Source organism: Pecten maximus, chromosome 4, assembly GCF_902652985.1.
Source record: "Pecten maximus chromosome 4, xPecMax1.1, whole genome shotgun sequence".
Classification (NCBI taxonomy): domain Eukaryota; kingdom Metazoa; phylum Mollusca; class Bivalvia; order Pectinida; family Pectinidae; genus Pecten; species Pecten maximus.
This window is the reverse complement of record NC_047018.1, coordinates 1,436,500-1,508,588: the sequence shown is the minus strand read 5'-3', so window position 1 is coordinate 1,508,588 and position 72,089 is coordinate 1,436,500. Positions and strand designations below refer to the sequence as shown.

The following is a 72,089-nucleotide window of genomic DNA, read 5'->3' as shown; positions in this document are numbered from 1 at the left end:
GGAGTCTATAGTGATAACTACCTGAATGGGGTCTATAGGGATAGCTTCCTGATTGGAGTCTATAGGGATAGCTACCTGGATGAGGTCTATATGGATAGCTACCTGTCTATAGGGATATCTTCCTGGATGAGGTCTATAGGGATAGCTACCTGTCTATAGGGTAGTTTTGTTGATTAGAATTATCGGTGGGGATTAGACAGTTATACAATTGGATCATGCAGTTTCTTTTTGGAATGAGACAAAGCTGAGTAATACAGGAGGAATTTATTTTGGTTCATATTCCGATGTCATTGATTGAATAGGATGTATTGTTAAGTGTGTGTTTGGTTATCATAGTTCCACTTGACCGGGTCAAATAGGTATGCGCTTACTCTGGCTTTGAACCACCTTGTACCACGGAGCCGATTTTGAGCCGATTGTACATCTACGTTGAGTGACACAAAGCCGATTTCGAGCCGATGCATGGGCGCCAAAACTGAACATATTCAATTCTTATTTTTACTATAAATGGTATATTGGAAGATATCTCGCCTACATATGAGATAGGATTTGACGCCATATCCCCATAATTCACGTCACTACTGGCAAAGGATTGCGTCATTGATGCCGGCAAGTTGTTTTGATACCAACATCGCGAAATCGTCAATTTTCTCAACGTGATACTGCTGTGTTCTCGTAGTCTGTGAAATATTGTTATTTTTGACGTGGATTTGATCAAGTACATCAGTTTTATTGATGTTATACGAAGTATAAAGACATGTATTGCAATGAAGCTGTATAAACCCTAGCCCCATTGGTTTAAAAATGTATCTAATTATTTATAATCCGATTGTGATATAATAAACCAATATAGATCCAACACACATCAAAGGAGCTGTTATTTGAGTTTTGTAAAATCAAAGTATAAGCATTGTGCAATGTATAAAAACAGATCTGCGTGGCTTAGAGCCGAAAGTTAAACGTCGGCCGCGGGTGACCGACATGATTCCTTATTGGAGCTAGACTGAATTGTTTTCCGTTTTATAATTCTGTAATACAATGGAATAATAAAAACAAATATCCTGACTTCGATGGGGCTCTCTCTGAGTTTACGTTTTTTTATTGGAAATCAGACCATACGGCAGCCGATACGACGAATTGTTACCCAACGATTGTGTTCCTATCTGTTAAATTATAACAAATGAACTGAGATTGTTCTGGACCATTTTCTTACACTAACAGGAAGGAAAGCAAGCACAAAAACACATTTGGGTACTTTTTGATATTTCTAATCGGTATTAAACTATAAAATTTTGGTAGTGCTTGATATTTCTAATCAGTATTAAACTATAAAATTCCACAAGTTATATTATACATTGGTGATATTACTATGTTTATTTCTACTACATGTACTGGTCTTTTATAATGTCGAACGACGATGGGACCGGGCAATCGAAATTCTCGCCAAACAAAACTCATCGTACAAGTCCACAGACCCAATAGTCTCCGTGGAACCACCCCTCTCATTCCCCCCCCCCCCCCCCCCCCCCCCCCCCCATCCCATATTCTGCATCCACTGTCCAGTCAAATTCAGACTTATAATTAGCATTAAAATTGTGTCTTGTACATCCTGCATTAACCCTGGGATGATATTTTTTATGTTGATGGTTGTGAGGACAGCGAAGGTCAGGGACCTCAACACTGGTCAATTCCCTTAAGGTCTCACATAACTAATTATTTCACTATATTTTATTACCAATGACTCCATCTCCTCAATCGCTCATTTGAGGGTCAAATATTGTGAAATTGATATCAAATTAAAGATTGAAGATTTCCCTACCAGAAAAATGATGTTATTAGATAGCTTTAATAGAATATAAGAGCTCAACAGAACTTGGAAGACAGTAACCCTGATATTAAAAGTGGACAAGGGAACCCCAACCTGGGGAACTCCTGCCATTTTACACCTGAAATCCTACACCTTTCTATTTATACCAGGAGTCTATTTTTTCGATTTTTATAATCTCAAGACCCCACTCCATATTCTCGTATATAGAAAGTACCCATTGCGTGTGTTATTTACTCAGGAAATGTCTACAAACCCAAGAAACATATTTTCTTCAGGGACTTGGTTCAGCTGAAAAACTAGCTGATTGGCTAAATTAGTTGTGTGAGACCTTAAGGAATTCATTTTTGTCTTTTCATTAGCTGTAAATTCATTAGAATTAATCTACAAGTTGCTGTGACGAAAATTCCAAAGTTACAGCAACCTGCATTTGGTGGTTTTTGCGATACAGCAGATTGTCTCCCGTGATGTGCTGTCACATTTGACCTTAAATGTGTCAGGAATTGCAATGACCTGACCTGAGCTGAAGCCCTTGTTTACCTATGAATTATAAACCAATTATCTGCAATCTTTGTACACACGTGATACAAGCATGAACCTGTAATATACTGAAGATTTAAAATTGATATATCAATTTAATATATTTTTACAATGTTTTAAAAATAATTATGCAAAAAAAAAAAAAAAAATCGTTTAAAACCTCATATTTTTTAAACATTTAAACTCAGAAGTGACTGAAAGTCTGCCTTGTACTAGTGAAGATTATGACAATTTGATATAAATAACCAATGGGGGCAAGATTTTATCTGGGAATCAAAGATAGCCATTCAGATCCCTCAGGTGGGATGTCTGAGTAATCTGTCAAAATGGGGGATTGGAAGCATTAAGCTTCTGTAATGACACTTGAGTGACCCGGCAAACATCATTATCCTATAATCTCATTAGCAGAGGTAGTCTACTATATATATGCAAGGTAGGCTGGAATTAATTCTCAAAGTATTCTCAGAAAATGGGTAAAAAACGCAGAAAAAAATCAAAATCTCTTAGATTTCCTATTGGTACTGTCCCACACAACAATCCTGCAGAACAAGTCATTATTAACATGTTATCTAGTGCTGTAAATGAATCCAGAGAAAACTTGAAAAGATAGGTGTTCTCAGCGGCCAGTATTCCGACCAATATGAAAATATTAGGGCCAAGACAAGCCGAGGCGACATCTACAGGTGACCTAAACCACCTCAACACACGAATTCAAGACAGATACACGTATAGATTATACTGGTCTTTTATAATGTCGAACGACCATGGGACCGGGCAATCGAAATTTTCACCAAACAAAACTCATCGTACACAAGTCCATAGACCCAATAGTCTCTGTGGAAACCACCCCTCTCATTCCCCCTATCCCCCCCCCCCCCCCTTCCATATTCTACACTCAGTGTCCAGTCAAATTCAGACTTATAATTAGCATTAAAATTGTGTCTTGTACATCCTTCATTAACCCTGGGATGATATTTTTTATGTTGATGGTTGTAAGGACAGTGAAGGTTAGGGATCTCAACACGTGTCAATTCCCTTAATTAAGGTCTCACATAACTAATTATTTCACTATATGTTATTACCAATGACTCCATCTCCTCAATCGCTCATTTGAGGGTCAAATATTGTGAAATTGATATCAAATTAAAGATTTAAGATTTCCCTACCAGAAAAATGATGTCATTGGATATGTTTAATAGCATATAAGAGCTCACCAGAACTTGGAAGACAGTAACCCTGATATTTACAGTGGACATGGGAACGCCCACCTGGGGAATTCCTGCCTTTTTACACCTGAAATCCTTACACCTTTCTATTTATACCAGGAGTCTATTTTTTGGATTTTCAAAATCTCAAGACCCTACTCCATATGCTCGTATATAGAAAGTACCCATTGCGTGTGTTATTTACTCAGGAAATATCTACAAACCCAAGAAACACATTTTCTTCGGGGACTTGGTTCAGCTGAAAAACTAGCTGATTGGCTAAATTAGTTTTGTGAGACCTTAAGGAATTCATTTTTGTCTTTTCATTAGCTGTAAATTCATTAGAATTAATCTACAAGTTGCTGTGACGAAAATTCCAAAGTTACAGCAACCTGCATTTGGTGGTTTTTGCGATACAGCAGATTGTCTCCCGTGATGTGCTGGCACATCTGACCTTAAATGTGTCAGGAATTGCAATGACCTGACCTGAGCTGAAGCCCTTGTTTACATATAATTATAAACCAATTATCTGAAATCTTTGTACACACGTCATACAAGCATGAACCTGTAATATACTGAAGATTTAAAATTGATATATCAATTTAATATATTTTTACAATGTTTCAAAAAATAATTATGTAAAAAAAAAATCGTTTAAAACCTCATATTTTTTAAACATTTAAACTCAGAAGTGACTGAAAGTCTGCCTTGTACTAGTTAAGCTTATGACAATTTGATATAAATAACCAATGGGGGCAAGATTTTATCTGGGAATCAAAGATAGCCATTCAGATCCCTCAGGGTGGGATGTCTGAGTAATCTGTCAAAATGGGGGATGGTGAGCATTAAGCTTCTGTAATGACACTTGAGTGACCCGGCAAACATCATTATCCTATAATCTCATTAGCAGAGGTAGTCTACTATATATATGCAAGGTAAGCTGAAATTAATTCTCAAAGCATTCTCAGAAAATGGGTAAAAAACGCAGAAAAATTTCCAAATCTCTTAGATTTACTATTGGTACTGTCCCACACAACAATCCTGCAGAACAAGTCATTATTAACAGGTTACCTAGTGCTGTAAATGAATCCAGAGAAAAGCTTGAAAAGATAGGTGTTCTCAGCGGCCAGTATTCCGACCAATATGAAAATATTAGGGCCAAGACAAGCCGAGGCGACATCTACAGGTGAGCTAAACCACCTCAACACACGGGTTCAAGACCGATACACGTATAAATTATACTGGTCTTTTATAATGTCGAACGACCATGGGACCGGGCAATCGAAATTTTCGCCAAACAAAAGTCATCGTACAAGTCCATAGACCCAATAGTCTCCGTTGAACCACCCCTCTCATTCCCCCTATCCCCCTTCCATATTCTACATCCAGTGTCCAGTCAAATTCAGACTTATAATTAGCATCAAAATTGTGTCTTGTACATCCTGCATGAACCCTGGCATGATATTTTTTATGTTGATGGTTGTGAGGACAGCGAAGGTCAGGGACCTCAACACGTGTCAATTCCCTTAAGGTCTCACACAACTAATTATTTCTCTATATGTTATTACCAATGATTCCATCTCCTCAATCGCTCATTTGAGGTTCAACTACTGTGAAATTGATATCAAATTAAAGATTGAAGATTTCCCTACCAGAAAAATGATGTTATTGGATAGGTTTAATAGCATATATAAGAGCTCACCAGAACTTGGAAGACAGTAACCCTGATATTTAGAGTGGACAGGGGAAACCCCATCTGGAGAATTCCTGCCTTTTTACACCTGAAATCCTACATATTTTTATTTATACCAAAAGTCTATTTTTTGGGATTTTTAAAATGTCAAGACCCTACTCCATATGCTCGTATATAGAAAGTATCCATTGCGTGTGTTATTTACTCAGGAAATATCTACAAACCCAAAAACACATTTTCTTCAGGGACTTTGTTCAGCTGAAACACTGGCTGATTGGCTAAATTAGTTGTATGAGACCTCAAGGCATTCATTTTTTTTTTATCTTTTAATTAGCTGTAAATTGATGAGAACTAATCTACAAGTTGCCCTGACAAAAATTCCAAAGTTACGGCAACCTGCATTTGGTGGTTTTTGCGAAAACCCATGTCCCGGGGTGTGCCGAATTGACCCTTAAATTTTGGAACAATTGACTAAGCCTGTAAACCCCATACCTAAATTTTAACCTAACAAATCGTTTTTTTGGGAAATTTAAAATTTTTCCAAATTTTAAAACTTACAATTTTTAAATAATTTAAAATCAGAAAAAATCTTTTTACTAATTAAAATTATGAACTGAAATTTTGCAGTTTTAAATTTTAAAAAAATTGAAAATTGGAATTTAAATTAAACAATATCCATTGTTAAGTATGTTTAAAGTTGGGGATAAAAATTGCTTTATTTATTTTGGCAAATTTGGTATACTTATTAAGATGCTATTAATTAAAATTTTTTAATATTTAAAAATTCAAAAAAGGAAAAAAAGAAAACAAAAAATTCTAACATTTAGTTATGAATAACAAATCAATTCCTTTTATTGTTACATAGTGCTTTAAATCCCAACCCTTTTTAAAAAAAAGGGCCCGGATTTTCCAGAATAAATTTTTGAACCCGGGCCTCAAGTGAATAAAATAACAGCAAAAAATAAATTTTTGTTTAAAATTTTAAAATCATTTTAAGTGAGGTTTTGTCGTCAAAAGGTCCCAAAAAAATTAAATCAAAATTAAACTTGGAAAACTTGGTTACCCAATAAGTCCCCCAAAACCTTGTTTCAATTGCATAATCCAAAATTAAAGGGTTTAATTTCAAATGTTTTTTTTAAATTTCCGGGGGCAGGCCTTTGGCCATTTTTAGTCCAAGAAATTTAAAACACAAGTTTTTTCCTTATCCCCTGTGTTTATCAAATATTTTGATCTTTACAGTGAAAACGAATTAAATGGTTTAAAATTATAAAATTAAAATTTAACAATTTAAATTATTTATTTTAAATTAACGGTTTATTTAACCTAATTTTTAACCTTTAACGAGGAAATTTTTACTTTTATTATTACCAATTCTATAAACAATTACAAATTGTCTGGAAATTCAAAAACAATTTAGGGGTGGGAGGTAAAAAGGAAATTGGTTTTTTAAAGATTTTTACTAAATATATCCCATAAAATACAAGTTTTTACTAAAATATTCAAGGTAGTGGAAATTAATTCAATTTCCGAAATGGGTTAAAAAAGAGAAATTTAACACTCGGAATGTTTTAACATCCCAAAAAAAGTATAAAACAGTTAACGAAAACAAAAAGTAGAATCGGCTAAGCTTTTTTTCCCCCTAAATATTTAGGCAAAAAAACCTACAAACTGTATTTTAAACCAAAACAACCAAAAAAGCATAAAAATATTTGGTAAATTTAAAATGGACGGGCAAAAATTATAAAAATAATTAAAAACCCGAAAATTATGTATGGAAAGGATGAAAACTCACCATACTTAGACCAAAAAATTTAAAAAAAAAAACCTGGGGTTTTTTAAACAAGAACTTTTATTTAATTAATTTTTGAAAAACCAGGACCTTCAATTTTATTATAGACTCAAAAACCCAAGGGTTTATTTTCCCAAAAAATAATTACAACCCAAGAAAAAAATTTTAGGAGTCGTAAAAAACGTTGCTAAAAATTTGGGGACTAAAGGGCTAATTTCATTTTTGGAAAACCCCCAAAAGTTTTTAAAAAAAAAAAATAATTAAATCTTTTTTGAAAATTTAAAAGAGAAAAAAACAAAAAAATATTAAAAATCCCCTTCCTTTACCCAACCGATCCTTTTTTTTTTTAAAAAGGGGTTTTCCCCCAATCAAAAGTTTTTGCCCCTAAAATCTTTAAAAAAAAATGATTTTTTTTTAATTGTTTTTAAAAAAGGGAATTAATTTCCTTTCTAAAATTTAATATTCATTTTTTTACATTAATACTTTTTTTAAAAAATCAAAAAAATTTTTTAAAAAAAATTTTTAATCAAAAAATTTTTAAAAAACTTTCAAAAAATATGATTGGGTAATATTTAAAAAACTCAAAATAAAAAAAAAAAAAAATATTTAAATTTTTGGGGGGAAAAAAGAATTTCTTCCCCCCTTTTAACAATTTAAAAAACCGGATTCATTTTTAAAAAAAATTTTTTAAACTTTTTTAAAATTGAAGGAAACACCCCACCTGGGGAATTCCTGCCTTTTTACATCTGAAATCCTACACCTTTCTATTTATACCAGGAGTCTATGATTGTATTTTGAAAAGCTCAAGACCCTATTCCATATTCTCGTATATAGACAGTACCCATTGCGTGTGTTATTTACTCAAGAAATATCTACAAACCCAAGAAACACATTTTCTTCTAGGACTTGGTTCAGCTGAAACACTAGCTGATTGGCTGAATTAGTTGTGTGAGACCTTAAATGGTGCATAATAGTTCATTTTGGCTCAATTGCTTCATGTAAAGATATTATAAAAAAAGTAATTACATATCAATATGCAGTTCATATGAAATTATATTATACATTGTACGTAAATTACAAAATATAGCTTATAAAGGAATACATACACTTACGCTACCGATACAGCAGGGATTGTACAAGTTCATCATCATATTATGTTTTGATGGGAAGATTTATCACTCAATCGTATAATCAGTCTTATCGCACAAGTAAAGCTCTTCTGAAAATGGAATGATTTATTACCTTGTAATTAGTTTTAATCAATAAGCTACAGTTTAGTATATAATTTGCACTTGTACTGAAAACTTAATATACTTCATCCTTTGTTTTACATTTAATAAGCATATCGTGTTTAAATAATCAAATAATTATTTAAACCTTATAGAATGCCAATATTCTGAAGAAACGTTACAGAATATACATATGATAATGGAACATATATGGTTAAAAACTCAGTAATCTAGTTCAAACACCATAAAAAAAACATGTATCTTCAATATTTTGGTGCTGAGTGAAATTAGTCAAGTTTAAAACCATGCAGTTGTTAGCTATGACCAATAAAAATGTCCGTTGATGTCATGTGACTAAAAGTACTCACATTCCAAACATTCTTACATATTGTACAGGTAACACACAGCATTAAGGTTCGTCGCACCACTATCTTTCATCTTAGGTTCCTTACATCAAGACCTTCCATAACACAAACATCCAAGATATCATTCTTACACAATATAAATATATATACAAACATCCAAGATATCATTATTACACAATATAAATATATAAACAAACATCCAAGATATCATTCTTACTCAATATAAATATATATACAAACATCCAAAATATCATTCTTACACAATATAAATATATATACAAACATCCAAAATATCATTCTTACACAATATAAACATACATCACGCTGTCACATAATAACTATGAAATCTGACGCCACATGTACAAATATTATGTCGTCATAATGACGCACCCTTGGCAAAAGACGCATAAAAATTGGCGTGGCCTGTATCAGATTCATAGCCTGAGCCAAAGACATAGCCTGAGTCAGAGTCATAACCTGAGTCAGTCATAGCCTGAATCAGAGTCATAGCCGGTGTCTGTCATAGCCTGAGCAGGAGTCATAACCTGTGTCAGAGTCATAGCCTGTGTCAGAGTCAAAGCCTGATTCAGAGTCATAGCCTGAGTCAGAGTCATAGCCTGTGTCAGAGTCGTAGCCTGTGTCAGTCATAGCCTGGACCAGAGTCGTAGCCTGTGTCAGTCATAGCCTGTGTCAGTCATAGCCTGTGTCAGTCATAGCCTGTGTCAGAGTTATAGCCTGTGTCAGAGTCATAGCCTGAGTCAGAGTCATAGCCTGTGTCAGAGTCATAACCTGAGTCAGTCATAGCCTGTGTCAGAGTCATAGCCTGTGTCAGAGTCATAGCCTGTGTCAGAGTCATAGCCTGTGTCAGTCATAGCCTGTGTCAGAGTTATAGCCTGTGTCAGAGTCATAGCCTGAGTCAGAGTCATAGCCTGTGTCAGAGTCATAACCTGAGTCAGTCATAGCCTGTGTCAGAGTCATAGCCTGTGTCAGAGTCATAGCCTGTGTCAGAGTCATAGCCTGAACCAGAGTCAAAGCCTGAGTCAGAGTCATAGCCTAAGTCAGAGTTATAGCCTGAGTCAGAGTCATAGCCTGTGTCAGAGTCATAGCCTGAGCCAGAGTCATAGCCTGAGTCAGAGTCATAGTCTGTGTCAGAGTCATAGCCTGAGTCAGAGTCATAGCCTGAGTCAGAGTCAGAGTCATAGCCTGAGTCAGAGTCATAACCTGTGTCAGAGTCAGAGTCATAGCCTGTGTCAGTCATAGCCTGTGTGAGAGTCATAGCCTGAGCCAGAGTCATAGCCTGAGTCAGAGTCATAGCCTGTGTCAGAGTCGTAGCCTGTGTCAGTCATAGCCTGAGCCTGAGTCATAGCCTGTGTCAGAGTCAGAGTCATAGCCTGAGTGAGAGTTATAGCCTGAGTCAGAGTCATAGCCTGAGTGAGAGTTATAGCCTGTGTCAGAGTCATAACCTGAGCCAGAGTCATAGCCTGAGTCAGAGTCATAGCCTGTGTCAGAGTCATAGCCTGTGTCAGAGTCATAGCCCGTGTCAGAGTCAGAGTCATAGCCTGAGTCAGAGTCATAGCCTGTGTCAGAGTCATAGCCTGAGTCAGAGCCTGTGTCAGAGTCATAGCCTGAGTGAGAGTCATAGCCTGTGTCAGAGTCGTAGCCTGTGTCAGAGTCATAGCCTGAACCAGAGTCATAGCCTGTGTCAGAGTCATAGCCTGATTCAGAGTCATAGCCTGAGTCAGAGTTATAGCCTGAGTCAGAGTCATATCCTGTGTCAGAGTCATAGCCTGAGTCAGAGTCATAGCCTGAACCAGAGTCAGAGCCTGTGTCAGAGTCATAGCCTGAGTCAGAGTCATAGCCTGAGTCAGAGTCATAGCCTGAACCAGAGTCATAGCCTGTGTCAGAGTCATAGCCTGAACCAGAGTCATAGCCTGTGTCAGAGTCATAGCCTGAGTCAGAGTCATAGCCTGAGTCAGAGTCGTAGCCTGTGTCAGAGTTATAGCCTGAGTCAGAGTCAGAGCCTGTGTCAGAGTCATAGCCTGTGTCAGAGTCATAGCCTGAGTCAGAGTCATAGCCTGAGTCAGAGTCATAGCCTGAGCCAGAGTCATAGCCTGTGTCAGAGTCATAGCTTGAGCCAGAGTCATAGCTTGAGCCAGAGTCATAGCTTGAGTCAGAGTCACGTCCATTTGTATCCTACCATCCTGGTACCGGAAACATGTCACTGAAAAAACATCAACTGTACAACATTTTTCTACTTAACATCAATTTGAGACGGGAAATTGTGCGCCAAATGAATAAGTCAGTTTACAGGGACTCTTGTAACAGGGACACATGTAACGGAGACACATGTAACAAGGACACAGGTAACGGGGACACGTGTAACAGGGACACATGTAACAGAGACACATGTACGGGGACACATGTAACAGAGACACATGTACCAGGGACACATGTATCGGGGACACGTGTAACAGAGACACATGTAACGGGGACACATGTAACAAGGACACAGGTAACGGGGACACATGTAACAGAGACACATGTAACAGAGACACATGTAACGGGGACACATGTAACAGGGACACATGTAACGGGGACACATGTAACGGGGACACATGTAACGGGGACACATGTAACGGGGACACATGTAACAGAGACACGTGTAACAGGGACACATGTAACAGGGACACATGTAACGGGGACACATGTAACGGGGACACATATAACAGGGACACATGTAACGGGGACACATGTAACGGGGACACATGTAACAGAGACGCATGTACCAGGGACACATGTAACGGGGACATATGTAACGGGGACACATGTACACGTGTAACAGGGACACATGTAACAGGGACACATGTGACAGTGACACATGTAACAGAGACACATGTAACAGAGACACATGTACCAGGGACACATGTATCGGGGACACATGTAACGGGGACACATGTAACGGGGACACATGTAACAGGGACACATGTAACAGGGACACGTGTGACGGGGACACATGTAACGGGGACACATGTAACGGGGACACATGTAACGGGGACACATGTAACAGAGACGCATGTACCAGGGACACATGTATCGGGGACACATGTATCGGGAACACATGTAACGGGGACACATGTAACGGAGACACATGTAACGGGGACACATGTAACAGAGACACAAGTAACGGGGACACATGTAACAGAGACACATGTAACGGGGACACATGTAACAGGGACACATGTAACGGGGACACGTGTAACAGGGACACGTGTAACAGGGACACGTGTAACAGGGACACATGTAACGGGGACACATGTAACAGAGACACGTGTAACAGGGACACATGTAACGGGGACACATGTAACAGGGACACATGTAACAGAGACACATGTAACAGGGACACATGTAACAGAGACACGTGTAACGGGGACACATGTAACAGAGACACGTGTAACAGGGACACATGTAACAGGGACACATGATGATGATGATGATGATGATGATGATAATAATGATGATGATGATGATGATGATGATGTAAAGGTGTTTTGATGTCAGAAAAAGCTAGCAATGATAGAATAAAAATCGGAATTTTTAGAATTGTATAAGATTTCTTCGAATTTCAGGTCATATCCAAACATTTGAAAATCCATGTGGTATGCTTTTTCTACCTGGGAAAGCATTTGTTGTGGTATTCGTTTTAAGGTTTCTAGATATAAAGCATTCTGTTGTCTTTTTAACCCTTCACGTCCCAACCTAAGGACAGATTCTGAATACGCATCTTTCAATATTTTATACACTTCTTTTTCGCTTTTATAGTACATGTTCTTTGGAACAGGTATATCAATGGCGATTAATCCTCTAGCTTTTAGCTTCATCCATATCCTTTTTGCGGTGTTATGTTTTGAAATACAATCAGCAGATTTAGAACGCATGTATGTGTAAGCCTGAGCCGTATCATACATTGCGTCATCTACAGCGATCTCGGAAGTATTACTCAGCACTTTTTTGTAAGGTGTCAAATCGAATTTGTCCAGAATATATTCTGTGTCCTCTTTGAATGTTTCCATCTTGCCTATGGCGTCATAATTGACATGACAAGGTGAACACGACTTCCATAATGACGTCACATGTACGTCGCAGTTGGTGTTCGTATTTTCAGCATGAACCGCATATTGGAGGAATTCCGGAAATGTCACATCATGCCCGCAATCCGTTTTTGAATTATACCTAAATGTCTTAACTATGTATACACCCAAAGAGCTCCAGTAGAATGGATTCGGTGAAAACATTTTATCAACATAGCCTGAATATAACCGTTCTAAAGGGTGACGAGAAAAAAGAAACTTATTGGATTTTTTCAAGATTGAACCAAAACGTTTCCATTCATTAATAGAGGGTATTACATTGGTAACTCCAATTTGGGGTTTGATGCCAAACGGACTGGCAACCCGATGTCTGTCTATTTGAAGGAACAGCCTTCCCCAGAAAGTCGATCCTGTTTTTGTCGCTTTACAATACAGTAAATGTTTGTAGTAATTATAAATCATATGGTGTCTGTTCGGAAGGCTGTAAGTATGATTTTTCTTGCACATCTTCATTAACACTGATTTTCGTTCAGCCATTACAAATTGGGCATTCTGTAAAATAGAGAACAATCAACTTCATAAAAAAACATTCATGTCATTTTTTTTCTGTTCTTATCATTTTAAGCCGATTATATTCGATTGAACGTTACATTTTGTAGATAGAGGCAAGTGATAGACACATTGTTAACGTGCATTCTACCACAATATGTGGGTGTTATTCAACTCCCAAGGCATGAAATAATCATTACAACTGTTGAATAACATTCAGTTTATACCACATGAAGCATAAACTCCGAATTCGTTTTGATTGGTTGACGGGGTGACATTTGACCCGAACTGCAGTTGTTATTAACGTCATCAATAATCGAATGACGTCACATCACCGAGTCTCGGCCGTCATCGGTACACCTTATTTGCATATTCGAAATTAGACTTGGCCACGTTTCCTTTTGACATTATTCTGGTAGAAACAGGTCAGACGACTCGTGATTATTGGAAATGAAAATTATTTCACTAAAGCTCGTGTCTTTTGTCACTTTAAAAAATAACTTACGAATGTGAAATTCCATATCTAAAAACCACTCGTTGTGTAACCTCTATCTAAATGATGGCAAGTAATGAATTATGATGAAGAAATCCACCTATTGCTAGGACAATATCATATCTAATTTAAGAGAGAAGACAATATAATGTCTACTTATGTATATTTCCGTTTTCTTTTAGAGGGTTCTTATATTGAACATGAAACAGTGTTTGAAAGCAAGAAACATTCATCATTTTTTATCTAGTAGAACATATTTATTTGTTTGGAATAACATATATAAACAGCAGTACTGGTAGTGGTATACAGATTGTAGTCACACACATAAACACCAGTACTGGTAGTGGTATACAGATTGTAGTCACATACATAAACACCAGTACTGGTAGTGGTATACAGATTGTAGTTACACATACATAAACACCAGTACTGGTAGTGGTATACATATTATAGTCACAGACATAAACACCAGTACTGGTAGTGGTATACAGACACGTCACAGACATAAACACCAGTACTGGTAGTGGTATACAGATTGTAGTCACAGACATAAACACCAGTACTGGTAGTGGTATACAGATTGTAGTCACACACATAAACACCAGTACTGGTAGTGGTATACAGATTGTAGTCACACACATAAACACCAGTACTGGTAGTGGTATACAGATTGTAGTCACACACATAAACACCAGTACTGGTAGTGGTATACAGATTGTAGTCACACACACATAAACACCAGTACTGGTAGTGGTATACAGATTGTAGTCACAGATATAAACACCAGTACTGGTAGTGGTATACAGATTGTAGTCACAGACATAAACACCAGTACTGGTAGTGGTATACAGATTGTAGTCACACACATAAACACCAGTACTGGTGGTGGTATACAGATTGTAGTCACATACATAAACACCAGTACTGGTAGTGGTATACAGATTGTAGTCACATACATAAACACCAGTACTGGTAGTGGTATACAGATTGTAGTCACAGACATAAACACCAGGACTGGTAGTGGTATACAGATTGTAGTCACAGACATAAACACCAGTACTGGTAGTGGTATACAGACACGTCACACATATAAACACCAGTACTGGTAGTGGTATACAGATTGTAGTCACAGACATAAACACCAGTACTGGTAGTGGTATACAGATACGTCACACATATAAACACCAGTACTGGTAGTAGTATACAGATTGTAGTCACAGACATAAACACCAGTACTGGTAGTGGTATACAGATTGTAGTAACACACATAAACACCAGTACTGGTAGTGGTATACAGATTGTAGTCACACACATAAACACCAGTACTGGTAGTGGTATACAGATTGTAGTCACAGACATAAACACCAGTACTGGTAGTGGTATACAGATTGTAGTCACACACACATAAACACCAGTACTGGTAGTGGTATACAGATTGTAGTCACACACATAAACACCAGTACTGGTAGTGGTATACAGACACGTCACATACATAAACACCAGTACTGGTAGTGGTATACAGATTGTAGTCACACACATAAACACCAGTACTGGTAGTGGTATACAGATTGTAGTCACACACATAAACACCAGTACTGGTAGTGGTATACAGATTGTAGTCACACACATAAACACCAGTACTGGTAGTGGTATACAGATTGTAGTCACAGACATAAACACCAGTACTGGTAGTGGTATACAGATTGTAGTAACACACACATAAACACCAGTACTGGTAGCGGTATACAGATTGTAGTCACACACATAAACACCAGTACTGGTAGTGGTATACAGATTGTAGTCACATACATAAACACCAGTACTGGTAGTGGTATACAGATTGTAGTCACACACATAAACACCAGTACTGGTAGTGGTATACAGATTGTAGTCACACACATAAACACCAGTACTGGTAGTGGTATACAGATTGTAGTCACACATATAAACACCAGTACTGGTAGTGGTATACAGATTGTAGTCACACACATAAACACCAGTACTGGTAGTGGTATACAAATTTTAGTCACACACATAAACACCAATACTGGTAGTGGTATACAGATTGTAGTCACACACATAAACACCAGTACTGGTAGTGGTATACAGATTGTAGTCACACACATAAACACCAGTACTGGTAGTGGTATACAGATTGTAGTCACACACATAAACACCAGTACTGGTAGTGGTATACAGATTGTAGTCACATACATAAACACCAGTACTGGTAGTGGTATACAGACACGTCACACACATAAACACCAGTACTGGTAGTGGTATACAGATTGTAGTCACACACATAAACACCAGTACTGGTAGTGGTATACAGATTGTAGTCACATACATAAACACCAGTACTGGTAGTGGTATACAGATTGTAGTCACACACATAAACAACAGTACTGGTAGTGGTATTCATGTATGGATTGAATAGATTTTTTTAATTTTCATTGCGGCTATGAATACTAGTAGCTAGCTATATTTACATAACCTTGATTTAAAAAAATTATATCGAGAAAACGAGAAATTTTATTAAAAAGAAAAATTTGTCATGTATACGACGAAACGCCAAATTATTAGAACAGTCGGGAGATCCCGCCTATGCACCACGCCATTGTTTTAATGTCGTTCCGCATTTTCCGGTCTTTTTTGTTAATTTTTGTATAAAACAAAAAGAAAGAAGTATTAAAATAAATAATATTAAATACAATCATTCAATATTTTTAACACTTATCTCGTACCAACGTTATCGATCCAAGGGAAGCTACTCTTCCTGTCTTACTGTCGATGGCGTATTAATATGACCCGATTAATCAGGTGATTTGCACGAGAGACAATGTTTTCATACGGTTTTCATAGTGTATTCATGGTCATATGTTTGTTGCTTTCACTTGGTATGTTCATATCAGCAAACCACATTAGGAATGTAAATATATTCACATGTAATTTGACCAATCTGAAGAAAATGTCTGAGATAAATGATTTGTCAATGAAATGATGAAATTTTAACATTAAGGAAGATAAACAACGATAAAGAAAGATATAGAATAATAAAGGATTAAAACAAAAAGAAAACAACGGTAGCTTTAGTGGATTGTATGTGTTATACACAGCCTATATATTACCTGTCGCTGAGTAGGTGAAGGCTCCGCCAATAAAGTCATTGAGAGGGGGTGATGTATTTTCTTGCCGTGTGTTACTGAAAAAATCAAAGTATCACAGAACCGTAATGATTGAAAGTGTGGATATTGAGTAAAAAAGTCGGGATGGTCAAAATGGGCCACAACAAATGTTAAAATCGAAAGGAGGTGTACAATCAATATTGTAAATCTTGGATGTTAGATCAATTCAAAATACGGTATCGTTAGTGTGTTATCTGAACCGCAAGCGTGTTAATACCAGTAAAAACTGAAATATGATCCCCGGTCCCCTTCAAATAAAAAAGAAAATACTATCTTTAACAAATAGCTGTCTGGTGTCTACACTGTATATAAGGCATTTGTAACGTAGACAGAATTATAACGGCTAGTACGTGTTAGGTTGTGTAGAACTGAGGAGCACCTACCTGTCACTGCATACAAAACCCAACAAACTCCAAGTACAGCGAGTAGAACCAATGACAACAGTAGTGTCCATCTACTACACGTTATGTCCATACCTTTTTTAAACATTATATGTATGGAAAGCGTATACATATCAACTACGTATACATGTGTGTGAGGGTTTGTGTGTGTATTAACGCTACATGTGTGTCCACACGTGTATACAACAAATCCGCAGGAACAATTGATTGGTTAATTAAAGTCCAGTAAACAGGTACAATTAGAGCACACAGTCACCGCTTTTCTATAATAGACAGATTGAGTCTGCATTTTATAAGTAGTGCCTTTCTTATTAAATGTATGTATGTATATGTAGGTCTGTATGTAATAATCTACACTTTAGGTTAAGTTAATGAAATCCTTGTCATTGTCGAACACATTGTACAATAGGACACCGTTTGAAACACCGACTATAGAAATAACTGGACAGCTCAGTAAATCTGATGGTATTAATTGACATTGAGTATGTATTGTGTTTCAGTTTAGTTTATTTCCGAATGTAGCACAACATATAGGAATTGCATAATACATGAACGTACATTACAATTCATTTGAACAAGATGGCGGAGAACACAACCGATATAATTATAATTCATACCATTACACACATGTATATAACACACTCTCTAAAGCAAACTAAATAACGAAACTTGACAAATGCTGTCTAACGCAAATTAGTTATTGAGTAGATATATTCTTTTGGACGAAGCATGCATTAGGTATTTACTGAAATTTCTTTAAGTTTTAACATTTTTACTTGCAAATAATTCAGGTAACTTGAATACAGAGGGGCGGCGATAAAAATACGGCTTGATGTACAAACTTCTTAACTCTGAATTATTATTAGTCTAATCTGAAAACGTTAGTTTTGCGACTGAGTATATTTTCTATTTACCAGATGTCACTTGAAATGAAGGACTATATATATATAATTTTCCACACTGCCGTATGCCTATATATTTTTACTTCAAACTTGTTTAATTCCCCTTGTATTAATACATATATTTTAATTAAGGTTTCTACGATAGTCAATATTACATATGACATAACAGTTGACATTACAGTCAATATTGATATCGATTAGAGTCCTCATTACAGTCAATATTGATATCGATTAGAGTCGTCATTACAGCCAATATTGATATCGATTAGAGTCGTCATTACAGTCAATATTGATATCGATTAGAGTCGTCATTACAGTCAATATTGATATCGATTAGAGTCCTCATTACAGTCAATATTGATATCGATTAGAGTCCTCATTACAGTCAATATCACAGACGATATGACAGTCCTCATAACAATCGACATTGCATCAATATATTTTAAAGACTCATATTGGACGCTTAATTATTACCATAATTACCATAGTACTTCAGAGCGCGCATATAATTACCACAACTTTAACATCACTTCAGGGCGCACATAGATATACCATAACTCAATGATTATTTCAGGGTGCGCGTGTCAATACCATAACTCACACATCACTTCAGGGTGCGCGTGTAAATACCATAACTCACACATCACTTCAGGGCGCGTGTGTAAATACCATAACTCACACATCACTTCAGGGTGCGCGTGTAAATACCATAACTCACACATCACTTCAGGGTGCGCGTGTAAATACCATAACTCACACATCACTTCAGGGCGCGTGTGTAAATACCATAATTCACTCATCACTTCAGGGCGCGCGTGTAAATACCATAACTTACACATCACTTCAGGGCGCGCATGTAAATACCATAACTCATACATCACTTCAGGGCGCGTGTGTAAATACCACAACTAGCTCATCACTTCAGGGCGCGCGTGTCAATACCATAACTCATACATCACTTCAGGGCGCGCGTGTAAATACCATAACTCACACATCACTTCAAGGTGCGCGTGCAAATACCATAACTCACACATCACTTCAGGGCGCGCGTGTCAATACCATAACTCATACATCACTTCAGGGCGCGCGTGTAAATACCATAACTTACACATCACTTCAGGGCGCGCGTGTAAATACCATAACTTACACATGACTTCAGGGCGCGCGTGTAAATACCACAACTAGCTCATCACTTCAGTCAGGGCGCGCGTGTAAATACCATAACTCATACATCACTTCAGGGCGCGCGTATAAAAACCTTAACTCAAACATCACTTCAGGGCGCGTGTGTAAACACCATCACTAGCTCATCACTTCAAGGCGCGTGTAAATACCATAACTTACACATCATTTCAGGGCGCGCGTGTAAATACCATAACTTACACATCACTTCAGGGCGCGCGTGTAAATACCATAACTTACACATCACTTCAGGGCGCGCGTGTAAATACCATAACTTACACATCACTTCAGGGCGCGCATTTAAATACCATAACTTACACATCACTTCAGGGCGCGCGTGTCAATACCATCAATTAATATCACTTCAGGGCGCGCATGTAAATACCATAACTTACATATCACTTCAGGGCGCGCATTTAAATACCATAACTTACACATCACTTCAGGGCGCGTGTGTAAATACCAAAACTCACACATCACTTCAGGGCGTGCATGTAAATACCATAACTCACTGATTATTTCAGGGTGCGCGTGTAAATACGATAACTTACACATCGCTTCAGGCCGCGCATTTAAATACCATAACTTACACATCACTTCAGGGCGCGCGTGTAAATACCATAATTCACTCATCACTTCAGGGCGCGCGTGTAAATACCATAACTTACACATCACTTCAGGGCGCGCGTGTAAATACCATAACTTACACATCACTTCAGGGCGCGCTTGTAAATACCATAATTCACTCATCACTTCAGGGCGCGCTTGTAAATACCATAATTCACTCATCACTTCAGGGCGCGCTTGTAAATACCATAACTCATACATCACTTCAGGGCGCGCGTGTAAATACCATAACTTACACATCACTTCAGGGCGCGCGTGTAGATACCATAACTCACTCATCACTTCAGGGCGCGCGTGTAAATACCATAACTTACACATCACTTCAGGGCGCGCGTGTCAATACCATAACTCATACATCACTTCAAGGTGCGCGTGCAAATACCATAACTCACACATCACTTCAGGGCGCGTGTGTAAATACCATAACTCACACATCACTTCAGGGCGCGCGTGTAAATACCATAACTTACACATGACTTCAGGGCGCGCGTGTAAATACCACAACTAGCTCATCACTTCAGTCAGGGCGCGCGTGTAAATACCATAACTCATACATCACTTCAGGGCGCGCGTATAAAAACCTTAACTCAAACATCACTTCAGGGCGCGTGTGTAAACACCATCACTAGCTCATCACTTCAAGGCGCGTGTAAATACCATAACTTACACATCACTTCAGGGCGCGCGTGTAAATACCATAACTTACACATCACTTCAGGGCGCGCGTGTAAATACCATAACTTACACATCACTTCAGGGCGCGCATTTAAATACCATAACTTACACATCACTTCAGGGCGCGCGTGTCAATACCATCAATTAATATCACTTCAGGGCGCGCATGTAAATACCATAACTTACATATCACTTCACGGCGCGCATTTAAATACCATAACTTACACATCACTTCAGGGCGCGTGTGTAAATACCAAAACTCACACATCACTTCAGGGCGTGCATGTAAATACCATAACTCACTGATTATTTCAGGGTGCGCGTGTAAATACGATAACTTACACATCGCTTCAGGCCGCGCATTTAAATACCATAACTTACACATCACTTCAGGGCGCGCGTGTAAATACCATAATTCACTCATCACTTCAGGGCGCGCGTGTAAATACCATAACTTACACATCACTTCAGGGCGCGCGTGTAAATACCATAACTTACACATCACTTCAGGGCGCGCTTGTAAATACCATAATTCACTCATCACTTCAGGGCGCGCTTGTAAATACCATAATTCACTCATCACTTCAGGGCGCGCTTGTAAATACCATAACTCATACATCACTTCAGGGCGCGCGTGTAAATACCATAACTTACACATCACTTCAGGGCGCGCGTGTAGATACCATAACTCACTCATCACTTCAGGGCGCGCGTGTAAATACCATAACTTACACATCACTTCAGGGCGCGCGTGTCAATACCATAACTCATACATCACTTCAAGGTGCGCGTGCAAATACCATAACTCACACATCACTTCAGGGCGCGTGTGTAAATACCATAACTCATACATCACTTCAGGGCGCGCGTGTAAATACCATAACTCACACATCACTTCAAGGTGCGCGTGCAAATACCATAACTCACACATCACTTCAGGGCGCGCGTGTCAATACCATAACTCACACATCACTTCAGGGCGCGCGTGTCAATACCATAACTCATACATCACTTCAGGGCGCGCGTGTAAAAACCATTACTCACACATCACTTCAAGGTGCGCGTGCAAATACCATAACTCACACATCACTTCAGGGCGCACGTGTAAATACCATAACTTACACATGACTTCAGGGCGCGCGTGTAAATACCATCAATTACATATCACTTCAGGGCGCGCATTTAAATACCATAACTCACACATCATTTCAGGGCGCGCATGTAAATACCATAACTTACACATCACTTCAGGGCGCGTGTGTAAATACCAAAACTCACACATCACTTCAGGGCGCGCGTGTAAATACCATCAATTACATATCACTTCAGGGCGCGTGTGTAAATACCAAAACTCACACATCACTTCAGGGCGCGCGTGTAAATACCATCAATTACATATCACTTCAGGGCGCGCATTTAAATACCAAAACTTACACATCACTTCAGGGCGCTCATGTAAATACCATAACTCATACATCACTTCAGGGCGCGCGTGTAAATACCATAACTCACACATCACTTCAGGGCGCGCCTGTAAATACCATAACTCATACATCACTTCAGGGCCCGCATGTAAATACCATAACTCACACATCACTTCAAGGTGCGCGTGCAAAAACCATAACTCACACATCATTTCAGGGCGCGCGTGTCAATACCATAATTCATACATCACTTCAGGGCGCGCGTGTAAAAACCATAACTTACACATCACTTCAGGGCGCGCGTGTAAATACCATAACTTACACATGACTTCAGGGCGCGCGTGTAAATACCACAACTAGCTCATCACTTCAGTCAGGGCGCGCGTGTAAATACCATCACTCATTCATCACTTCAGGGCGCGCGTGTAAAAACCTTAACTCACACATCACTTCAGGGCGCGTGTGTAAACACCATCACTAGCTCATCACTTCAAGGCGCTTGTAAATACCATAACTTACACATCACTTCAGGGCGCGCGTGTAAATACCATAACTTACACATCACTTCAGGGCGCGCGTGTAAATACCATAACTCATACATCACTTCAGGGCGCGCATGTAAATACCATAACTTACACATCACTTTAGGGCGCGCATTTAAATACCATAACTTACACATCACTTCAGGGCGCGTGTGTAAATACCAAAACTCACACATCACTTCAGGGCGCGCATGTAAATACCATAACTTACACATCACTCCAGGGCGCGTGTGTAAATACCATAACTCATACATCACTTCAGGGCGCGCGTGTAAATACCATAACTCACACATCACTTCAAGGTGCGCGTGCAAATACCATAACTCACACATCACTTCAGGGCGCGCGTGTCAATACCATAACTCACACATCACTTCAGGGCGCACGTGTCAATACCATAACTCATACATCACTTCAGGGCGCGCGTGTAAAAACCATAACTCACACATCACTTCAAGGTGCGCGTGCAAATACCATAACTCACACATCACTTCAGGGCGCGCGTGTCAATACCATAACTCATACATCACTTCAGGGCGCGCTTGTAAATACCATAACTTACACATCACTTCAGGGCGCGCGTGTCAATACCATAACTTACACATGACTTCAGGGCGCGCGTGTAAATACCATCAATTACATATCACTTCAGGGCGCGCATTTAAATACCATAACTCACACATCACTTCAGGGCGCGCATGTAAATACCATAACTTACACATCACTTCAGGGCGCGTGTGTAAATACCAAAACTCACACATCACTTCAGGGCGCGCGTGTAAATACCATCAATTACATATCACTTCAGAGCGCGTGTGTAAATACCAAAACTCACACATCACTTCAGGGCGCGCGTGTAAATACCATCAATTACATATCACTTCAGGGCGCGTATTTAAATACCAAAACTTACACATGACTTCAGGGCGCTCATGTAAATACCATAACTTACACATCACTTCAGGGCGCGCGTGTAAATACCATAACTTACACATCACTTCAGGTCGCGCGTGTCAATACCATAACTCATACATCACTTCAGGGCGCGCGTGTAAATACCATAACTCACACATCACTTCAGGGCGCGCCTGTAAATACCATAACTCATACATCACTTCAGGGCCCGCGTGTAAATACCATAACTCAAACATCACTTCAAGGTGCGCGTGCAAATACCATAACTCACACATCACTTCAGGGCGCGCGTGTCAATACCATAACTCATACATCACTTCAGGGCGCGCGTGTAAATACCATAACTCACACATCACTTCAAGGTGCGCGTGCAAATACCATAACTCACACATCATTTCAGGGCGCGCGTGTCAATACCATAACTCATACATCACTTCAGGGCGCGCGTGTAAATACCATAACTTACACATCACTTCAGGGCGCGTGTGTAAATACCAAAACTCACACATCACTTCAGGGCGCGCGTGTAAATACCATCAATTACATATCACTTCAGGGCGCGTATTTAAATACCAAAACTTACACATGACTTCAGGGCGCTCATGTAAATACCATAACTTACACATCACTTCAGGGCGCGCGTGTAAATACCATAACTTACACATCACTTCAGGGCGCGCGTGTCAATACCATAACTCATACATCACTTCAGGGCGCGCGTGTAAATACCATAACTCACACATCACTTCAAGGTGCGCGTGCAAATACCATAACTCACACATCATTTCAGGGCGCGCGTGTCAATACCATAACTCATACATCACTTCAGGGCGCGCGTGTAAATACCATAACTTACACATCACTTCAGGGCGCGCGTGTTAATACCATAACTTAAACATGACTTCAGGGCGCGCGTGTAAATACCACAACTAGCTCATCACTTCAGTCAGGGCGCGCGTGTAAATACCATGACTCATTCATCACTTCAGGGCGCGTGTGTAAAAACCTTAACTCACACATCACTTCAGGGCGCGTGTGTAAACACCATCACTAGCTCATCACTTCAAGGCGCTTGTAAATACCATAACTTACACATCACTTCAGGGCGCGCGTGTAAATACCATAACTTACACATCACTTCAGGGCGCGCGTGTAAATACAATAACTCATACATCACTTCAGGGCGCGCATGTAAATACCATAACTTACACATCACTTTAGGGCGCGCATTTAAATACCATAACTTACACATCACTTCAGGGCGCGTGTGTAAATACCAAAACTCACACATCACTTCAGGGCGCGCGTGTAAATACCATCAATTACACATCACTTCAGGGCGCGTGTGTAAATACCAAAACTAGCTCATCACTTCAGTCAGGGCGCGCGTGTAAATACCATAACTCATTCATCACTTCAGGGCGCGCGTGTAAAAACCTTAACTCACACATCACTTCAGGGCGCGTGTGTAAACACCATCACTAGCTCATCACTTCAAGGCGCTTGTAAATACCATAACTTACACATCACTTCAGGGCGCGCGTGTAAATACCATAACTTACACATCACTTCAGGGCGCGCGTGTAAATACCATAACTCATACATCACTTCAGGGCGCGCATGTAAATACCATAACTCACACATCACTTCAGGGTGCGCATGTAAATACCATAACTTACACATCACTTCAGGGCGCGTGTGTAAATACCAAAACTCACACATCACTTCAGGGCGCGCGTGTAAATACCATCAATTACATATCACTTCAGGGCGCGTGTGTAAATACCAAAACTCACACATCACTTCAGGGCGCGCGTGTAAATACCATCAATTACATATCACTTCAGGGCGCGCATTTAAATACCAAAACTTACACATGACTTCAGGGCGCTCATGTAAATACCATAACTTACACATCACTTCAGGGCGCGCGTGTAAATACCATAACTTACACATCACTTCAGGGCGCGCGTGTCAATATCATAACTCATACATCACTTCAGGGCGCGCGTGTAAATACCATAACTTACACATCACTTCAGGGCGCGTGTGTCAATACCAAAACACACACATCACTTCAGGGCGCGCGTGTAAATATCATCAATAACATATCACTTCAGGGCGCGCATTTAAATACCATAACTCACACATCACTTCAGGGCGCGCATGTAAATACCATAACTTACACATCACTTCAGGGCGCGTGTGTAAATACCAAAACTAGCTCTCACTTCAGTCAGGGCGCGCGTGTAAATACCATAACTCATTCATCACTTCAGGGCGCGCGTGTAAAAACCTTAACTCACACATCACTTCAGGGCGCGTGTGTAAACACCATCACTAGCTCATCACTTCAAGGCGCTTGTAAATACCATAACTTACACATCACTTCAGGGCGCGCGTGTAAATACCATAACTTACACATCACTTCAGGGCGCGCGTGTAAATACCATAACTCATACATCACTTCAGGGCGCGCATGTAAATACCATAACTTACACATCACTTTAGGGCGCGCATTTAAATACCATAACTTACACATCACTTCAGGGCGCGTGTGTAAATACCAAAACTCACACATCACTTCAGGGCGCGCGTGTAAATACCATCAATTACATATCACTTCAGGGCGCGCATTTAAATACCATAACTCACACATCACTTCAGGGCGCGCATGTAAATACCACAACTTACACATCACTTCAGGGCGCGTGTGTAAATACCATAACTCATACATCACTTCAGGGCGCGCGTGTAAATACCATAACTCACACATCACTTCAAGGTGCGCGTGCAAATACCATAACTCACACATCACTTCAGGGCGCGCGTGTCAATACCATAACTCACACATCACTTCAGGGCGCGCGTGTCAATACCATAACTCATACATCACTTCAGGGCGCGCGTGTAAAAACCATAACTCACACATCACTTCAAGGTGCGCGTGCAAATACCATAACTCACACATCACTTCAGGGCGCGCGTGTCAATACCATAACTCATACATCACTTCAGGGCGCGCGTGTAAATACCATAACTTACACATCACTTCAGGGCGCGCGTGTAAATACCATAACTTACACATCACTTCAGGGCGCGCGTGTAAATACCATCAATTACATATCACTTCAGGGCGCGCATTTAAATACCATAACTCACACATCACTTCAGGGCGCGCATGTAAATACCATAACTTACACATCACTTCAGGGCGCGTGTGTAAATACCAAAACTCACACATCACTTCAGGGCGCGCGTGTAAATACCATCAATTACATATCACTTCAGGGCGCGCATTTAAATACCAAAACTTACACATGACTTCAGGGCGCTCATGTAAATACCATAACTTACACATCACTTCAGGGCGCGCGTGTAAATACCATAACTTACACATCACTTCAGGGCGCGCGTGTCAATACCATAACTCATACATCACTTCAGGGCGCGCGTGTAAATACCATAACTCACACATCACTTCAGGGCGCGCCTGTCAATACCATAACTCATACATCACTTCAGGGCCCGCGTGTAAATACCATAACTCACACATCACTTCAAGGTGCGCGTGCAAATACCATAACTCACACATCACTTCAGGGCGCGCGTGTCAATACCATAACTCATACATCACTTCAGGGCGCGCGTGTAAATACCATAACTCACACATCACTTCAAGGTGCGCGTGCAAATACCATAACTCACACATCATTTCAGGGCGCGCGTGTCAATACCATAACTCATACATCACTTCAGGGCGCGCGTGTAAATACCATAACTTACACATCACTTCAGGGCGCGCGTGTAAATACCATAACTTACACATGACTTCAGGGCGCGCGTGTAAATACCACAACTAGCTCATCACTTCAGTCAGGGCGCGCGTGTAAATACCATAACTCATTCATCACTTCAGGGCGCGCGTGTAAAAACCTTAACTCACACATCACTTCAGGGCGCGTGTGTAAACACCATCACTAGCTCATCACTTCAAGGCGCTTGTAAATACCATTTCTTACACATCACTTCAGGGCGCGCGTGTAAATACCATAACTTACACATCACTTCAGGGCGCGCGTGTAAATACCATAACTCATACATCACTTCAGGGCGCGCATGTAAATACCATAACTTACACATCACTTTAGGGCGCGCATTTAAATACCATAACTTACACATCACTTCAGGGCGCGTGTGTAAATACCAAAACTCACACATCACTTCAGGGCGCGCGTGTAAATACCATCAATTACATATCACTTCAGGGCGCGCATTTAAATACCATAACTCACACATGACTTCAGGGCGCGCATGTAAATACCATAACTTACACATCACTTCAGGGCGCGTGTGTAAATACCATCACTCATACATCACTTCAGGGCGCGCGTGTAAATACCATAACTCACACATCACCTCAAGGTGCGCGTGCAAATACCATAACTCACACATCACTTCAGGGCGCGCGTGTCAATACCATAACTCACACATCACTTCAGGGCGCGCGTGTCAATACCATAACTCATACATCACTTCAGGGCGCGCGTGTAAAAACCATAACTCACACATCACTTCAAGGTGCGCGTGCAAATACCATAACTCACACATCACTTCAGGGCGCGCGTGTCAATACCATAACTCATACATCACTTCAGGGCGCGCGTGTAAATACCATAACTTACACATCACTTCAGGGCGCGCGTGTAAATACCATAACTTACACATGACTTCAGGGCGCGCGTGTAAATACCATCAATTACATATCACTTCAGGGCGCGCATTTAAATACCATAACTCACACATCACTTCAGGGCGCGCATGTAAATACCATAACTTACACATCACTTCAGGGCGCGTGTGTAAATACCAAAACTCACACATCACTTCAGGGCGCGCGTGTAAATACCATCAATTACATATCACTTCAGGGCGCGTGTGTAAATACCAAAACTCACACATCACTTCAGGGCGCGCGTGTAAATACCATCAATTACATATCACTTCAGGGCGCGCATTTAAATACCAAAACTTACACATGACTTCAGGGCGCTCATGTAAATACCATAACTTACACATCACTTCAGGGCGCGCGTGTAAATACCATAACTTACACATCACTTCAGGGCGCGCGTGTCAATACCATAACTCATACATCACTTCAGGGCGCGCGTGTAAATACCATAACTCACACATCACTTCAGGGCGCGCCTGTAAATACCATAAGTCATACATCACTTCAGGGCCCGCGTGTAAATACCATAACTCACACATCACTTCAAGGTGCGCGTGCAAATACCATAACTCACACATCACTTCAGGGCGCGCGTGTCAATACCATAACTCATACATCACTTCAGGGCGCGCGTGTAAATACCATAACTCACACATCACTTCAAGGTGCGCGTGCAAATACCATAACTCACACATCATTTCAGGGCGCGCGTGTCAATACCATAACTCATACATCACTTCAGGGCGCGCGTGTAAATACCATAACTTACACATCACTTCAGGGCGCGCGTGTAAATACCATAACTTACACATGACTTCAGGGCGCGCGTGTAAATACCACAACTAGCTCATCACTTCAGTCAGGGCGCGCGTGTAAATACCATAACTCATTCATCACTTCAGGGCGCGCGTGTAAAAACCTTAACTCACACATCACTTCAGGGCGCGTGTGTAAACACCATCACTAGCTCATCACTTCAAGGCGCTTGTTAATACCATAACTTACACATCACTTCAGGGCGCGCGTGTAAATACCATAACTTACACATCACTTCAGGGCGCGCGTGTAAATACCATAACTCATACATCACTTCAGGGCGCGCGTGTAAATACCATCAATTACATATCACTTCAGGGCGCGCATTTAAATACCATAACTCACACATCACTTCAGGGCGCGCATGTAAATACCATAACTTACACATCACTTCAGGGCGCGTGTGTAAATACCAAAACTCACACATCACTTCAGGGCGCGCGTGTAAATACCATCAATTACATATCACTTCAGGGCGCGTGTGTAAATACCAAAACTCACACATCACTTCAGGGCGCGCGTGTAAATACCATCAATTACATATCACTTCAGGGCACGCATTTAAATACCATAACTCACACATCACTTCAGGGCGTGCATGTAAATACCATAACTTACACATCACTTCAGGGCGCGTGTGTAAATACCATCAATTACATATCACTTCAGGGCGCGCATTTAAATACCATAACTCACACATCACTTCAGGGCGTGCATGTAAATGCCATAACTTACACATCACTTCAGGGCGCGCGTGTAAATACCATAACTCATACATCACTTCAGGGCGCGTGTGTAAATACCATAACTTACACATCACTTCAGGGCGTGCGTGTAAATACCAAAACCCACACATCACTTCAGGGCGCGCGTGTAAATACCATAACTCACACATCACTTCAGGGCGCGCGTGTAAATACCATAACTTACACATCACTTCAGGGCGTGCATGTAAATGCCATAACTTACACATCACTTCAGGGCGTGCATGTAAATACCATAACTTACACATCACTTCAGGGCGTGCATGTAAATACCATAACTTACACATCACTTCAGGGCGTGCATGTAAATACCATAACTTACACATCACTTCAGGGCGTGCATGTAAATACCATAACTTACACATCACTTCAGGGCGTGCATGTAAATGCCATAACTTACACATCACTTCAGGGCGCGCGTGTAAATACCATAACTTACACATCACTTCAGGGCGCTCATGTAAATACCATAACTCACACATCACTTCAGGGCGCGTGTGTAAATACCATAACTCACACATCACTTCAGGGCGCGTGTGTAAATACCATAACTCACACATCACTTCAGGGCGCGCGTGTAAATACCATAACTTACACATCACTTCAGGGCGCGCGTGTAAATACCATAACTAGCTCATCACTTCAGTCAGGGCGCGCATGTAAATATCATAACTAAAACATCTAGAGAAAATGGAAAATAATATTTTAATGATAACAAAAGAAGAACATAAACGATGCACCATTCGGATATTTGAACATTTACAATTCGTGGGATAAAAAAAAAGAAAAATAATAAATAAAATTGTATGACATCATCGGATCGAAATACAATCCTTCGTTGTATATGTATAATCGCAGGTGGTAAACTACTGTACATAATCACAGGTGGTAAACTATTGTACATAATCACAGGTGGTAAACTATTGTACATAATCACAGGTGGTAAACTATTGTACATAATCACAGGTGGTAAACTATTGTACATAATCACAGGTGGTAAACTATTGTACATAATCACAGGTGGTAAACTACTGTACATAATCACAGGTGGTAGACTATTGTACATACTCACAGGTGGTAAACTATTGTACATAATCACAGGTGGTAAACTATTGTACATAATCACAGGTGGTAAACTATTGTACATAATCACAGGTGGTAAACTATTGTAATATAATCACAGGTGGTAAACTATTGTTATATAATCACAGGTGGTAAACTATTGTACATAATCACATGTAGTAAACTACTGTACATAATCACAGGTGGTAAACTATTGTAATATAATTACAGGTGGTAAACTATTGTACATAGTCACTGGTGGTAAACTATTGTATATAATCACAGGTGGTAAACTATTGTACATAATCACTGGTGGTAAACTATTGTAATATAATCACTGGTGGTAAACTACTGTACATAATCACAGGTGGTAGACTATTGTACATTATTAGAGTACCTATATAAGTATAGAGAGATAACAACTATGCAGTCTTTGAAAAGAATTTGAAAAATCTACATTTCATTCTACATTTAAAATGATCATTTCTGATGAATTACGTATTATTGTTCCTAAATATATCATAAGGTGTATCCGATGACCTGTTTTTTAGCCTTAATATTTAATAGTTCTAAGGGATACAATAGTCTCTACAATTAGTTCTAAAGCATACGATGGTCTTTATTAAAACTTCTAAGGCATACACTGGTCTTTATTAATACTTTTAAGGCATACAATAGTATCTACAATTAGTTCTAAAGCATACAATGGTCTTTATTAATACTTCTAAGGTATACAATAGTCTTTATTAATAGTTCTAACGGATACAATAGTATCTACAATTAGTTCTAAAGCATACAATGGTCTTTATTAATACTTCTAAGGTATACAATAATCTTTATCAATAGTCCTAAAGTATACAATAGTCTCTATAAATAGTTCTAAAGTATACAATAGTCTCTATAAATAGTTCTAAAGTATACAATAGTCTTTATCAATAGTCCTAAAGTATACAATAGTCTCTATAAATAGTTCTAAAGTATACAATAGTCTCTATAAATAGTTCTACGGTATACAATAGTCTCTATAAATAGTTCTAAGGTATACAATAGTCTCTATAAATAGTCCTAAAGTATACAATAGTCTTTATCAATAGTCCTAAAGTATACAATAGTCTCTATAAATAATTCTAAAGTATACAATAGTCTCTATAAATAGTCCTAAAGTATACAATGGTCTCTATAAATAGTTCTAAAGTATACAATGGTCTCTATAAATAGTTATAAAGTATACAATAGTCTCTATAAATAGTTTTAAAGTATACAATAGTCTTTATCAATAGTCCTAAAGTATACAATAGTCTCTATAAATAGTTCTAAAGTATACAATAGTCTCTATTAATAATTATAAAGTATACAATAGTCTCTATAAATAGTCCTAAAGTATACAATGGTCTCTATAAATAGTTCTAAAGTATACAATGGTCTCTATAAATAGTTATAAAGTATACAATAGTCTCTATAAATAGTTTTAAAGTATACAATAGTCTTTATCAATAGTCCTAAAGTATACAATAGTCTCTATAAATAGTTCTAAAGTATACAATAGTCTCTATTAATAATTATAAAGTATACAATAATCTTTGTCAATAGTCCTAAAGTATACAATAGTCTTTATAAATAGTTCTAAAGTATACAATAGTCTCTATAAATAGTTCTAAAGTATACAATAGTCTTTATAAATAGTTCTAAGGTATACAATAGTCTCTATAAATAGTTCTAAAGTATACAATAGTCTCTATAAATAGTCCTAAAGTATACAATAGTCTCTATAAATAGTTCTGAAGTATACAATAGTCTTTATAAATAGTTCCAAGGTATACAATAGTCTCTATAAATAGTTCTAAAGTATACAATTGTCTCTATATATAGTTCTAAGGTATACAATAGTCTCTATAAATAGTTCTAAAGTATACAATAGTCTCTATAAATAGTTCTAAATTATACAATAGTCTCTATAAATATTCTAAAGTATACAATAGTCTCTATAAATAGTTCTAAAGTATACAATAGTCTCTATAAATAGTTCTAAAGTATACAATAGTCTCTATAAATAGTTCTTAAGTATACAATAGTCTCTATAAATAGTTCTACGGTATACAATAGTCTCTATAAATAGTTCTAAAGTATACAATAGTCTCTATAAATATTCTAAAGTATACAATAGTCTCTATAAATAGTTCTAAAGTATACAATAGTCTCTATAAATAGTTCTTAAGTATACAATAGTCTCTATAAATAGTTCTACGGTATACAATAGTCTCTATAAATAGTTCTAAAGTATACAATAGTCTTTATAAATAGTTCTAAAGTATACAATAGTCTCTATAAATAGTCCTAAAGTATACACTAGTCTTTATAAATAGTTCTACGGTATACATTAGTCTCTATAAGTATTTCTAAGGCATACAAACGTCTTTATAAATAGCTCTAGGACATACAATAAACTCGATAAATAGTTCTTTTTATAAAATATAAAATCACGCGAGTCATTTTGATAGGTAGCTCATAGTTAATAAAGGGACTACAACTGTAAGAAATACTATTGGAAAATATCATCAGGTTTAAAAGTTGATATATTTATATATATATTGATAAAACTTACATTTTCCTTTACTTACTTTGCGAAATTAAAAGTGTCCGTAGCCGTGGTTTAGAAACACTTACTTGCCAAAAGCATTGAAATTAGGTAGATCCTATAATAATGCACATGTAAGCTAAATACTACTAATACTAATAATGATAGTCTTTATTAAAGCTTGATTACAAGCTCAAGTCAATGACTTTTCTCACATATGGTCAAGCATATTAAAATATACATGATGTTCATTATGCTTTCTCGAGTATAGCATTCTTTTCAAACATCATCTAAGGTAACCACAGATTTTAATATAGAATATTGAGTCAGGTTTGTAGACTACTATATATCATGCTTATAATATATAAACTACTCCGCAACCTTTTCATAACTTTCCATTTTATAACTACCTTTTCATAACTATCCATTTTATAACAACCTTTTCATAACTTTCCATTTTATAACTACCTTTTCATAACTACCCATTTTATAACAACCTTTTCATAACTATCCATTTTATAACAACCTTTTCATAACTACCCATTTGATAACAACCTTTTCATGACTACACATTTTAAGTTAATGGAGGGCTGAGTTAGATCTATACTAATACATCTGAGTAAAATGATTCTTGCATTAGAAGATGACTTTTGTAACAGTGTGAACTCCGTCCATTACAACGTAAACATTATCTTGGTATCATATTGTTGAAAAGTCATTCAATGTAAACATTGCGATAATATGATATCATTTGACAGGTTGACTGGGGACGTTCTCTACGTTCTACCTCCGGTTGTCCTGGTAACATTCTCGGGCAATACAATTAGATACGCAGAATGAGGCTCAAAGTGACCAACACAAAGGCCAAGATCATGGTGGACCAGCCGACATGCCAAGATGACGCTAGAAAATATAATAAAATCGTTTGTATTCAGCACATTTCTTTGGTTACCGTTTAACCACATTTATACACCCGTTATCAGATATGTCTGAGCTTACATTATGTACTTATCAATTAATTAGATAAATGACTTTTTTCACTTATATACATGTGTATGTCATTTTTCACCGTTTAAGACGACTAATGTATGAAACATACCTCCAGATCCCAGGGAATCTGCATTGAAGCTACAGAATCCAGAACCAGACACACAGTTTGTGTCAGTGGTAGTACTGGTTTGACCTCCAGTAGTAGTACTAGTTTGACCTCCAGTGGTAGAAGTAGTTTGACTTCCAGTGGTAGGACTGGTTTGACTTCCAATGGTAGTACTGGTGTGACTTCCAGTGGTAGTAGTAGTTTGACTTCTAGTGGTAGTACTAGTTTGACTTCTAGTGGTAGGACTGGTTTGACTTCTAGTGGTAGGACTGGTTTGACTTCTAGTGGTAGGACTGGTTTGACTCCCAATGGTAGTAGTAGTTTGACTTCTAGTGGTAGGACTGGTTTGACTTCCAATGGTAGTACTGGTTTGACTTCCAGTGGTAGTACTGGTTTGACTTCCAGTGGTAGTACTGGTTTGACTTCTAGTGGTAGGACTGGTTTGACTTCTAGTGGTAGGACTGGTGTGACTTCCAGTGGTAGTACTGGTTTGACTTCTAGTGGTAGGACTGGTTTGACTTCTAGTGGTAGGACTGGTGTGACTTCCAGTGGTAGTACTGGTTTGACTTCTAGTGGTAGGACTGGTGTGACTTCCAGTGGTAGTACTGGTTTGACTTCTAGTGGTAGGACTGGTTTGACTCCCAATGGTAGTACTGGTTTGACTCCCAATGGTAGTAGTAGTTTGACTTCTAGTGGTAGGACTGGTTTGACTTCCAGTGGTAGTAGTAGTTTGACTTCTAAAATAACACTAACATTGAGCCACATCATCGCCAATACTTTTGCAAACAATAATTCCTTTTACAATTATGCCACGGTTATCAAAGGTTGATAGAGGACGTGCTATAGCGATGCTTCTGGCAGGGAACACGCAACTTCACGTCGCTCGACAATTCAGAGTTCACAAATCGACTATTAGTCGATTAGTTTCACGTCTTAACGCAACAGGAAGAGTCGATGACCAGCCGAGATCAGGACGTCCACGCGTAACGTCGCGACGTCAAGACCGGGTTCTTAGGTTGGCACACCTGCGTAACAGGAGATTAACGGCCGCTGAAACGGCAAGGAATACGATTGGTAATCATAACCGTCGAATTCATCCCCAAACAGTGATCAACAGACTGCGTGAGGCTAATTTGCGTGCAAGGCGACAGTACGTTGGTTTACCACTAACACCGCAACGTCGAGCACGTCGTATGCAATGGGCAACGGCACATATGCCCAGACGTTTTCCTATGAGACGTTGGAGGTCTATGCTCTTCACCGATGAATCTCGATTCACGTTATTTCGAGCAGATGGCCGTCAACGTGTGTACCGGCGTCGAGGCGAACGTTTTGCTGACGCCTGTGTTTTGGAACACGACCGATTTGGGGGTGGATCAGTTATGGTTTGGGCGGGAATCTCCCATGGTTTGAAGACGCCTTTGGTGATAGTCAATGGGAATTTAACGGCCGTACGCTATCGGGATGAGATCCTTAGGCCCCATGTTGTGCCGTTTGTTAGGCAGCATCATCTAACCTTTCAGCAAGATAACGCGAGACCACACGTTGCAAGAGTCTGTAGAGACTTTCTTGCGACACAGAACATTGTTCCTATAGATTGGCCTCCATATAGCCCCGACCTGTCCCCAATCGAGCATTTGTGGGATGAATTAGACAGAAGAATTCGAAATCGCCGTAACCCCCCAAATACCCTCCCTCAGTTAGCAAATGCACTCGTCCAAGAATGGAATAACATTCCAATACGGAAAGTCAATGCCCTGATGAACTCAATGCAACAAAGAATTAGAGATGTGATAACTGTTCGAGGAGGACACACACGATATTAGGGCAAGGTTTCAAAACTGCTGCCATTTCAACTTGGATTCACGTAGGGTACTACCAATCATGACCTTCTAGCAAAGTGACCTGTTCTTAAAAATCTCTAAACATTTAAAGGATGTTACATCAATATTCAATATTAACTATTACATATGAAATTTAAACATAATGCTCACAAGTATTATTTTATTAAACCTACAATTTGAAGTTGCGTTTCTTTTTCGTTTCAGTATATATATTGATAAAACTTACATTTTCCTTTACTTACTTTGCGAAATTAAAAGTGTCCGTAGCCGTGGTTTAGAAACACTTACTTGCCAAAAGCATTGCAATTAGGTAGATCCTACAATAATGCACATGTAAGCTAAATACTACTAATACTAATAATGATAGTCTTTATTAAAGCTTGATTACAAGCTCAAGTCAATGACTTTTCTCACATATGGTCAAGCATATTAAAATATACATGATGTTCATTATGCTTTCTCGAGTATAGCATTCTTTTCAAACATCATCTAAGGTAACCACAGATTTTAATATAGAATATTGAGTCAGGTTTGTAGACTACTATATATCATGCTTATAATATATAAACTACTCCGCAACCTTTTCATAACTTTCCATTTTATAACTACCTTTTCATAACTATCCATTTTATAACAACCTTTTCATAACTTTCCATTTTATAACTACCTTTTCATAACTACCCATTTTATAACAACCTTTTCATAACTATCCATTTTATAACAACCTTTTCATAACTACCCATTTGATAACAACCTTTTCATGACTACACATTTTAAGTTAATGGAGGGCTGAGTTAGATCTATACTAATACATCTGAGTAAAATGATTCTTGCATTAGAAGATGACTTTTGTAACAGTGTGAACTCCGTCCATTACAACGTAAACATTATCTTGGTATCATATTGTTGAAAAGTCATTCAGTGTAAACATTGCGATAATATGATATCATTTGACAGGTTGACTGGGGACGTTCTCTACGTTCTACCTCCGGTTGTCCTGGTAACATTCTCGGGCAATACAATTAGATACGCAGGATGAGGCTCAATGTGACCAACACAAAGGCCAAAATCATGGTGGACCAGCCGACATGCCAAGATGACGCTAGAAAATATAATAAAATCGTTTGTATTCAGCACATTTCTTTGGTTACCGTTTAACCACATTTATACACTCGTTATCAGATATGTCTGAACTTACATTATGTACTTATCAGTTAATTAGATAAATGACTTTTTTCACTTATATACATGTGTATGTCATTTTTCACCGTTTAAGACGACTAATGTATGAAACATACCTCCAGATCCCAGGGAATCTGCATTGAAGCTACAGAATCCAGAACCAGACACACAGTTTGTGTCAGTGGTAGTACTGGTTTGACCTACAGTAGTAGTACTAGTGTGACTTCCAGTGGTAGTAGTAGTTTGACTTCCAGTGGTAGTACTAGTTTGACTTCCAGTGGTAGTACTAGTTTGACTTCCAGTGGTAGTACTAGTTTGACTTCCAGTGGTAGTAGTAGTTTGACTTCTAGTGGTAGTACTAGCTTGACTTCCAATGGTAGTAGTAGCTTGACTTCCAGTGGTAGTACTAGTTTGACTTCTAGTGGTAGGACTGGTTTGACTTCCAGTAGTAGTACTGGTTTGACTTCCAGTGGTAGGACTGGTGTGACTTCCAGTGGTCGTCTGGGGGTGTGAAGTCGACGAAGGTGCAGTCATAGTCGGTCGTGCAGTTGTAGCTGAATTAGCAGCACTCGTACTAGTAACTGTGGTTGAGGATGTAGTTTTTTGTCGTGTCGTTATAGCTGAAGCAGTAGCCGATTGAGATGTGGTCGTTTTTGTCGTCATCTGTCGCGTACTGGAAGCTGTTTGTGATTGTCTAGTTGAAGTTGAAACACCAGTCGCTGGTTGCGGAGTTGAAACCGAAACCACAGCCGGTTGCTGCGATGTTGAAGAGGAAAGAACAGTTGGTGGTTGCGTAGCTGAAGCCGAAGTAGTCGTTGGTGATTGTGAAGCTGAATGAAAAGGAACATATATTAGTACAAATATATCAGAACGTCTCATGATATTTGAAGAGGAAGTTGTCGTACACTTATATTGAATGTTGAACTTACATAACATATAATATATATCGAGACAAATAATTAATGCATGTACATAGACAACTATATTGACCACAATGTGAAAGGCTCGCACATAGAATTACTTTTCAACATTTAATGTTTTATAAACCAAATATGACATAGTTATTTTAGCAATAAATAACTTAAGTATAATGAGCGTTAATAAGCATGGAAAAACTACACCAATCCTGATTACAGCATCATTTTTACCTATTTTATTTACTGTTTTCATTTCCATCGACCGAGTATATCAACTAGAAATAACTTAAAAGACTGCTTACTCGTCAAATTCCCGCATTGTAATGCAGCATCACCTAGATTGTTACACATCCCATTTGATACATCGGAGAAGGCCAAATCACAATCAAACGCATTGCGTTCATTTCCCGTACAATTGACTGCGTACAAGCCTCTACTTAAACTCTGATCACGTGGTAGCACAATAGCCAATCCAGGACCAGGTAACCCAAGATGTTGGCACATCACGTCGGCTTCTGTGTCGTTCCACTTGAAACAACATATACTACCTACATTTCCGCTTCTCGTATCGTGGAACATGACTCGATTATCAGTGTTAAGGGAGAAAAACATAGAATTATCTGAAACAGAGAAAAGACACAGCTAGATCAGAGCATTTTCCCGATTGTTGTTTGCATTATAATGTAGTAAAACAAATACTTGTTGTCTCTGTAATGCTGCTATTACATTATCTCTCCAATGATATAGTTCTACCTACTGCTAGATTGTAGATTGCATCCTATAAAACCTTTCCTCGAAATTATGGATTATTTTCAATTAGCAACCAAGCGATGGATGTAATAGTAAAGAGTAATGAAAAATACCCTGCCCGTTCCGGGCTTCGAACTAGCGACCTATGGCTTTCAAGGCAAACATCCTACTAAAGAGAAATTCCCGCTAGTCTGAGTTAGTAAAGTGGCCTTATTACTCCCTACTTTTACACTACTCCCTCCTTCAAAAAGTCTTTGCCCTTGAAGGCAACCACAATGCAGATTCTTCAGCTACATGTAAGCCCCCTGGAGTGGTCAACAGTACCAAATCTGTAATAGGAAGGAGTAATAAAAAATACCCTGCCCGTGTCGGGCTTCGGACTAGCGACCTTTCGCTCTCAGGGCAAGCATCCTACAACTAGGCTAAATGGAAATTCCGCTAGTCTGAGCTATAAAGGTGACCTTATACTCTCTACGTTTACACTTGGTTTAGTTATTTTTGGGAAACGGCTTGCATGGCTATATGTACAGTTCAGATATGACAAGTCAAATATAAATAAAACCAAGGGCATCTACTTAATCTACTTACTCATTCCTGATTGGGGAGCATTTGTTGAAACAGATGTTGTCCTTCCGGTAAACTGAGCGGTGCTAACTATTGGACTCACTGATGTCGTTAAAGACTGTGGCTGTGACGTGTTAACAACGGGGAGCGGTGGTGATGACGTCGACCTAGCAGACGATGACGATGTCACTCCCTGTGGTGTTGAGTTAGAGCCGACAGCAACAGTAGAAGATGATGATGTAAAACCAAGTGACACTGGGTTAGAGCCGATTGTACTAGCAGAAGGGGATGTCATTTTATTTGGTAATGGGCTAGAACCTACGGAACCAGTAGAAGGTGATGATGTAACTCCAGATGGTGCTCGGGTAGAACCGGTAGTAGCACTAGAATGCGATGACGTCACTCCCCTTGGTGTTTGGTTAGAGCCGATAACACCAGTAGAGGATGTTGATGAAAAACCATGTGGCGCTGTTGAAGAATTGACGGTACCAGTTGAATGTGATGATGTAACTCCATTTACCGCTCGGGTAGAGCCGATTCCACCAGTAGAAGGTGATGATGGTATTGTACGCGGCGCGGGAGAAAAGGTGAATGTACCAGTAGAAGATGATGATGTAATACCATGTGGCGCTCGGGTAGAGCTAATTGCACCAGTAGAAGGTGATGAGGTAACTGCAGATGGCGCTCCTGTAGAACCGGAAGTAGCAGTAGATGACGACGTAATTCCAGTAAAACCAACGGTACGAGAAGAAGCCGATGATGCAGTTCTAGTAGAACCCACGGTACGAGAAGAAGCTGATGATGCAGTTCCAGTTGAACCGACGGTTCGAGAAGCAGCTGGCGATGTAGCTCTAGTTGAGCCGACAGTCCGAGAAGGAGCTGGTGATGCAGTTCCAATTGAACCGACGGTACGAGAAGAGGCTGGCGATGTAGCTCTAGTAGAACCAACGGTACGAGAAGAAGCTGGCGATGTAGCTCTAGTTGAGCCGACAGTCCGAGAAGAAGCTGGTGCTGCAATTCTAGTTGAACCGACGGTACGAGAAGAAGCTGGGGATGTTGCTTTAGTTGAGCCGACAGTCGGAGAAGAAGCTGGCGATGTAGCTCTAGTTGAACCAACGGTACGAGAAGAAACTGGTGGTGCAGTTCGAGTAGAACCGATGGTAGGAGAAGAAGCTAGCGATGTAGCTCTAGTAGAACCGACGGTACGAGAAGAAGCTGATGGTGCAGTTCTAGTAGAACCGACGGTACGAGAAGAAGCTGGTGATGCAGTTACAGTTGAACCGACGGTTCGAGAAGCAGCTGGCGATGTAGCTCCAGTTGAACCAACGGTACGAGAAGCAGGCGATGTTGCTCTAGTTGAGCCGACAGTCAGAGAAGGAGCTGGTGATGCAGTTCCAGTTGAACCGACGGTACGAGAAGCTGGCGATGTTGCTTTAGTTGAGCCGACAGTCGGAGAAGAAGCTGGTGATGCAGTTCTAGTAGAACCAACGGTACGAGAAAAGGCTGTCGATGTTGCTTTAGTTGAGCCGACAGTCGGAGAAGAAGCTGGTGATGCAGTTCTAGTAGAACCGACGGAACGAGAAGAAGGTGGTGGTGCAGTTCTAGTAGAACCGACGGTACGAGAAGAAGCTGGCGATGTAGCTCTAGTAGAACCAACGGTACGAGAAGAAGCTGGCGATGTAGCTCTAGTTGAGCCGACAGTCCGAGAAGAAGCTGGTGCTGCAATTCCAGTTGAACCGACGGTACGAGCAGAAGCTGACGATGTTGCTTTAGTTGAGCCGACAGTCGGAGAAGAAGCTGGCGATGTAGCTCTAGTGGAACCAACGGTACGAAAAGAAACTGGTGGTGCAGTTCGAGTAGAACCGATGGTAGGAGAAGAAGCTAGCGATGTAGCTCTAGTAGAACCGACGGTACGAGAAGAAGCTGATGGTGCAGTTCTAGTAGAACCGACGGTACGAGAAGAAGCTGGTGATGCAGTTACAGTTGAACCGACGGTTCGAGTAGCTGGCGATGTAGCTCTAGTAGAACCAACGGTACGAGAAAAGGCTGTCGATGTTGCTTTAGTTGAGCCGACAGTCGGAGAAGAAGCTGGTGATGCAGTTCTAGTAGAACCGACGGAACGAGAAGAAGGTGGTGTTGCAGTTCTAGTAGAACCGACGGTACGAGAAGAAGCTGGCGATGTAGCTCTAGTAGAACCAACGGTACGAGAAGAAGCTGGCGATGTAGCTCTAGTTGAGCCGACAGTCCGAGAAGAAGCTGGTGCTGCAATTCCAGTTGAACCGACGGTACGAGAAGAAGCTGGCGATGTAGCTCTAGTGGAACCGACGGTACGAGAAGAAACTGGTGATGTAGCTCTAGTAGAACCAACGGTACGAGAAGAAGCTGGCGATGTAGCTCTAGTTGAGCCGACAGTCCGAGAAGAAGCTGGTGCTGCAATTCCAGTTGAACCGACGGTACGAGAAGAAGCTGGCGATGTTGCTTTAGTTGAGCCGACAGTCGGAGAAGAAGCTGGCGATGTTGCTTTAGTTGAGCCGACAGTCGGAGAAGAAGCTGGTGATGCAGTTCTAGTAGAACCGACGGAACGAGAAGAAGGTGGTGTTGCAGTTCTAGTAGAACCGACGGTACGAGAAGAAGCTGGCGGTGTAGCTCTAGTAGAACCAACGGTACGAGAAGAAGCTGGCGATGTAGCTCTAGTTGAGCCGACAGTCCGAGAAGAAGCTGGTGCTGCAATTCCAGTTGAACCGACGGTACGAGAAGAAGCTGGCGATGTAGCTCTAGTGGAACCGACGGTAGGAGAAGAAACTGGTGATGTAGCTCTAGTAGAACCAACGGTACGAGAAGAAGCTGGCGATGTAGCTCTAGTTGAGCCGACAGTCCGAGAAGAAGCTGGTGCTGCAATTCCAGTTGAACCGACGTTACGAGAAGAAGCTGGCGATGTTGCTTTAGTTGAGCCGACAGTCGGAGAAGAAGCTGGCGATGTAGCTCTAGTGGAACCAACGGTACGAGAAGAAACTGGTGGTGCAGTTCGAGTAGAACGGATGGTAGGAGAAGAAGCTGGCGATGTAGCTCTAGTAGAACCGATGAAACGAGAAGAAGCTGATGGTGCAGTTCTAGTAGAACCGACAGTACGAGAAGAAGCCGGCGATGTAGCTCTAGTTGAGCCGACGGTCCGAGAAGAAGCTGGTGATGCAGTTCCAGTTAAACCGACGGTACGAGAAGAAGCTGGGGATGTAGCTCTAGTTGAGCCGACAGTCCGAGAAAAAGCTGGTGATGCAGTTCCAGTTGAACCGACGGTAGGAGAAGAAGCTAGCGATGTAGCTCTAGTAGAACCGACGGTACGAGAAGAAGCTGATGGTGCAGTTCTAGTAGAACCGACGGTACGAGAAGAAGCTGGCGATGAAGCTCTAGTAGAACCGACGGTACGAGAAGAAGCTGATGGTGCAGTTCTAGTAGAACCGACGGTACGAGAAGAAGCTGGCGATGTAGCTCTAGTAGAACCAACGGTACGAGAAGAAGCTGGCGATGTAGCTCTAGTTGAATCCACGGTATGAGAAGAGGCTGGCGATGTAGCTCTTGTAGAACCAACGGTACGAGAAGAGGCTGGCGGTGTAGTTCCAGTTGAGCCTGCGGTACGAGAAACAGCTGGTGATGCAGTTCCAGTTGAACCGACGGTACGAGAAGCGGGCGATGTAGCTCTGGTTGCGCCCATGGTACGAGAAGAAGCTGGTGGTGTAGTTCCAGTAAAACCGACGGTACGAGAAGGAGCTGGCGATGTAGCTCTAGTAGAACCGACGGTACGAGAAGAAGCTGATGGTGCAGTTCTAGTAGAACCGACGGTACGAGAAGAAGCTGGCGATGTATCTCTAGTAGAACCAACGGCACGAGAAGAAGCTGGCGATGTAGCTCTAGTTGAGCCGACGGTCCGAGAAGAAGCTGGTGACGCAGTTCTAGTAGAACCGACGGTACGAGAAGAAGCTGGCGATGTAGCTCTAGTAGAACCAACGGTACGAGAAGAAGCTGGCGATGTAGCTCTAGTTGAATCCACGGTATGAGAAGAGGCTGGCGATGTAGCTCTTGTAGAACCAACGGTACGAGAAGAGGCTGGCGGTGTAGTTCCAGTTGAGCCTACGGTACGAGAAAAAGCTGGTGATGCAGTTCCAGTTGAACCGACGGTACGAGAAGCGGGCGATGTAGCTCTAGTTGAGCCGACAGTCCGAGAAGAAGCTGGTGATGCAGTTCCAGTTGAACCGACGGTACGAGAAGAAGCTGGCGATGTAGCTCTAGTAGAACCGATGGCACCAGAAGAGGCTGGCGATGTAGCTCTAGTTGAGCCGACAGTCCGAGAATAAGCTGGTGTTGCAGTTCCAGTTGAACCGACGGTACGAGAAGAAGCTGGCGATGTAGCTCTAGTTGAACCGAGTGTACGAGAAGAAACTTGCGATGTAGCCCTTGTTGAACCAACAGTCCGAGAAGAAGCTAGCGATGTAGCTCTAGTAGAATGGACGGTACGAGAGGAAGCTGGTGATGCAGTTCTAGTTGAACCGACGGTACGAGAGGAAGCTGGTGATGTAGCTCTAGTAGAACCGACGGCACGAGAAGAGGCAGGTGATGCGGTTCCAGTAAAACCGACGTTAGGAGAAGAAGGTTGTGATGCAGTTCCAGTAGAACCGACAGTATGAGAAGAAGCTGGGGATGTAGCTCTAGTTGAGCCAACTGTCCGAGAAGAAGCTGATGGTGCAGTTCTAGTAGAACCAACGGTACGAGAAGAAGCTAGCGATGTAGCTCTAGTAGAACCGACGGTACGAGAAGAAGCTAGCGATGTAGCTCTAGTTGAGCCGACGGTCCGAGAAGAAGCTGGTGATGCAGTTCTAGTAGAACCGACGGTACGTGAAGAAGCTGGCGATGTTGCTCTAGTAGAATCGACGGTACGAGAAGAAGCGGATGGTGCAGTTCTAGTAGAACCGACGGTACGAGAAGAAGCTAGCGATGTAGCTCTAGTAGAACCAACGGTACGAGAGGAAGCTGGCGATGTAGCTCTAGTTGAGCCGACGATGCGAGAAGAAGCTGGTGATGCAGTTCTAGTAGAACCGACGGTACGTGAAGAAGCTGGCGATGTTGCTCTTGTAGAACCAACGGTACGAGAAGAGGCTGGCGATGTAGATCTAGTTGAGCTGAAAGTCCGAGAAGAAGCTGGTGATGCAGTTCCAGTTGAACCGACGGTACGAGAAGAAGCTGGTGATGTAGCTCTAGTAGAACCGACCGCACGAGAAGAAGCTGGTGATGCAATTCCAGTTGAACCGACGGTACGAGAAGAAGCTGGCGATGTAGCTCTAGTTGAGCCCACGGTACGAGAAGAAGCTGGCGATGAAGTTCTAGTAGAACCAAGTGTACGAGAAGAAACTGGCGATGTAGCCCTTGTTGAACCAACGGTCCGAGAAGAAGCTGGCGATGTAGCTCTAGTAAAACCGAGTGTACGAGAAGAAACTGGCGATGTAGCCCTTGTTGAACCAACGGTCCGAGAAGAAGCTGGCGATGTAGCTCTAGTAAAACCGACGGTACGAGAAGAGGCTGGTGATGCAGTTCCAGTGAAACCGACGTTAGGAGAAGAAGGTTGTGATGCAGTTCTAGTAGAATCGACGGTACGAGAAGAAGCTGATGGTGCAGTTCTAGTAGAACCGACAGTACGAGAAGAAGCTGGCGATGTAGCTCTAGTAGAACCAACGGTACGAGAAGAAGCTGGCGATGTAGCTCTAGTTGAGCCGACTGTCCGAGAAGAAGCTGGTGATGCAGTTCTAGTAGAACCGACGGTACGTGAAGAAGCTGATGATGCAGTTCCAGTTGAACCAACGGTACAAGAAGAAGCTGGCGATGTAGCTCTAGTTGAGCCAACGGTACGAGAAGAGGCTGGCGATGCAGCTACAGTAGAACCGACGGTACGAGAAGAAGCTGGCGATGAAGCTCTAGTTGAGCCAAAGGTACGAGAAGAGCCTGGCGATGCAGTTCTAGTAGAACCGACGGTACGAGAAGAAGCTGGCAGTGTAGCTCTAGTAGAACCAACGGTACGAGAAGAGGCTGGTGATACAGTTCCAGTAGGACCGATTGTACGAGAAGAAGATGGCGATGTAGCTCCAGTGGAAGTTGTGGACGTCATTCCCTGTTGGAGAGTAGTATTGCCTCCTGTGTATAGACAAACATAGCTATTTACATGTTAAGACATTGTAAGCTTATCTGTTAAATGCATTAATCTGTTGGCATTGATTATGAAATTCCGATTGAAATATAATTAATTGTATACGCAAAATTAATTATTGACATTTATGACAGAAATGTTAAAACAAAACCTTACATATCAATGCAAACATGGCTTGGTACAGCAGGTGGAAGAAATTATGTAAAGGTCTGCAATACATTATGTATATATTTACGACTGGAATTTACCTTAATTCGGATACAGCTGATGCACTTGTGTGTATCAGTACCAATAGGAATAGTTATTTCGTTAGAAAGCGATTTTTATCTCATTAATACACATTTGTTATCTGGTTACAGAGTGATTATTATCTCATTAATACACATTTGTTTTCTCGTGACAAAGTGATTATCATCTCATTAATACATATTCGTTTTCTTGTGCCACAGTGATTATTATCTCATTAATATACATTTGTTATCTCGTGACAAAGTGATTATTATCTCATTAATACACATCTGTTATCTCTTGACCAATTGATTATTATCTCATTAAAACACATGTGTTATCTCGTGACAAAGTGATTATTATCTGATTAATACGTATTTGTTATCTCGTGACAAAGTCATTATAATCTCAATAATACACATCTGTTATCTCGTGACAAAATGATTATCATCTCTTTAATACACGTTTTTTTTATCTCGTGACAAAGTGATTATTATCTCATTAATACGCATTTATTATCTCGTGACAAAGTGATTATTATCTGATTAATACACATTTGTTATCTGGTGACAAAGTTATTATTATCTCATTGATACGCATTTGTTATCTCGGGACAAAATGATTATTATCTCATTAATACACATTTGTTTTCTCGTGACAAAGTGATTATTATCTCATTAATGCACATTTGGTATCTCGTGGCAAAGTGATTATCGTTTCATTAATACACATTTGTTATCTCCTGACAAAGTGATTATTATCTGATTAATACACATTTGTTATCTCGTGACAAAATGATTATCATATCATTAATACACATTTGGTATCTCGTGGCAAAGTGATTATTATCTCATTAATACACATTTGGTATCTCGTGGCAAAGTGATTATCGTCTCATTAATACATATTCGTTTTCTTGTGCCACAGTGATTATTATCTCATTAATACACATTTGTTATCTCGTGAAAAGTGATTATTATCTCATTAATACACATTTGTTATCTCTTGACCAATTGATTATTATCTCATTAATACACATTTGTTATCTCGTGACAAAGTGATTATCTCATTAATACACATTTGTTATCTCGTGACAAAATGATTATCATCTGATTAATACACATTTGTTATCTCTTGACCAATTGATTATTATCTCATTAATACACATTTGTTTTCTCGTGATAAATATCATATCATATCATTAATATACATTTGTTTTCTCGTGACAAAGTGATTATTATCTCAAAAATACACATTTGTTATCTCTTGACAAAGTGAATATTATCTGATTAATACACATTTTTTATCTCGTGACAAAGTGATTATTATCTCATTAATACACATTTTTTATCTCGTGACAAAGTGATTATTATCTGATTAATACACATTTTTTATCTCGTGACAAAGTGATTATTATCTCATTAATACACATTTTTTATCTCGTGACAAAGTGATTATTATCTCATTAATACACGTTTGTTATCTCGTGACAAAGTGATTATTATCTGATTAATACACATTTTTTATCTCGTGACAAAGTGATTACTATCTCAGATCTCATACCAAATTATCGTTTATTATATTAACATGGTATCACAGTGGGTTAAGGTGTATCGCCCTTATTCACATAGCAATAGGTTTTCATTTTTCCTCATATCATTCTGAAGGGGAAAAAGTATAATGAAGTTTTCATTTCTTAAAACAACAACTAAGCGTCGGTATTTTAATCAACGATACTATTAATATGAAGTGAATTAAACAAAAGCAAAAAAATGTTATTAAAATGATATTTTGTACAAGCAGAAGTCATTTTATTTTCCCATTTTCTTTAGATAGTCTTTCTCACATACAAAATCAATACTCATATCTGCTCTTTATTGTCGCTTAATGAAACAAATCAATATTTTAAATATTTAAGTTGCTTTTATTCAGTGATAAAGCAACATGAAATGGTAAATATATATCATCGCTTGACAATGGGACATTTCGGCTTATCGCTTGACAATGGGACATTTCGTCTTATCGCTTGACAATGGGACATTTCGTCTTATCGCTTGACAATGGGACATTTCGTCTTATTGTTGACGATGGGACATTTCGCCTTATTGTTGACGATGGGACATTTCGTCTTATCGCTTGACGATGGGACATTTCGTCTATAGACATCCTGACCTGTACGTCTATTTGACGAAATAGTAAATATATATCATCGCTCGACGATTGGATATAGAGCATGTTTACACACTATATCGATTAGAATACCGATACATCTGATCTCCTGTAAAGTATTTCCCTAACACCTATTAAAATGCAGAATGAGGCAACCCACGCTCCGCTTACATGTAGCATCTGGGGTCGGTTATCAATGTTTAACTTTCAGCATGTGCTCGTTGAATTGCCTAGTAATCACCATCCGCGTTATCATTTTGAGAATATATCTAAGCCTGGCTTAGACCTAGAATGATCAACAGGTTTTGTCAATGACGTAAAATACGTCTACCTTCCGGAACACCTGGTCGTATGTAAATCTATATTGTTGTTTGTATGTTCTCCACGATTTAATATATTTTGTGTTTTGACCATGGTTTCGTTATTATATCCGTATTTTTTGGGTTTTTTTTTCTTTTTAAAAAAAAATGTATTTTGGAAAAAGACTCTTAACTAAATGTTGTCTTTATTCTATCTGACTATGAATTTGTAGTGAAATATCCTATTATCCGCCGCGTATTACGTTTATCATGAAGCAAGAAAACACTCACTCGGAGTTGCTGAATTGATTTAACGGCACGTATGGATTTTGTCTAGGTACAATAATTGTACAGATTGCCGACACATTCAGCTTCTCACTGATCAATACCTTTTATGATAAACAACATTACCTATATATCTGTTCCTATGTGTGACAAGAACATCAAGTTCTTATTTCGTACTCACGTGGCATAGGTGAATGTGTAGAAGACAGCGAATGGCCAGGATGGGGTCCTCCTGGCGTTGGCGTCAACATGCCGCCGAAACAGTCCACCCCGGCGTCCATGTCGGTTGTACAAACTGAGATGCCAGTGGTGAAGGCATCCTGCTTACACTGATGATAGTCGGACTCTGTCCCGATACAGGTGAGAGCCATGAGTGACCGCGAACTGTACTTTGACGATGACGCTAATCTTATGGCAGTACCTGAGTTGGACAGGCCCAACGTACGACATACAACGCTAGCTGATACGTCACTCCAGCGGTCAGCACAAATCGTTCCCATAATCGCTGTCGTCACGATCAAAACTCGGCCATCGGGCTCGACTGTCATAGCAACTATTAACAAAAGACGATGACATTACAAAAGTTATCTTTCTATCTATAAGTATCGTAGTGTCAGTACTACTTTCGAAATAATTTCGAACTGATATTGTTTATTTTAAGTATTTTAGTTTATATGACACAAATGACAAAATATTCTAATCAAACAGTTTCATAGAAACTTTTGACTAATAGTTATATTGGTCTTGGAAACAAATTACTGACTTTTTGTTGAAAATTAGTTTTAATTGTTTTGCAGATTCTTTCGACATATATTAAGTGTTATTTCCGTCCCCTGCTAGGTATCATCATTATAGGCCAATTATATTATCTTGAAAGCTTCTCATTCGAACGTTCGTTGACATGTAGAATGTAACGCATCAAATGGATACTGTTTATTGTTTACTACGATGTCAATAGACATCCTTGCCCCAATGGGGTGGGATAAGCAAGAGACTACCCTCAGAATGTAGAGTGCATCACAAATGTTATCATTAGCAGCGGCTTATATTTTGTTTCGAAGGACGCAAGGGAACGCTCTCGGGCACCGTTAGGGTTCGTAATTACCAATGTCATCGTTTCAGAACTTTTCGAAATAGAAACATTGGAATTGACCTCTCGATGTTTCTGAAACACTCACTTCTGAGAAAAGCTCGGTATTCATTCAGAGTTTCTGAGATGGATACCTAACGGAGAAATAGTTCAACATCAATCTGCTTCACGATGCGATATTTTGATTGACTTTGCAAATGTAGAACATACATCATCAGCAATTTCGTCTTGTTGAAAGCAATAGATCTATATCTAATCATATGTTCATGTCCAAAATGTTTACTTGTTTTTTTACAGGTATGCATTGATTTTGTCCCGATACACTAATCGTACAGATTGCCGACTCGTCCAACTTCTCAATGATCGATACCTTTTATGAGGAGTGACTTTACCCATATATCTGTTCCTATGTGTGACAAGAACATCAAGTTCTTATTTCGTACTCACGTGGCATAGGTGAATGTGTAGAAGACAGCGAATGGCCAGGATGGGGTCCTGCTGGCGTTGGCGTCAACATGCCGCCGAAACAGTCCACCCCGGCGTCCATGTCGGTTGTACAAACTGAGATGCCAGTGGTGAAGGCATCCTGCTTACACTGATGATAGTCGGACTCTGTCCCGATACAGGTGAGAGCCATGAGTGACCGCGAACTGTACTTTGACGATGACGCTAATCTTATGGCAGTACCTGAGTTGGACAGGCCCAACGTACGACATACAACGCTAGCTGATACGTCACTCCAGCGGTCAGCACAAATCGTTCCCATAATCGCTGTCGTCACGATCAAAACTCGGCCATCGGGCTCGACTGTCATAGCAACTATTAACAAAAGACGATGACATTACAAAAGTTATCTTTCTATCTATAAGTATCGTAGTGTCAGTACTACTTTCGAAATAATTTCGAACTGATGTTTATTTTAAGTATTTTAGTTTATATGACACAAATGACAAAATATTCTAATCAAACAGTTTCATAGAAACTTTTGACTAATAGTTATATTGGTCTTGGAAACAAATTACTGATTTTTTGTTGAAAATTAGTTTTAATTTTTAGCAGATTCTTTCGTCATATATTAAGTGTTATTTCCGTCCCCTGCTAGGTATCATCATTATAGGCCAATTATATTATCTTGAAAGTTTCTCATTCAAACGTTCGTTGACATGTAGAATGTAACGCATCAAATGGATACTGTTTATTGTTTACTACGATGTCAATAGACATCCTTGCCCCAATGGGGTGGGATAAGCAAGAGACTACCCTCAGAATGTAGAGTGCATCACAAATGGTATCATTAGCAGCGGCTTATATTTTGTTCCGAAGGACGCAAGGGAACGCTCTCGGGCACCGTTAGGGTTCGTAATTACCAATGTCATCGTTTCAGAACTTTTCGAAATAGAAACATTGGAATTGACCTCTCGATGTTTCTGAAACACTCACTTCTGAGAAAAGCTCGGTATTCATTCAGAGTTTCTGAGATGGATACCTAACGGAGAAATAGTTCAACATCAATCTGCTTCACGATGCGATATTTTGATTGACTTTGCAAATGTAGAACATACATCATCAGCAATTTCGTCTTGTTGAAAGCAATAGATCTATATCTAATCATATGTTCATGTCCAAAATGTTTACTTGTTTTTTTACAGGTATGCATTGATTTTGTCCCGATACACTAATCGTACAGATTGCCGACTCGTCCAACTTCTCAATGATCAATACCTTTTATGAGGAGTGACTTTACCCATATATCTGTTCCTATGTGTGACAAGAACATCAAGTTCTTATTTCGTACTCACGTGGCATAGGTGAATGTGTAGAAGACAGCGAATGGCCAGGATGGGGTCCTCCTGGCGTTGGCGTCAACATGCCGCCGAAACAGTCCACCCCGGCGTCCATGTCGGTTGTACAAACTGAGATGCCAGTGGTGAAGGCATCCTGCTTACACTGATGATAGTCGGACTCTGTCCCGATACAGGTGAGAGCCATGAGTGACCGCGAACTGTACTTTGACGATGACGCTAATCTTATGGCAGTACCTGAGTTGGACAGGCCCAACGTACGACATACAACGCTAGCTGATACGTCACTCCAGCGGTCAGCACAAATCGTTCCCATAATCGCTGTCGTCACGATCAAAACTCGGCCATCGGGCTCGACTGTCATAGCAACTATTAACAAAAGACGATGACATTACAAAAGTTATCTTTCTATCTATAAGTATCGTAGTGTCAGTACTACTTTCGAAATAATTTCGAACTGATGTTTTATTTTAAGTATTTTAGTTTATATGACACAAATGACAAAATATTCTAATCAAACAGTTTCATAGAAACTTTTGACTAATAGTTATATTGGTCTTGGAAACAAATTACTGACTTTTTGTTGAAAATTAGTTTTAATTTTTAGCAGATTCTTTCGTCATATATTAAGTGTTATTTCCGTCCCCTGCTAGGTATCATCATTATAGGCCAATTATATTATCTTGAAAGTTTCTCATTCAAACGTTCGTTGACATGTAGAATGTAACGCATCAAATGGATACTGTTTATTGTTTACTACGATGTCAATAGACATCCTTGCCCCAATGGGGTGGGATAAGCAAGAGACTACCCTCAGAATGTAGAGTGCATCACAAATGGTATCATTAGCAGCGGCTTATATTTTGTTCCGAAGGACGCAAGGGAACGCTCTCGGGCACCGTTAGGGTTCGTAATTACCAATGTCATCGTTTCAGAATTTTTCGAAATAGAAACATTGGAATTGACCTCTCGATGTTTCTGAAACACTCACTTCTGAGAAAAGCTCGGTATTCATTCAGAGTTTCTGAGATGGATACCTAACGGAGAAATAGTTCAACATCAATCTGCTTCACGATACGACATTTTGATTGACTTTGCAAATGTAGAACATACATCATCAGCAATTTCGTCTTGTTGAAAGCAATAGATCTATATCTAATCATATGTTCATGTCCAAAATGTTTACTTGTTTTTTTACAGGTATGCATTGATTTTGTCCCGATACACTAATCGTACAGATTGCCGACTCGTCCAACTTCTCAATGATCAATATCTTTTATGAGGAGTGACTTTACCCATATATCTGTTCCTATGTGTGACAAGAACATCAAGTTCTTATTTCGTACTCACGTGGCATAGGTGAATGTGTAGAAGACAGCGAATGGCCAGGATGGGGTCCTCCTGGCGTTGGCGTCAACATGCCGCCGAAACAGTCCACCCCGGCGTCCATGTCGGTTGTACAAACTGAGATGCCAGTGGTGAAGGCATCCTGCTTACACTGATGATAGTCGGACTCTGTCCCGATACAGGTGAGAGCCATGAGTGACCGCGAACTGTACTTTGACGATGACGCTAATCTTATGGCAGTACCTGAGTTGGACAGGCCCAACGTACGACATACAACGCTAGCTGATACGTCACTCCAGCGGTCAGCACAAATCGTTCCCATAATCGCTGTCGTCACGATCAAAACTCGGCCATCGGGCTCGACTGTCATAGCAACTATTAACAAAAGACGATGACATTACAAAAGTTATTTATCTATCTATAAGTATCGTAGTGTCAGTACTACTTTCGAAATAATTTCGAACTGTTATTGTTTATTTTAAGTATTTTTAGTTTATATGACACAAATGACAAAATATTCTAATCAAACAGTTTCATAGAAACTTTTGACTAATAGTTATATTGGTCTTGGAAACAAATTACTGACTTTTTGTTGAAAATTAGTTTTAATTTTTAGCAGATTCTTTCGTCATATATTAAGTGTTATTTCCGTCCCCTGCTAGGTATCATCATTATAGGCCAATTATATTATCTTGAAAGTTTCTCATTCAAACGTTCGTTGACATGTAGAATGTAACGCATCAAATGGATACTGTTTATTGTTTACTACGATGTCAATAGACATCCTTGCCCCAATGGGGTGGGATAAGCAAGAGACTATCCTCAGAATGTAGAGTGCATCACAAATGTTATCATTAGCAGCGGCTTATATTTTGTTCCGAAGGACGCAAGGGAACGCTCTCGGGCACCGTTAGGGTTCGTAATTACCAATGTCATCGTTTCAGAACTTTTCGAAATAGAAACATTGGAATTGACCTCTCGATGTTTCTGAAACACTCACTTCTGAGAAAAGCTCGGTATTCATTCAGAGTTTCTGAGATGGATACCTAACGGAGAAATAGTTCAACATCAATTTGCTTCACGATGCAATATTTTGATTGACTTTGCAAATGTAGAACATACATCATCAGCAATTTCGTCTTGTTGAAAGCAATAGATCTATATCTAATCATATGTTCATGTCCAAAATGTTTACTTGTTTTTTTACAGGTATGCATTGATTTTGTCCCGATACACTAATCGTACAGATTGCCGACTCGTCCAGCTTCTCAATGATCGATACCTTTTATGAGGAGTGACTTTACCCATATATCTGTTCCTATGTGTGACAAGAACATCAAGTTCTTATTTCGTACTCACGTGGCATAGGTGAATGTGTAGAAGACAGCGAATGGCCAGGATGGGGTCCTCCTGGCGTTGGCGTCAACATGCCGGCGAAACAGTCCACCCCGGCGTCCATGTCGGTTGTACAAACTGAGATGCCAGTGGTGAAGGCATCCTGCTTACACTGATGATAGTCGGACTCTGTCCCGATACAGGTGAGAGCCATGAGTGACCGCGAACTGTACTTTGACGATGACGCTAATCTTATGGCAGTACCTGAGTTGGACAGGCCCAACGTACGACATACAACGCTAGCTGATATGTCACTCCAGCGGTCAGCACAAATCGTTCCCATAATCGCTGTCGTCACGATCAAAACTCGGCCATCGGGCTCGACTGTCATAGCAACTATTAACAAAAGACGATGACATTACAAAAGTTATCTTTCTATCTATAAGTATCGTAGTGTCAGTACTACTTTCGAAATAATTTCGAACCGACGTTTATTTTAAGTATTTTAGTTTATATGACACAAATGACAAAATATTCTAATCAAACAGTTTCATAGAAACTTTTGACTAATAGTTATATTGGTCTTGGAAACAAATTACTGATTTTTTGTTGAAAATTAGTTTTAATTTTTAGCAGATTCTTTCGTCATATATTAAGTGTTATTTCCGTCCCCTGCTAGGTATCATCATTATAGGCCAATTATATTATCTTGAAAGTTTCTCATTCAAACGTTCGTTGACATGTAGAATGTAACGCATCAAATTGATACTGTTTATTGTTTACTACGATGTCAATAGACATCCTTGCCCCAATGGGGTGGGATAAGCAAGAGACTACCCTCAGAATGTAGAGTGCACCACAAATGGTATCATTAGCAGCGGCTTATATTTTGTTCCGAAGGACGCAAGGGAACGCTCTCGGGCACCGTTAGGGTTCGTAATTACCAATGTCATCGTTTCAGAACTTTTTCGAAATAGAAACATTGGAATTGACCTCTCGATGTTTCTGAAACACTCACTTCTGAGAAAAGCTCGGTATTCATTCAGAGTTTCTGAGATGGATACCTAACGGAGAAATAGTTCAACATCAATTTGCTTCACGATGCAATATTTTGATTGACTTTGCAAATGTAGAACATACATCATCAGCAATTTCGTCTTGTTGAAAGCAATAGATCTATATCTAATCATATGTTCATGTCCAAAATGTTTACTTGTTTTTTACAGGTATGCATTGATTTTGTCCCGATACACTAATCGTACAGATTGCCGACTCGTCCAGCTTCTCAATGATCGATACCTTTTATGAGGAGTGACTTTACCCATATATCTGTTCCTATGTGTGACAAGAACATCAAGTTCTTATTTCGTACTCACGTGGCATAGGTGAATGTGTAGAAGACAGCGAATGGCCAGGATGGGGTCCTGCTGGCGTTGGCGTCAACATGCCGCCGAAACAGTCCACCCCGGCGTCCATGTCGGTTGTACAAACTGAGATGCCAGTGGTGAAGGCATCCTGCTTACACTGATGATAGTCGGACTCTGTCCCGATACAGGTGAGAGCCATGAGTGACCGCGAACTGTACTTTGACGATGACGCTAATCTTATGGCAGTACCTGAGTTGGACAGGCCCAACGTACGACATACAACGCTAGCTGATATGTCACTCCAGCGGTCAGCACAAATCGTTCCCATAATCGCTGTCGTCACGATCAAAACTCGGCCATCGGGCTCGACTGTCATAGCAACTATTAACAAAAGACGATGACATTACAAAAGTTATCTTTCTATCTATAAGTATCGTAGTGTCAGTACTACTTTCGAAATAATTTCGAACTGACGTTTATTTTAAGTATTTTAGTTGATATGACACAAATGACAAAATATTCTAATCAAACAGTTTCATAGAAACTTTTGACTAATAGTTATATTGGTCTTGGAAACAAATTACTGATTTTTTGTTGAAAATTAGTTTTAATTTTTAGCAGATTCTTTCGTCATATATTAAGTGTTATTTCCGTCCCCTGCTAGGTATCATCATTATAGGCCAATTATATTATCTTGAAAGTTTCTCATTCAAACGTTCGTTGACATGTAGAATGTAACGCATCAAATGGATACTGTTTATTGTTTACTACGATGTCAATAGACATCCTTGCCCCAATGGGGTGGGATAAGCAAGAGACTACCCTCAGAATGTAGAGTGCATCACAAATGGTATAATTAGCAGCGGCTTATATTTTGTTCCGAAGGACGCAAGGGAACGCTCTCGGGCACCGTTAGGGTTCGTAATTACCAATGTCATCGTTTCAGAACTTTTCGAAATAGAAACATTGGAATTGACCTCTCGATGTTTCTGAAACACTCACTTCTGAGAAAAGCTCGGTATTCATTCAGAGTTTCTGAGATGGATACCTAACGGAGAAATAGTTCAACATCAATTTGCTTCACGATGCGATATTTTGATTGACTTTGCAAATGTAGAACATACATCATCAGCAATTTCGTCTTGTTGAAAGCAATAGATCTATATCTAATCATATGTTCATGTCCAAAATGTTTAGTTGTTTTTTAACAGGTATGCATTGATTTTGTCCCGATACACTAATCGTACAGATTGCCGACTCGTCCAGCTTCTCAATGATCGATACCTTTTATGAGGAGTGACTTTACCCATATATCTGTTCCTATTTGTGACAAGAACATCAAGTTCTTATTTCGTACTCACGTGGCATAGGTGAATGTGTAGAAGACAGCGAATGGCCAGGATGGGGTCCTCCTGGCGTTGGCGTCAACATGCCGCCGAAACAGTCCACCCCGGCGTCCATGTCGGTTGTACAAACTGAGATGCCAGTGGTGAAGGCATCCTGCTTACACTGATGATAGTCGGACTCTGTCCCGATACAGGTGAGAGCCATGAGTGACCGCGAACTGTACTTTGACGATGACGCTAATCTTATGGCAGTACCTGAGTTGGACAGGCCCAACGTACGACATACAACGCTAGCTGATATGTCACTCCAGCGGTCAGCACAAATCGTTCCCATAATCGCTGTCGTCACGATCAAAACTCGGCCATCGGGCTCGACTGTCATAGCAACTATTAACAAAAGACGATGACATTACAAAAGTTATCTTTCTATCTATAAGTATCGTAGTGTCAGTACTACTTTCGAAATAATTTCGAACCGACGTTTATTTTAAGTATTTTAGTTTATATGACACAAATGACAAAATATTCTAATCAAACAGTTTCATAGAAACTTTTGACTAATAGTTATATTGGTCTTGGAAACAAATTACTGATTTTTTGTTGAAAATTAGTTTTAATTTTTAGCAGATTCTTTCGTCATATATTAAGTGTTATTTCCGTCCCCTGCTAGGTATCATCATTATAGGCCAATTATATTATCTTGAAAGTTTCTCATTCAAACGTTCGTTGACATGTAGAATGTAACGCATCAAATGGATACTGTTTATTGTTTACTACGATGTCAATAGACATCCTTGCCCCAATGGGGTGGGATAAGCAAGAGACTACCCTCAGAATGTAGAGTGCATCACAAATGGTATAATTAGCAGCGGCTTATATTTTGTTCCGAAGGACGCAAGGGAACGCTCTCGGGCACCGTTAGGGTTCGTAATTACCAATGTCATCGTTTCAGAACTTTTCGAAATAGAAACATTGGAATTGACCTCTCGATGTTTCTGAAACACTCACTTCTGAGAAAAGCTCGGTATTCATTCAGAGTTTCTGAGATGGATACCTAACGGAGAAATAGTTCAACATCAATTTGCTTCACGATGCAATATTTTGATTGACTTTGCAAATGTAGAACATACATCATCAGCAATTTCGTCTTGTTGAAAGCAATAGATCTATATCTAATCATATGTTCATGTCCAAAATGTTTAGTTGTTTTTTAACAGGTATGCATTGATTTTGTCCCGATACACTAATCGTACAGATTGCCGACTCGTCCAGCTTCTCAATGATCGATACCTTTTATGAGGAGTGACTTTACCCATATATCTGTTCTTATGTGTGACAAGAACATCAAGTTCTTATTTCGTACTCACGTGGCATAGGTGAATGTGTAGAAGACAGCGAATGGTCAGGATGGGGTCCTCCTGGTGTTGGCGTCAACATGCCGCCGAAACAGTCCACCCCGGCGTCCATGTCGGTTGTACAAATTGAGATGCCAGTGGTGAAGGCATCCTGCTTACACTGATGATAGTCGGACTCTGTCCCGATACAGGTGAGAGCCATGAGTGACCGCGAACTGTACTTTGACGATGACGCTAATCTTATGGCAGTACCTGAGTTGGACAGGCCCAACGTACGACATACAACGCTAGCTGATATGTCACTCCAGCGGTCAGCACAAATCGTTCCCATAATCGCTGTCGTCACGATCAAAACTCGGCCATCGGGCTCGACTGTCATAGCAACTATTAACAAAAGACGATGACATTACAAAAGTTATCTTTCTATCTATAAGTATCGTAGTGTCAGTACTACTTTCGAAATAATTTCGAACCGATGTTTATTTTAAGTATTTTAGTTTATATGACACAAATGACAAAATATTCCAATCAAACAGTTTCATAGAAACTTTTGACTAATAGTTATATTGGTCTTGGAAACAAATTACTGATTTTTTGTTGAAAATTAGTTTTAATTTTTAGCAGATTCTTTCGTCATATATTAAGTGTTATTTCCGTCCCCTGCTAGGTATCATCATTATAGGCCAATTATATTATCTTGAAAGTTTCTCATTCAAACGTTCGTTGACATGTAGAATGTAACGCATCAAATGGATACTGTTTATTGTTTACTACGATGTCAATAGACATCCTTGCCCCAATGGGGTGGGATAAGCAAGAGACTACCCTCAGAATGTAGAGTGCATCACAAATGGTATAATTAGCAGCGGCTTATATTTTGTTCCGAAGGACGCAAGGGAACGCTCTCGGGCACCGTTAGGGTTCGTAATTACCAATGTCATCGTTTCAGAACTTTTCGAAATAGAAACATTGGAATTGACCTCTCGATGTTTCTGAAACACTCACTTCTGAGAAAAGCTCGGTATTCATTCAGAGTTTCTGAGATGGATACCTAACGGAGAAATAGTTCAACATCAATTTGCTTCACGATGCGATATTTTGATTGACTTTGCAAATGTAGAACATACATCATCAGCAATTTCGTCTTGTTGAAAGCAATAGATCTATATCTAATCATATGTTCATGTCCAAAATGTTTAGTTGTTTTTTAACAGGTATGCATTGATTTTGTCCCGATACACTAATCGTACAGATTGCCGACTCGTCCAACTTCTCAATGATCGATACCTTTTATGAGGAGTGACTTTACCCATATATCTGTTCCTATGTGTGACAAGAACATCAAGTTCTTATTTCGTACTCACGTGGCATAGGTGAATGTGTAGAAGACAGCGAATGGCCAGGATGGGGTCCTCCTGGTGTTGGCGTCAACATGCCGCCGAAACAGTCCACCCCGGCGTCCATGTCGGTTGTACAAATTGAGATGCCAGTGGTGAAGGCATCCTGCTTACACTGATGATAGTCGGACTCTGTCCCGATACAGGTGAGAGCCATGAGTGACCGCGAACTGTACTTTGACGATGACGCTAATCTTATGGCAGTACCTGAGTTGGACAGGCCCAACGTACGACATACAACGCTAGCTGATATGTCACTCCAGCGGTCAGCACAAATCGTTCCCATAATCGCTGTCGTCACGATCAAAACTCGGCCATCGGGCTCGACTGTCATAGCAACTATTAACAAAAGACGATGACATTACAAAAGTTATCTTTCTATCTATAAGTATCGTAGTGTCAGTACTACTTTCGAAATAATTTCGAACCGACGTTTATTTTAAGTATTTTAGTTTATATGACACAAATGACAAAATATTCTAATCAAACAGTTTCATAGAAACTTTTGACTAATAGTTATATTGGTCTTGGAAACAAATTACTGATTTTTTGTTGAAAATTAGTTTTAATTTTTAGCAGATTCTTTCGTCATATATTAAGTGTTATTTCCGTCCCCTGCTAGGTATCATCATTATAGGCCAATTATATTATCTTGAAAGTTTCTCATTCAAACGTTCGTTGACATGTAGAATGTAACGCATCAAATGGATACTGTTTATTGTTTACTACGATGTCAATAGACATCCTTGCCCCAATGGGGTGGGATAAGCAAGAGACTACCCTCAGAATGTAGAGTGCATCACAAATGGTATCATTAGCAGCGGCTTATATTTTGTTCCGAAGGACGCAAGGGAACGCTCTCGGGCACCGTTAGGGTTCGTAATTACCAATGTCATCGTTTCAGAACATTTTCGAAATAGAAACATTGGAATTGACCTCTCGATGTTTTTGAAACACTCACTTCTGAGAAAACCTCGGTATTCATTCAGGGTTTCTGAGATGGATACCTAACGGAGAAATAGTTCAACATCAATCTGCTTCACGATGCGACATTTTGCTTGACTTGCAAATGTAGAACATCCATTATCAGCAATTTCGTCTTGTTGAAATCAATAGATCTTTATCTAATCATATGTTCATGTCCAAAATGTTGACATGTTTTTAACAGGTATGCATTGATTTAGTCTCGATACACTAATCGAGATGGAGAAATACTTCAACACCAAACTGCTTTACGATGCGACATTTTGATTGATTTTGAGAATGTAGAACATTGTCAACATTGTCTTATTATAATGAATCATATCAAATCATATATTCATGTTTAAAACTTTAACTTTTTTTTTACTTGCATGTATATATTTTCTCTTGGTGACACTAAACTATTGGAATTTACTTCACGAAGTTTCGTTACATTACTAAAAAAAAACAGAGGTCAATTCGATACTCACTTGGCATAGGTGGACGTATAGAAGAGGCCGATTGAACAGGATTTGGTCCTCCTGACGTCAGAGTCATCATGCCGCCGAAGCAGTCAACCCCAGCGTCCATGTTGGTTATACAAACTGATTTGCCGATTATAAAATCTTCCTGCTGACACTGCTCGCAGGCTACTTCTTTTCCTGAACATGTTAAGGACGTCAACGACCGGACAACATGAATGGAAGAAGATTGTAACAGCTTGGCTGTGCCACCATTAGACAGACCCGCATTCCGACACACCACAGCTGCTGATACGTCGTTCCAATCATCCCCGCATATTGTGCCGAGGATTGATAAGGAACTACTTGTGATGAGAACTCGGCCATCAGGCTCTACTAGTACTTGTCCTGAAAATGTTTAAAATATTGAAACTTGGACATGAAAGTTTTGGACAAACTTTCCCCAACGGTACATGTTGACGTTTTGAGTTTTTATTATCATTACTATTATTAAGAAACGGAATTGATCATGGTATAGATGTACTTGACCAGAACCACCTGTTTATTAGTGCATATGGTATTTAGTCCTTTCTCAAAATTGTAAACTAAAATGAATTTTCATAAAATGTTCGACATACATGGCGTTAAATTGCTTGTTGTCGGGGAATGTAAGCAAATACAAATTACAGCTTACTGTAAATATACCTAAACTGGTGTCTTAGATTCTGGCTCATTTTCATATTTTATCACATTAGCTCAAAGAAGGAATAAGTTAAACAAAGGGAAATAAACAAAAAAAATTATTTGGCGCAAACTTTAACCCTAAAATCGCTTCAAATACATTATTCCTAATAAAATTTGTTTACAATATCGTTATCAATTATACCTTTAGCACAACACACTGATTTTCTAGCAACCCCATTCTATTTCTAAATTGAATACCATGCATAACATATATTTATGACCCAGCATTTGTATTACAACAATTAATTTATGATGAACATCAGGCTATGATAATTGACGTCCACATAGACTCCACATTAAGGAACCTACTTATATGTGCTGTAGCACGAATTTTCTCTTTTAGTAGCCAATGAAAACATAAGTATTTTTTCAGAACCTGGCATCAATGATATCGACGTTAATACTTTTGATCGTAATGATAAGATTGTAACTCTGAAAATTACCAAACCAAGATATCGACGTTAAGGACAATGTCATATTTCCCTTGGCAGCAATATTATTTATAGTAAGGCGGTAAACTTACTGCAATCTAAATTATAGTTTATCACGATCCAACGTTTTGTCAAAAAATAAACGAACGAACATAATTTTTTATGTTGAAGTACATGCGTCTTCTTCTGGTTAGTATTTATAGATAAAAAAATCATCATCTACTCTACTCCTACTATATCAACAAGGTGTAACACTCGAATAGTTAGAACTGGGGGGCTCGATTCACTTTTGATTATTAGTCCGACTATAATATATATGTGCACACAAACCTTAAACCTTAGATATAAATATGAATGCGTTTTATATTAGTCGTTTGACAATGACGTATAGACAAGAAAATGGATCAAAAGCGGTCGTGATAGACTGTAGAACGGAAGTAGTCTGTATATCATAGAGCGGAATGTAAGAGGCAATCTGATTGGTCGACAGATCTGTAACAATACTAACTATAGTTCTCGACCAATTGATAGCCTACTTCCGTTCCACAGTCGATATATCTGATCTTCGAGTGTTACACCTTAACATATAGCAAGACTAGGGACTGACAACTTTTTTATTAATACTAACTAGAGGCAGACGTCACAATCTACCTGATGGTTAAAACATGTACATTAAAACAGGATGCAAATTAAAGGCAAGGTATTCATTTAAAAGAAACGTATGCTTTACCAATCATTCCTTTTTTTTTCATTTGATATACATTGTATTGGGTATATTATTGAACCTTACACATCCAAAAATCCATATATCTTTGTCCGTTTACAGATATTACAGTCAGATAGAATCTAAATGGGTTACGGAATAATACTAAAGTTACTTTAAAGTTGATCTTATTGCACTTTGAATGAATCTATTAACAAATGTAGTTGAAAACAGGTTAGTATTGGGATTTGACATTTCAATGTACGGCCTAAATGCATTTCATAGTAGGATTTGATCATTACGACTATACTCGGCTGTTTTCGATAATCCATAGATCCCAAAATACACAGGAAATACTCGATATCTCTCTTTTATATATTGATTTGTAAATAATTTGCTATCTTATTTCTCACATATTTGTCACATAGTCTACACATGTAACAGCTTACCGTAAGACACTGTTATAACGGAGATGAATACTAGAGTTCCGAAAACCACCATAGCTACAGATTTGTCACTACTTGACTGGCATCTGAGAAATGAAGGTAGCATGCCAAAACTCCTTCCTGGAAGTTAAAATGAAATACCATAGACATAATATAAACATGATTATGAAGTATTGTCATTATAAAAATAATAAAATATATCTTGGTGAATTTATCTTTAAGTTTCATCACAGTATAAAAATTAAGAAACGTAACTAAATGAAAATAGATATGAAAAATGTCCTTAAAATGTAATGATATCTTACAGTTAAAACGATTTCGTTTTAAGGCAAAGATATGCAGTAATTATTTTTATCAAAGTAAAATTATCTGTGTTTCACATTTTTATAAACACCCGTGAAGAAGGTCGATTAATAGTTTATCTATTTTATTGATATTCACAAATCCTTATTAATATTTGCAAATTGAAAATCAATTTGATTCGACTTTACAACGTAATGATATAGTCGGGCACAATATGATTATAACAGCTAGGTATGTTGATACCATATTTGTATGACTAATTCCAATATATATGATTACGTCTGTTAAAATGAAAATCTATCCGTTTCCCGCCATCCTGTGGCTCAAATTATAACAATGTGCGTTCCTGGTATTGTGTTGTTTCCCATCTCAAGGGGATACCATTATTCCCTAGTCTTACCTCTATTCCATGGTTATTTCCTACCTTTTTTCATCACTTTCCAATAGTTTGTGTGCATTATTGGGCTTATGTTGTTGCCGTCTTCTAAGATGATTCACAATTCATGAGAACAACGTAATATTTCACTATTCCTTGTTTGTTACAAGCTACATGTAAGTTAGATTATTTTCGTTCCGAAGATCTATCTATTGATACCTTTCCTTCATAAAGATTACTATATCCGTTCCTGGTCTTAATTTAGTTATCTCCTGAAAAATGTGAAAATAATTTCATCCGTTCCCGGTGTTTGTGTGGTTCTCTCGTGAAAATAATACTGTGCGTTTCCATTTTTTCACTTCTTACTTAATTTTGATTCTATCCGTTCCCAGAAATAATTTGGCTCCGTCGTAAAAATAATTCCATCCTTTCTCTTTCTTATTGTCTTACCGTTCTCCCGTCATATATATGCGTCCTCTCGGCCCTTCTCTAATATGTCTTGTTACACCGAGTTAGTAATACCCTTTAATAGACGTTACTACACCTGGTTTCCTAAAGTGTTGATAGGATAGATTAATGACGATCGTAGTAAAATTGTGTGTCTTCGGAAATCAAATTCCTCTGCCCAGATCAACACTAGAATATCCTTTGGCTATGATAATGTATTCAAGTTCCGATCAGTTATTGATTGTGTATGTATATAGTGTCACAAACGTTTATATGAAAGGTTACAATGTGGAAACTTAAAACATAGATCAAATATTGCCTTTTTGTTAAATATGTTTTAATGATCCTATGGCAATAAGTCTCCACACTATAAGCTGGTGTTTAACATAACGCACTCTCTACCCGATATACAAGTACAATGTGTTTATTGAATTTCTTAATGTAGGTACGGTATTATTGTTGTGGTTTACGGTGGAAGTATCATTGTGTATCCATTTGGTTTAAACTGTACTTTATTCGGGTAAATGGAACATGTATAGTTCGAAAGCATGTATTAGTAAGAAGCCATTCCTGTCATACTTATATCTAGTTGGTTATATTAGTATGTAAGGGTCAGAGAGTTTTACATCTGACCCGGCTGACATGTAAATTGGGTTAATAATTTCGCTGTGTTCATGGTTATTATATTTGGGGGTGTTACCACAATAGGATCTTTCGACCAACTTTCTGTTTGATTTTTTTAATGCCAAAATTATGCCTTTCTACAAAATTACATTTATATGATTTAAATATTTATTCAATTTCGTCCGAACTAATTTTAGTCAGTAACATAGGATTTGCCACCCGATATTGTCACTGCTACCCGCTGTTTGGGCCGAGATTTGCCGGACGAAATGAACATACCGCGTAGAAAAACAAAAACATTCACTACATAGCATGCGCTGCCATTACGTCAAATCAACTCCCGATGTTATTTTGTTAAACCTTTTAGTTATATTATTTATTTATTTATTTATTCATTCATTTACTTTTACAATCTGTACACCACCGAAGATGTTTTCTAATTAGTCATAATAGGCCCTCGGCGAATTAATTATCGGCAGAGGGGGATCGTTTTCACAACATAACGATATTTATTGTTGTTTATATCCACTATACTTGTGTAACTGTTCCATGTTCTATGTCTATATGTGATCGTATGTAATTTACCTGTGTCTTGATAAAGGGGCAGATTGCCTCGAAAATTCGGACAACTTACTTCTCCGTACTGTCGTAATTACTACTTGACAATTATATACAAACAAATGTATATGAATAACTACTGCAGAAAATTTAAAATACGTGATTTTGAATTGAATACCGTCGAACTAGGTTCGGCCTGGACAATCGAAGAATGATCCCTGTCACTCAAAAATTGTTTCTGTTATCATTGATAATACAATTCCATTTCCTTGACACAGCTACACTGTCATAACGGCATGCTACAATGTTCTTGTTGATATGCACGTTTGTTTAATATGATATTATTGATAATCATACTCAGCATCATTACGTTTATGGCGTATCTTAGATTTCATGACATAAGTTGATTGTACAGTACATAGTTTAAGGACGCTCCGTTTTAAGTATTTACTTCGTGAATGGAACATTCAATAGCAACATTTCACTGTTGTCACATTGATATCGGACAATACATAGTCATCGTTTTAAATTGTCTCCAATATAAAATATGTTATAGTTAAATCAGATACCAGTTAGGATGGAATAACACGTGTTGTTACCACTCGACTTAACCTGGATTAATTTCTCCTTACGTGGGGTGTCTAGATACACCTTACTAAGTCGTTACAAGTATTACCTCTAGAGGTTGTGTCAGTATTTACTTTAATGTAACACCGACCAACACAGTGCCAGGTGATTTGTGTAAACTGAAATAAGGACTTGGTAATTATCCGTTACCCATTTCTTTTTCGGCGTGTTTCCTTTTCAGAAATTGACATCTCGACTTTAACACAGTAAACCCTTGCCGATTCTGTAAATATTTCATATTTTATGAGTGAACTTATCGGGGTATGTGTGTAATAACGTATATTAGAAACCCCGCGGTTAAATTGGCCTTGTCCTTCACCTAAACCTTAACAATATTTTGATATTTTGCAATCTAATAAGGTATTGGTGTTATCTTTTTAGTTTTATCGGGATATGAAAAAAAAATGATAACTCTATGCTTACAAAAGTTTGCAGATATATATATATTTTTTTAATCTTATCATCTTAAAAAGAGCATGGAACATATGTGCTATCTATGGCGAACACATTCAGAATCCTAACGATCTATATATATTTAAAGATGCTACAGCACGCTCAGCCTATACACTGTTTACAACAGGAATTCGTAACATTTCTCCCGTAGCATAAGTATAATCCCTTTTCTGATAAACAAATAAGAAATGCTAATTATGTCCTAATTGTTATCGTTTGTAATCTAATCAGAGTGATATGTCGTGTTGACTTTGGATTGGCAGACGAGTTACAAGCAAATGAAAGCAGCTGAAATGATGTCTGAGACTTATTAGCTCTCGACGAGTAGCAAGGGGGGGGGGGGGGGGGGCATACTGGCCATCGTGACCTTTGGCCTCTTGTTACATTGACGAATCAGCCGTCAGTTAAGTGCTTACGTCAGTGAATACAGGTATATATGTAACGAGTTCAATCCCGGAGAGTGTTCTTCATTTTTCAATAAAACTGTATATTTTCCGTTCTTGTGTTGTTGATGTGTACATTTTTCGGCATAGCCGTTTAATTTTCTTTTGGCCCGTGACAGGTGGCGTTACTGGTCTAGATGACGTATGTGATTGGTCAATGTAGCGGGAAATGCACAATGCAGATATGCAGTTAAAAAGATAAGATTTAATGCATGTTGAATAAATATATTTTCTTTTTAAATGACACATTAATAAAATCATATTCCTGATTCAAATGCAGTCTTATTATTACTAAAAATGATTCAAACTTATATCATTTTTTATTCGTGCTAAAACGCTTTAGTTCGTTAATTTATTTCACCATCAGTTTTACATTATAACTACCAGCATTAAAACTATGCCGCTTATCTTTTTAAAGATATTTCTTGTCTGTTTTGGGGTGTTTGTTGTTATCAAAATATATCAATACAGTTTATAACCTCAACTAATTAATGTTATCTCGCCTATACAAAAGAATCTTGTTTTTTTGTTGTTTATTTTAATCTCAACTGTTTGTACAGGCACATTGATTGTGTTACACAGAGCCTTAATTCATTACTATTGTTAAAGGTGTCACAATTCACTGTTATCTGAAATCGCTTGCATGTAATATCGCACCCTGTTTGTATACTCGATGCCACGAGCCATATAATACAGGTGTAGCTATGCACTAATCGGATGGCCTAGTGTGTACCCAACAAAAAGGCAATGCAACAGTTTGGTAGAGGCGGAGCACGAAAGATTTTTTCTGGATGCAATTAAATAGGGAAAGACTGTCAGAATAAAATATATTACGATGCGTTAGTAAATACTGTATGTATTAATCTGATGGTTTAATGGTATGTTACTACTGGTATTACGATACATTAGTATATACTGTATGTATTAATCTGATGGTTTAATGGTATGTTACTACTGGTATTACGATACATTAGTATATACTGTATGTATTAATCTGATGGTTTAATGGTATGTTACTACTGGTATTTGTACAAATGAAAAACAGATCAATAAAACTCTCAAAAAGATAGAACACATCAATAGAACGTTCAGAAAGATAGAACAGATCAATAGAACGCTCAGGAAGATAGAACACTTAAATAGAACGCTCAGGGAGATAGAACAGATCAATAGAACGCTCAAAAAGATAGAACACATCAATAGAACGCTCAGGAAGATAGAACACATCAATAGAACGCTGAGGAAGATAAAACACATCAATAGAACGCTCAGGAAGATAAAACACATCAATAGAACGCTCAAAAAGATAGAACACATCAATAGAACGCTCAGAAAGATAGAACACATCAATAGAACGCTCAAGAAGATAGAACAGATCAATAGAACACCCAGGAAGAAAGAACACATCAATAGAACGCTCAGAATATATAACACATCAATAGAACGCTCAGGAAGATAGAACAGATCAATAGAACGCTCAGGAGGAAAGAACACACCAATAGAACGCTCAGGAAGATAGAACACTTAAATAGAACGCTCAGGAAGATAGAACAGATCAATAGAACGCTAAGGACGATAGAACACATCAATAGAACGCTCAGGAAGATAGAACAGATCAATAGAACGCTCAGGAAGATAGAACACATCAATAGACCGCTCAGGATGATAGAACACACCAATAGAACGTTCAGGGAAGATAGAACACATCAATAGAAAGCTCAGGAAGATAGAACACATCAATAGAACGCTCAGGAAGATAGAACACTTAAATACAACGTTCAGGGAGATAGAACACATCAATAGAACACTAAGGAAGAAAGAACACATCAATAGAACGCTCAGGAAGATAGAACACATCAATAGAACGCTCAGGAAGATAAAACATTTATATAGAACTCTCAGGGAGATAGAACAAATCAATAGAACGCCCAGGAAGATAGAACACATCAATAGAACGCTGCGGAAGATAGAACACATCAATAGAACGCTCAGAATATTGAACACATCAATAGAACGCTCAGGAAGATAGAGCAGATCAATAGAACGCTCAGGAGGAAAGAACACACCAATAGAACGCTCAAGAAAAAGAACACTTAAATAGAGCGCTCAGGAAGATAGAACAGATCAATATAACGCTCAGGAAGATAGAACACATCAATAGACCGCTCAGGATGATAGAACACACCAATAGAACGTTCAGGAAGATAGAACACATCAATAGAAAGCTCAGGAAGATAGAACACTTAAATACAACGTTCAGGGAGATAGAACACATCAATAGAACGCTCAGGAAGATAGAACACTTAAATACAACATTCAGGGAGATAGAACACATCAATAGAACGCTCAGGAAGATAGAACACATCAATAGAACGCTCAGGAAGATAGAACACATCAATAGAACGCTCAGGAAGATAGAACACATCAATAGAACGCTCAGGAAGATAGAACACATCAATAGAACGCTCAGGAAGATAGAACACATCAATAGAACGCTCAGAAAGATAAAACAATTATATAGAACTCTCAGGGAGATAGAACAGATCAATAGAACGCTCAGGAAGATAGAACACATCAATAGAACGCTCAGGAAGATAGAACACATCAATAGAACGCTCAGGACGATAGAACACATCAATAGAACGCTCAGGAAGATAGAACACATCAATAGAACGCTCAGGACGATAGAACACATCAATAGAACGCTCAGGAAGATAGAACACATCAATAGAGCACTCGGGAAGATAGAACACATCAATAGAACGCTCAGGAAGATAGAACACATCAATAGAACGCTCAGGAAGATAGAACACATCAATAGAACGCTCAGGAAGATAGAACACATCAATAGAGCACTCGGGAAGATAGAACACATCAATAGAACGCTCAGGAAGATAGAACAAATTAATAGAACGCTCAGGAAGATAGCATATACGAGGGCTGATTAAAAAGTGTTGAGCCTCGTATTGAAGAATTTGAATTTTGTCGGACATATTGTATTATTTTTCAACATAATCCCCTTTAGTATCTATACACTTTTGCCAGCAGTGTTTAGGGCCTCAATGCCACTCTTATAGAAATCCTTTTTTTTCTATTCAGAAAGTCATCTACTGCATGTTACGGTTAGGGGTAGGGTGCCTGATATAGCTGTTTTCAGCCTAACTCTAGCCCATTTTGTCCATTTTCAAAGGTCGCTTGTCTTGTTTAAACTAACCAAATGAGACCAGTCCTTGGGTACATGGCCCTATATAGTCAGAGAATAGTAGGACTTAAAAAGAACATCCTGGAGTACCTCCTTCAATACGAGGCTTACAACAGTCAATCAACCCTGGTACCACGGCATTTGTATGACAATATCGATTAAGTGACGTCAGTGACCCATAGCATACTAGGGACTTCAATATAATTCAATATATCAATAAATTGATATAGTATCCGTCAAAACAGGTTACCTTGACTAATGAATACCTGTTCAACTTTACTTAGTCGCTAGTAGGAATGAAATGTTTTAAATGATAAAGACCCAACACCTGCGTCGCTTTTTTTATGAAATAATGATGGACTTAGTGATTTTATGTTGATAATGGACGAGCCTTTATAGAGACCTACAAGGCCTATATTCGTATTCACAGATCGGCCAAGATTTATGCCTGAAATATTACAATTAAAAAATGACAAGTCGATTTGTCCGAATAAACAAACAAACTCCTGTACTAATTCCATCTTCCAGTACCAAAATACCATCTGAACTACGCATATTTACCAGTAAATAGTGATCATTGAACATATGATATAGTTGTATATATCTGTACTCAGCTTTATAACGTACTTTGGATATATATATCTGGTTTAAGGTAGCGAACTCGTGTACGTTAACACTTAACCGTGAGGGTGGTAAAACCTTAAACAGGTTAGGAGCCATCAACAACGTTATACTAACATAACAAGACTTTATAATGACACAATTATATACACATGTATATAACAAGACTTTAGACTGACACAATTATATCTACATGTATATAACAAGACTTTAGACTGACACAATTATATCTACATGTATATAACAAGACTTTAGACTGACACAATTATATCTACATGTATATAACAAGACTTTATAATGACACAATTATATCTACATGTATATAACAAGACTTTAGACTGACACAATTATATCTACATGTATATAACAAGACTTTAGAATGACACAATTATATCTACATGTATATAACAAGACTTTAGACTGACACAATTATATCTACATGTATATAACAAGACTTTAGAATGACACAATTATATCTACATGTATATAACAAGACTTTAGACTGACACAATTATATCTACATGTATATAACAAGACTTTAGACTG

At 39.1% G+C, this 72,089-nt stretch overlaps 2 protein-coding genes across 9 annotated transcripts; both read right to left on the bottom strand.

The window, feature by feature from the left end:
* Nucleotides 1-9,984: 9,984 nt before the first annotated feature.
* Nucleotides 9,985-12,716, bottom strand: LOC117324837 (clumping factor A-like). The gene is made up of 2 exons (XM_033880665.1): nt 12,610-12,716; nt 9,985-10,810 (listed from the first exon to the last, which is right to left on the bottom strand). The coding sequence occupies exons 1-2, from the start codon at nt 12,714-12,716 to the stop codon at nt 9,985-9,987; spliced, it is 933 nt and encodes a 310-aa protein (XP_033736556.1).
* A 17,914-nt stretch (nt 12,717-30,630) lies between these two features.
* LOC117324935 (mucin-19-like) lies at nt 30,631-60,477 on the bottom strand. Of its 8 annotated transcripts, none has more exons than XR_004532094.1 (15): nt 60,112-60,477; nt 58,760-59,131; nt 57,408-57,779; nt 56,056-56,427; nt 54,704-55,075; nt 53,348-53,719; nt 51,995-52,366; nt 50,643-51,014; nt 49,287-49,658; nt 39,959-46,111; nt 38,923-39,240; nt 38,120-38,533; nt 34,681-35,412; nt 34,050-34,484; nt 30,631-33,991 (listed from the first exon to the last, which is right to left on the bottom strand). XR_004532094.1 is itself a non-coding variant. In XM_033880777.1 (14 exons), the coding sequence occupies exons 1-14, from the start codon at nt 60,428-60,430 to the stop codon at nt 34,405-34,407; spliced, it is 10,992 nt and encodes a 3,663-aa protein (XP_033736668.1). In that variant the 5' UTR covers nt 60,431-60,477; the 3' UTR covers nt 30,631-34,404. The 8 variants fall into 8 exon arrangements, 2 of the variants coding, with proteins under 2 accessions (XP_033736668.1, XP_033736669.1); XR_004532095.1 differs by having other exon boundaries at nt 30,631-34,078; nt 34,137-34,484; XR_004532096.1 differs by having other exon boundaries at nt 30,631-34,049; nt 34,137-34,484.
* Between the last annotated feature and the right edge of the window lie 11,612 nt (nt 60,478-72,089).

Excerpts from the sequence above, each read along its gene's own strand:
- LOC117324935 (XM_033880777.1), bottom strand. The coding sequence starts at position 60,430 with ATGGGAACGATTTGTGCTGACCGCTGGAGTGACATATCAGCTAGCGTT. Across the intron at positions 52,367-53,347 it reads TACACATTCACCTATGCCAC|TTGCTATGACAGTCGAGCCC; the intron begins GTGAGTACGAAA and ends TTTTGTTAATAG. Across the intron at positions 49,659-50,642 it reads TACACATTCACCTATGCCAC|TTGCTATGACAGTCGAGCCC; the intron begins GTGAGTACGAAA and ends TTTTGTTAATAG.
- LOC117324837 (XM_033880665.1), bottom strand. The coding sequence starts at position 12,716 with ATGGAAACATTCAAAGAGGACACAGAATATATTCTGGACAAATTCGAT. Across the intron at positions 10,811-12,609 it reads ATCGCTGTAGATGACGCAAT|CTATGACTCTGGCTCAAGCT; the intron begins GTATGATACGGC and ends CTCTGACTCAAG.